Source organism: Gasterosteus aculeatus, chromosome 1 (genome assembly GCF_964276395.1).
Source record: "Gasterosteus aculeatus chromosome 1, fGasAcu3.hap1.1, whole genome shotgun sequence".
Lineage (NCBI taxonomy): Eukaryota > Metazoa > Chordata > Actinopteri > Perciformes > Gasterosteidae > Gasterosteus > Gasterosteus aculeatus.
Genome location: NC_135688.1, coordinates 20,349,307 through 20,421,395, shown reverse-complemented (window position 1 = coordinate 20,421,395; position 72,089 = coordinate 20,349,307). Strand labels below are relative to the sequence as shown.

The 72,089-nt window shown below is 41.6% G+C and overlaps 1 protein-coding gene and 2 long non-coding RNA genes across 3 annotated transcripts in view; 2 read left to right on the top strand and 1 right to left on the bottom strand.

Moving 5' to 3' along the window:
• Positions 1-35,551: 35,551 nt before the first annotated feature.
• LOC144388777 (uncharacterized) lies at positions 35,552-57,089 on the bottom strand. Its single transcript, XM_078090626.1, has 3 exons — positions 56,003-57,089; positions 36,116-36,382; positions 35,552-35,638 (listed from the first exon to the last, which is right to left on the bottom strand). The coding sequence occupies exons 1-3, from the start codon at positions 56,975-56,977 to the stop codon at positions 35,552-35,554; spliced, it is 1,329 nt and encodes a 442-aa protein (XP_077946752.1). The 5' UTR covers positions 56,978-57,089.
• An 8,100-nt stretch (positions 57,090-65,189) lies between these two features.
• LOC144405450 (uncharacterized) lies at positions 65,190-65,609 on the top strand. The gene is made up of 2 exons (XR_013467043.1): positions 65,190-65,328; positions 65,574-65,609. It is a non-coding gene; the product is annotated as an uncharacterized LOC144405450 (long non-coding RNA).
• A 5,184-nt stretch (positions 65,610-70,793) lies between these two features.
• The window catches only part of LOC120824957 (uncharacterized), a 3,895-nt gene continuing 2,599 nt past the window's right edge, over positions 70,794-72,089 (top strand). The window contains exons 1-3 of the long non-coding RNA XR_005713064.2: positions 70,794-71,092; positions 71,214-71,279; positions 71,500-71,598. This is a non-coding gene — a long non-coding RNA (uncharacterized LOC120824957). The remainder of the gene's footprint in view (positions 71,093-71,213; positions 71,280-71,499; positions 71,599-72,089) is intronic.

Sequence of the window (72,089 nt, the reverse complement as noted above, 5' to 3'; positions counted from 1 at the left end):
AGACCGCCGATACAAAAATGACAAAAATGCAAATGAAAGTTCTGTGACAAAACATTTCCAAAACTGTGATAATGATGATAATATGTATGATAAAATATATATATATATATTTATAAATATGTTTAAATTATAAATATGTTTAAATTATTATCATACATATTTAATAACAGATGATGCAAAACAGATATACTCAAACAACAGTTACTTAACGACTTGATAAAATAAACAAATAAGTAAAGTAAATAAATATAAATCTATAGAGTAAAAAAAAAAGTATAGATTTAAAAATTCTGAAAAGAACACAGGCAGCAGACAAAATATATGGAAGCTGGTACATGACAAGAGAGGCATCAGTGTTAAGCTTTATTGAAAATAAATTAGATGCTATATTTCTTACTTTGTCGTCACTCGTCACTTTGTCACTTATTATATTATTTTTAAACTTTTTAAATATTTTAAATTCTTAACTTTAACTTTATTATCTTCTTATACTAACCCATAGCCTCATTCTACTAACCCATTGCATTAGCATTTCATTTTACTTTATTTTATTATTTGTGCACTGCTGTCTTGTTGTCTATTGTTACTCTGTCTGTCACGCACCAACCGCCGAGACAAATTCCTTGTATGTTTGACATATTTTGGCAATAAATGTTTCCTGATTCCTGGTTATTATACAGCACCAGTCAAAGTTTGTACACTTTTTCTCATTCAATTACATTTTTATTTATCGGCTTATGGTGACAGTGAACATTAAGAAAAACATTGCTGTAAATTGGCTATTTTTCATCTGTACAAAATAGACCCAAAAAAACAACAAAATTAAATTTAAAATGTTGAACGATGCACAAACAATGAAAAAAGTGAGACATAGCCAAACAACAAAAAGGACATGTATGTAAGTAGACAAGGGTCCACCGGCTATTTGAAGACAGAGAGAGGTTACAGCAGAGAGATCAAGGGAAGTTAAACACAGTGAGAGAGGTGCAGTTAAAATAATATGTTTGTCCAAATTTTTTACTGGTACTGTACATATTTACAATTTTACTCTTAAGCGTTTATGCATTTATTTTCTTTTTATCGAGGTAACTAAGATTAAGACAATATAAATCTAAAGACATGATATCACATCATGCGTGTCTAATTTAACAGCAGATCAGTGATATAACAGAGACAGACTGACAGTGAGAAGGGACAAGAATTGCTTCACTGCAGTGCAGTCTGACAGGACCTTCAGGTCTCACAGAGGACATTTTGGAACCTCCTTTACATGCCATGTTATCTAAATCCCCCTCTCCCACAAGCCGCTGATCCCCCCCAAAATCCCTTCTACCCTTCCCCTCCCCCCCAATTTCCTTCTCTCTGAAAAACGTTAAAGACCCCTGTGCTAAAGGAACCCATCAAGGGGCACAAGTACTGTCCAAACGAGCACTCTCACCTTGCAAGGCGAGCAGTTTCGGTCTGGAGATACAGACGCAAAAAAGGTCCACCAGGGGAATGGAGAACTGTACCTCAAGATCGTGGCAGGTCATTAACACAATAATTGACCAATAGACCAGTGTGCTTGGAACAAGACATGACACTCTATTTCATTTCAACAAAGTAAGAGGTTTTACTGATAGCATGATGAGAATATAACAAACAAGAAAGCCAAGTCAATGGTTTCATGGCAGACCTGTGAACTGTGTTGCATAAGAGTTAGGTCTTGAAAGATACTGGACCATTACTTTAGCCTATAGAAAGAAGCAGTGATTCTGTTTTGATCAAATCCAGTATTGAACCAAAGGAAAGCAAGTAGTTCAACCCTGTAGTTTGAGTAGTTTCTAATCAGTAGTTTCTAATCAGAGTCGGAAATGGGACTAAAGTCACTGATGGTTTCCTGTGAATATGGGAGGCACCCTGAGAACACACAAAGCACATTCGAGCAGGCACCTTGACTGAAGCCCACTTCATGAATTTCGAATTAAATTGGCCCTTGATGAATTTGGAATGTGGTACCTATGTTCCAAAGCAATAGGAATTCAATAAAATGCTGGCGCCATACAAATAAAGCCATACATTCCCTCAGACCTAGGAATGAGTCTCAGGTGGAGGAAAAATGACTGTAGCACCAGGAAGCAGCAGCAGAGAAGGATGTGAGAGAGGCAAGAGGGGGGGGTATGGCAAAAGAGGTTGTGAATGAGAGAGGCTGTGAGAGAGGTGGCTCTACGAAAAAGAAGAAGCAGTGGGAGAGCAGGAGAGTCGGGTGAGAAAGAGAGAGTCTTAAATGAATGTGGAAGGGGGTTTGCTAAGGGGCCTGGATTCTAGCGCATTAGTCTTGTCCTTTTGAGTGGATGGGGACATATTGGTTGGAGCCAATCCCCACATGGAGCCCTCTGCTGCCTGGAACTCATCAGCCAGACATGCCAGGTCCTGGAGTAAATCAGAAGCCCCACTCCTCAGGCCCGATTTCCCCAGGGGAGGCCAGCCACAGCCACTCAAATCAGTTGTGTGCCAGAGAGCTGTCTGTAATCTCCTGCTCTTACCTACATCTACAGCCACCTCAACTCCCCAAAAGAGCAATTCCTCTGTAAAAATCCTAAACATTAATGGCAAGTTCTAATGACAGATAATGACAGCAGGATGTTCGGTTCGCTGTTAAAGGCAATTGTTTGCATTTAAATTAAATTGTTTCTAATGTATTCTTAATCTATGTCAGTCTTTTGGATTTCTAAAATAATTAGACCTAAGTAAAGAGTGCTTTTAAGGTCGCTGAATAAATTCAACTTCTATAAATTGGCTGTCTCCACAGGAAGTAAGTCCTTCGACTGATTATTTTCTCTTTTTGTCAGAGCATTTGATTCATCATTGCTGTGGGGATTTAAAGAACATTTTAACAAATACGATAAAATACTGTGTAAAAAACAATTAACTTTTACAACGGCGTGGTAGCCTTTTGCCACTCATAGGTCTTTCCCAGCTTAACACAGAATAATAGACCATTTTATGATTTGATCTCAGGAGCCTGATTCAAGAAATTAGACGCAACGTAACCATCAGAGCACTAGTTATCGGTAGCTGCCTGGGGCTCATCGCTCGTTGCTGATTGGTCAGTGTTCTTGCTTACCAGGTACAAAAGCATTACTTAAAGCCCTCCAAGATGGATTTTCATGAATTATGTGATCTTGCAATTCTTGCTGGATTTTGTAACATGATGAGACTCCACCTGCCATGCAAGGTAAGGATAATGGTAGAAGGACAGAAAGTTCTATTTACAGCCCCAAGGAGACTAATGTATTTGTCTTCAGTACTACAGCACTTCAGTACTAAAGTGTTCTTCATTAATCTGAACAACAATGTGTCTCAGCTAATAATCATGTTGAATTTACTATTTTAGATTTAACAGAATTAATAAGCCAAAACACACAAGACATTATTCAACGATCGCTAGACAAATAACATTTAATACTTTCCATTTTGAGTTCTGCACATGTCTTGTGAATTCAGAACAGACCATAGGTAGGGCTGTCATTGGAGTTAAAAAAAATTAACTAATCGCACAGTTTAAAGTGTATTAATGTTTGTTTTTCTCCTAAATCTGAATAAAGACTAAATCTAATGAGTTACACGTAATCACTTAAAGCATACATTTCATACAGAGTTGTATTTTTTTCAAACATAGAACTACACACAATCGATCATCTCCAAGGCAGAATTCCACCAGGTGAACTAGCGACTCTTCCTGCTGTTCTCGTGCAGTTTTCTGTGCTCAACTCACCATCATTCGACGGGCTATGTTTGAAGTGCCCTGACAATTAGCCAGGTCTTTTTCCAAAAAAGTCTTTTAAGTCCTTTTCAAACTGTTTGCCGATGTTGAAATGGAAGTAGCCTAGCAGCTACCAACATGTTCTATCAGTGCCTAAAGTGGTCTGTTTGGCACTCATCCCCCTTCTGATCTTACTGACTGCAGCCTGCAGCGGTTTTCTTTCTGGGGTCAACGCACACTGGAAGTAAACGAAGCTGCCTTAACTGCGCAAATAATATTTTATTGCATTAATCTCGGCCACGATTAACACGTTAATTTTGACAGGCCTACTTAAAATAAAGTCCCATTTTCCTGGTTTGTATTAATTTGGGCTGTTAAAGCTAAATGGAGGTTCAGGTCTAAATATAAACCTTGTTGGTGAAACCTGGAGGTAACAATGACAGTGTCATTTTCCTTCTTAGCTATCTACAACCATGAAAATCCAAATTAGATGTTAGGTAAGTGTCCTTTCAGATCCAAATTTGGCTGCAGAACACTTGAACGTATTGATTAAACAAATGTTATAGTAATTTAATGCCAAATCGGAAATGGTCCTCTGTAGTTGTTTAGAAGAATTCTGTCATTAAGCAGCTGTAGCTGACTCGCTGGACATTTAATCGTCAGTTGAGTAAATGGGGCATCATGTCTCATTTTGGGGTTGAGTCTTCCTTTAAGTGCAGGCCCTTTGGACCAGCAAGGAAATTACTTAGCAGCACCCTCCTACAACACTCCCCACCAACATGTGCATACTCTAATATGAATAATGTTTCTCCTCCAGGTCCCCCCCTGTAATAAATGGAGTGCCATTTCGCACAATGGCAAAGTCAGGCCTGTATTGATTAACTCTCATCATCGACTCACAACGCCTGCTTCCTTGATTTATGATTGTCTGTTATTTCTACGTTAGCTGTCAAATTCATCTTGTCTCTCCATGGCTGGGGTCATTCTATGCAAACAACAAACACCCTGCCTGCTACGCACATTATGGCTTTTGGCAATGTCTTTTGTGTAATTCAAGACCATGTAACAGAAAAAAAGACATCCGGGCTGGTTAGTATGGCTTCAGAGGGATGGTAGCATCAGACAGACTTCATGCGCTGTCTTACCGTTAAACCAGATTCAGAGATGACAAGGAGTTTCTAGAATACAGCCACAGTTACAGTGTTACAACCTTTTTAGCCCAAAACTACTGTGAAACATGCAAATCCAGTGCTGGTTGGTTTCATGGTGGCTTCCAATTTTGTTGAAGTTTCATTAAATTTACCATTACTTCATTATTGCTACCTTCTATTTTCTAATGATATTGCGCACGTTTTAGATTTCAAACGTCAAGCCCGCCTCACGGTAAATGTGTATGCTGTTTATTGTAGTGGTTCAATGTAGTAGTAGTTCAATGAAGACATTTGTCATATTTTTATGGCATGTACATATTTTAGTCATGAAAGTAGTAGTGTAATTCATCTTTCGATTATTATTATTACACACTTTAAGGTGTGAGCCAATTTCGCTGAGCATTATAGGCTTCTTTGTTAGTTACAGGCATAACATCAACTACCGTATATGACACCATTAAACACACACAAATATATTTGTCAACAATAACCAATATGGGACAAAGCATGACATAAAAGACAACAGATTCGTCTATATACTTTCATAGATTACACCTGAATTCATCAAAAGCTCAAACCTGTATGTAGGAGCTGTGATATGTACATATGTATGATATGCATGTACTAAACATTGTTTCCTTAGGATTAGATATCATTATCAATGATGACCAAGAGACTGTTCGCAGACATGCAACATTAAAAACAGATTATATGTAATTTGTTGGCCTTACACGGTTAAAGCAAAAGATTATTAAATTCAAATACATTTATTGGTTAGAATTGACCGTGTCAATATAAGTGTTAACTTAGCTCAAAAAGTTTAAGACTGCTCACTTGGAAGACTAACATATGTATTGCTGCTGTTCTGATGTCAGTCTTTAGTTTCTATCATTCAGGATTTGATTTGGTGACGGCAGACTGTTCTAAGAAAACATGTATATCACTTTGAGATAAGAGAGCAAACCTTCAATCACAGCTCTGCAATTTGGCCTGAAATTTCCCAAGACACAGAGAATTCAAATCATTTGAATAATGTTATTTTGTAGATGGATTTTTTTTCTTTACTTCGCTTTGAAATTACAGCTAGATAGACACTTGGCGTGGGCAAAAGTCTTCCTTTGCACATCCATTTGGAATCAAGATTAGACATCAGGGCCGGCCTGATGATCAGCTATCAGCTTAAACACAGCGTCCACCTCTGTCAATTTAGAGAGCTGCTATTTTACCCCCCCAGCCTCCCCTTCACAGCCAGCAACTGCCACTGACTGAACTGGATCTAGGAAATGTCAAGGTATAGAGGTCTAAGTTGAAGTAACCTCCCCTTTTGTCCTCTGCTTTTTTCTCCCCTTTCAGCCTGGTGGCATTGCACCCTGGGAGAGTGAAGCGATAATAACAGACGGGCAGAAGCGAGGGGTGTTCGGTTAAAGCAGGGCCACGGCTCTAATGGCAGAGCTGTCTACTCTCCTGGACCCGCCCGCTTGGGGGTTCATTGAGATTCCATTATAGGCTCCGGGGGAACGGTTTCATTGCAGCCCTTCTTTCGTTTGCCTGACACTCACACGGGGATCACTGTAAATTGGCTCTGTCATAGCAGACACTTTTTGAGATGTGAAGTAAATTAAACATGTAATCACACAGGAAGCTATGTGCAGGTTCCCAACACCTGACTCCTGTAGCCGAGGGGCCGGAGGCGTTTCTCTAGCTCGTTTTTGTTCATCACCCTCCTATCTTAGGTCCATCTACTCATGGTTAAATTACACTGTACTATCTTTTTAATGATGCCAGGCCTTGGCTGCGGATACAAACTCTTGTGAGGTTCAATAGTGTGGGACCTCTGACTCAGCTCTCTGCTATTCAAATGGATATTTCCATTATCTGACTGCATTTGAGTTGATGCAGTCAAAAATCTTATTGTTGTCGTTGTTTTTTTCTCCATAATCGGGCGATCAGTTGACATTTAAATCCACCGAATAAAGCGGGGTTACTTACTTTGACTAGTAAAATACTGTGTGTGCTTTAAAAGGTCACATTTTTAAAATATATAATGTGTTGAACATTTTTTTTTGTTTTGTTCACCCTCTGTAGTTCACCCAATTAGGCATGTAGTGAAAATAATTGTAAGACTATATTTTCAAACTGATAACAGAATACATTGTATCTTATATTAAATTCACAACCTTTAATAGAGCATCATGTGCCTGTTACTATACACATTACTTACCATTGTGATGTTTGACTTTAAAATGTGCAAATATAGAATATCTGAAACGAGAGATATTGTCAAAGTCAGTAAATACATTTTTAATAATGTAAAAAAGAAAATAGTTAGCGTTCTGCGACTTTTATTAAGTTTTGCTAGAGGATTTTGTTTCAAGAGCAAAATAATAAAGATGATAGTTGAATGAGGCTCCTTATATATGCATAAACTCCCTACACACACTGTTGTGCTGGGCAAACTCACTGGCACTAAACCACCTACTTTCATAGTAAAATACTGCAGTCATGACAACAACTTTGATGGGACCAGCCTAGATCATCCGACCATTCCTCTTCTACACACTCTGCTTGCTTCAGCATGCCTTGTTTCTGCTTTGTGATTAAGCCGATTGTATGTTGTCTCTTCCCATTCCCATGTTGCAGCTGGAGGCCCAGGGAAGTGCTGTTGGCAATACATCGGCCGGGTAGAGCTTGAGTGTAGGAAACAGCAAGGGTTGAGCAGCCTAGAGTGAAAAATGAGGTCCCTGCCTTGTAATTCAGTGGCGGAAGGTGATATAATCAGGCTATGGTTGGCTATCAGGCAGGTAATACCACCAACCGACTGTAATCTCTAATAAAACTACTATTTAGTTTACAATGCGCTAAATGATGTAGACCCCCACTCCAGATAAACACGTCCCAAATAAACGATTTGGGTGGTAATTGCACTCCGTCAGTGGTCTGTTAATAGACTTGAGGCTTTGATGAAAGGGTTAACTCTTTTTCTGAAGCATCCTCTCACTGGCTCATTGCACTCTCATTTCTACAGAGATCTCAGCATTCCCTTGGTTATCAGTGTACTTAGAAAGCAAACCTAATTAGACAAAAAGGCCTTTTTTTCTCAATCTCTAATTAGGTCCTTAACATAATTAGCAGGTGACGTAACCCTCTTTTAAAACATATTAAAATGCTGTTTGGGAGCAAGTGGTGGAGAGGAGTAGGCCTGTGGGCAGTCAGGCGACCCCTCTGAGGGCTCTGGCGAGGACAGCCGGGTATGCTGGGAGCATGGTTCATCAGGACTGGAGTGTCACTGCATTAGGACTTTGGCCTCATTGAAGACCCTGTTAATAAAGGAGGTGAAGTGCCCCTCTTCAAACATTGAGAGACATTACAGTATGTGGGGTATGGCCTAAGATCAGCTCACAATCTAAACAGTGTTGTAACTCTTTGCCACTTATAATTTTATTATTTGCCCAAATAAATAGACTATTTCAAGATTTGATCTCAGGTGCTTGATTCGAGATCACTCACATAAGAAATTAGATGCAACGCAAGAGGCCAACAGATAAATGTGTAGCTTTTAACGATAGCGGTAATGGTGTTTTAACTGATTAACTGCAATTTACATAAAGGCTAGGGTAGATACTACCATTTTAAATGGTTGTATCTACCCTAGCCTTGAAATTACGAATAGCATTCTTTTACAATTAAGGTACAACAAAATATAAACCCTACATTGGTGTTTCATTTTGACCTCTTTATTTAAGATTCCATTAAACACATAATTTTTTCTAAAAAGATTTTTGATAGAGAATAAATATGAATACATGTCAAATCATGTTCTCTGAACTAAATAGGTAATCTGGTTTAAATTGACATCAGACATTATTTCTAAACTTGTTTTCAAGATATTTTGCCACAGCTGATCTATAGAGAGAACCATAACATGTGTCTTTGGATGAATGGAAAAAACAACGCTAAAAATATATAATATGATATCTGCGCAAAATATATGCTCCTCCTGCACGTCCCTGCCTGTCATATGCACGTCCTGTCTTCATGCTCCTTCTGCCAATCTCAAGATTGTCCACAGAAGGCAGGTACAAATACATTCATGTGTCATACAATTTAGCCCATCAGCATCCTTAAATATATCCAGCCTAGGGTAAAATTAATTTTGCCCCAAGCTTGCGCGTTCTCGTCAAGGCTGGAATTGACAGGTGGATGACATTCTAGAGAAATTAAAGAGCAAGGATTTTATCGGTATTCGAGTCCACTGACAAATATACAGTACATATATCATACTGATTATTATTTGATATATTGTATTGTACTGAATTGCTTTTGAGATGGACAAAATAAGTTTGTCAAATTGTTATTTACTGCTTTTTTCAAGCTGGAATGAATGTTAAATATTTAACTGCAAAGTAGTAATGTGTTTTTGATACCTTAATTGTTTTGCATTAAATTACCTGGGATGTTTGGTGAAGTTGATTGGATTTTTCACCCCCATAACAACATGATTCTGTGTTTCTGCAACAAAATAAATGGCAAACTGTATACATTAAGTCTAATAAACCATCAATTTAGTGGTATACTGTTTATGTGCTTCCACTGTAGGTGTGTGTGTTCTGCCTGACGCATGCTGCAGCCTATTATGGTTAGTCCAGTCTATTGTTATAAAGTTTTCTTTTCTTCTGCTGTGTATTGGTTTTGTGTATACGTTGTGTCCGTTTGTCTATGAATTTTAATTACAATTCCTTTTGAGATTTTTTATGTTTTTTTTTTAATTTTAGGATGCTTTAAAAACACCTGACCAGGGCTAGCAGATGGAAATTAGCCACTCTAGCTCAATTACAGTACACCTGTTGATGTGTATTGTCCCTGCAAAATAAATGAATAAATAAAGAAATTGTCACTTCCAGTATAACCTTAAAATGCTTATCCTGTATACAGGGAATGTTTAACACGTATTTGTGAAGTTCCTATATTAAATCTACTCTTGCAAACCATTCAGAGGTTTCATTTGCATCTTCTAAGCCCTGACTTTACTGATTTTCAACAACCTGTGTTTCACAGACAAATGTGATTTGATAGAATCCCTTCACCTATTTACAACTTGAACTACAACTAAGGACACATTTAAATAGTTGATACATTCAGTATGTGTCTTATTGCTGTCATTCTTTACAAACCAGCCCAGGGGAGAAGGAGTTTCAGGGGGTGTGTGTGTGTGTGTGTGTGTGTGTGTGTGTGTGTGTGTGTGCGCGTGCATGTGTGTAGACGGTACAAACCACCAGGGGGCATTGTGTATTCAATAACGCCCTCTGAAAACTAGCTTAGATCCAAAATAAGGTGCATTGTCACTAACTGGCCTCCAGTGAAACATTGTTGATAAGGGGTAGGGGAAGTGGTGAAGGTTCCAGTGAACAGTCTGTGCTCTCTGCCGAGGAGGAGGAAGATGAGGAAGAGGCCGCCGTCGACCAGAAGAGCCCAGTCCTCGTCTTTAATTAAGTATCTGAAACATCAATTTAAATGTAAATATCGGTGGTGCAGCGCCACTCATGCGTAAATTAGAGGGTTGGCCCAGCCACGTTCCTCTTTTGCTCCCAAGTCCCTCGCTCACTTACACTGACATCTGCTCACAGCTGCTAGGCCCGGGGCTTTCCCTCCCGTACATGTAAACCCACACGCACACAGCCACAAATACAAATGATACTTGTGCTCTTTTAAACCTGAAGTTTGTGACAGTAACTGTCTAGCCTAACGTTTTTGCCACTTAATGTTTTAGTTCTAAAACCGTGTTGTTTTAGACTTTAAATATATATATATATATATATTATATATATATTGGCTGTTGATATTAAATTAAAATATTAAAGGGCCAGTGTGTAGGATTTTGATGAAATATTGGCATTAACATGATATGAATATGTATGTTTTCGTATTCGTTTTGTATTGTATAATAACTGTAAATCCAGGATTTGCTATGTTTTTGTAAGCTTTGAATGAGTCCTTCATGTCTGCAACGGAAGTGGGTTGTTTTCACTGAGTCTGCAATGTTGCACCATTATGTTTCTTCAGCAGCCCAGAATGGACCAACCAAACATGTTTTTTTTAAAGGTACCTGAAGGCTGCCATAGTACTCCACCATATCCTGTGGTGGTCCTTTGGGTGGCTGTGGTCACCGTTCAAAGATTGTCTTCACACTGCCAGGAAAAACATTCGTCTGAACTGAAACTTTTATCTCTGTATTCATCGTGCAGAACGTTAACTCCTTTCAGGAAACATTTATTTATTGCCAAAATATGTCAAACATACAAGGAATTTGTCTTGGCGGTTGGTGCGTGACAGTAGACAGTGTAACAATAGACAACAAGACAACAAGCAGTGCACAAGTAATAAAATCAAATGAAATGCAATGGGTTAGTAGAATAAGGCTATGGGTTAGTATAAAATAAGAATAAAGTGCAAGTTAAAAAGTAAAACTATTTGAAAGTGCACTATCGAACAAGGTTGCAGAATATTTTAAACTTCCAAATAAAATATATATATATTTTATTGAGACTCCCCACCATTTATTGTATGCATGAATCAGTCTTTTCTAACCCATGTGCACTGTTTTTAACAGACATGTTAAGAGATTACATGAAACAAGACTGGATTTGAATTGGAGACGGGGAGGTCACTCAAATCTCAAATGTGCTTGCTTCTCTGGACTTATCTATAAATTGAAAGTGGGCATGAAATGGGTGGATGAAAACAAGTATATGTTAGAAACAGTTAATAAAAAACTATGTTATACATGAAGAGAGAATCAAATTTAAGAATGTATGAACTCAACACTCACCACCTGTGAGATATCATTATTCTTCTTGGGTCTGTAGGGACCAAAGTTGCTAATATTAAGGTCTCTTGACCTTTTATTTTTAGGTTTTTCACAAGTTTCCAAAAAAACTATGTAGGCATTAGGACCACAGAAATCTGGCCAGATCTGGATGCTAACCCTGAAATACAAAACACATGTCTTTGACTCAGAGCCTGTAAAACCAAGCTTTAAACTCCATATTCCCACACACACGCTTACAGTAAATGTATGTTAGCAGTCTCAGGGAATGCTCTGATGCACTATGATAGTATTGGCTCAGATGTGTCTGCGCAAGGGTTTTGCTTTCCCCACTACCTGCCCCTTGCTTTCTCTCCTTCTGGAGCACTTTAGTGGCACGACTGGCCTTTAGCCGGCCTTCTGTTGGCACATCAGGATACAGTTCATAAAGAAGAGCCTCTTCTGACGGGAGTGAGGAGGAAGGGAGGATTTAATGGCGGGGTGGATGGGATTTTTTCTTACGGGCCCCCGAGGAGTCACTCCCATCTCATTGTTCTCAGTGAACGGGCAAGCGGAGGCCCCTTTGTGGTGGACATGGTGGAAGACGGTTTTGGACTAAAACTCAACTAGTTTTCAATCTGCAACTGCCAGTCTTCTGAGTGTTTGTTAACGGCGGCTAATGGAATTAGGGTTGACATGTTCACTCTGTAGAAAAAGTAGCTTTGAGTTCTGTCATGTCCGCTCCTTATGGCTCTATATGTGTATGAAAATGTGCTATTGAGTCAGACAGCGCTAATCGGGTCAGCTCATTTCCATTAGATTTTCCTGCGTTACAGCTGCTAAAGCCTGACCTTCAGATCAAGGCTGGGTGTTGAATTAGTGAATGTATTGTGACGATCATGCTGCTATTCAGAAACAATTGTTCTTTAAGAATCTGGTATTTTAAAATAGGGAGCAATATCATAAAAGCTCATATTGTGTTGTATTCAAACGTTTATATTATCATTGGGCTCTAGTGGTTCCAAGTCTGTGCTGTAATGTATGTAATCGATTACCATGGCTAGGCTCTTTACTTTCCTAAACTCCTTGTGCTTTTGTTTTCCATCTACAACTGTTCAAACAGTTCCATACTTTCGTTGATGTAATCTAACCTTGTATTAATTCAGATTGTCTAACCATTCCATTGAGATAAATTAAGACATCACAGCAGTCAATGGTTGTTCATGTTCTACCACATTACAAATAAGTAACTTAATAATACAATTTTAAGCTTGTTGAAGCTACAAAATGTTGCTGCAATGCTACAAAAGGGATGCGCCATTTTTGCTGTGCTAGCTGAGAAGATAAATTTCACCATGTAAACACCATAACAGTCAAATTTAAAGTAGTTTTGAAAACATGATGACTAAAAAAGTTTTTTTTTGTTATACTCACTTTATCCAGAATCAAATGCTCAAAAGAAAAACATGTGGCCTGTCTACTTGCACCATAACAGTGCATTACACTACATTTCTCAACATTACTAAACCTAGTTTTAATGATAGTAATTTTCCCAAACTTGGAATTAATTCACCACAAAACAAATTACTACCAATGAACGCTATTATTAAACAGACTCTTTTCTCCAAGGATAAATTGAACTCTGGTCATCTACTAACAACTGGAATGCCCTACATGGACCAATGGCATGTAGGGCACCACATTATTTCCACCTCATTACATACACCTTATTGGAACCTATTATGACTATTATTTACAATTGACAAAGAAAATGTAACCTGCCAACCAGAACCTCATGGTGAAGTAATACCTCATGGTATGGTCACAATAATCTGCTAAAATATACTTTATTGTGGCTGCCATGATTGTATTCTGTAGAACGTTGCTGAATGTAATTAATCTTTCCAAAATACTTTTTGTAGCAATCAGTCTGGCCCTTTCACACCATGACTGTACTCATTTGGTAGATGGTATTGACGCCTGTGTTTCCATTAGTTAGAATTGGTGCCTACCACTATAACCAGAATGTCATATATTTCAGAAGTCACAGTCACAGGCAACACCAAGTGAGAACCATGAAAGCTTTGGCCTGCAGCACTTCACGTCAGTGAGAGTGGGGATTTGTAGCAGGGAACCAGCCAAATGGTGAGATTGTCCCAGCGCTATTGCCCACTGGCTGCCATCGGCAGCCGCTCATGCTTTAGAGGACCACCCTTGCCATGGTGAGTAATTCCCCTGTCATCTCTCCACACACCCAAAGCTCATACTAGCTGGCATGGCTCCCTGTCCCAATTCTTAGTCAACAGGATTAAGCTTGCTTAGTGCGAGTTCCCCGGGATCACCTATACTCTGTATTGTACACTCACAATGCTGGCTCACGAGTTTGGCTACAACAGCCGTTTTTTCCCATCCCCTCCTCTTCCTCTTTAAATTGGAAGCATATGAATGTAGGTCCCACAAGTAGAGGGAAAAGGATTGAGAAGAGGCAGAGGCCAATCTTACTCAGGCCTAAATGGGAGATTTAACTTAATTTGCCATACGATTTCCAAATTAGGATTAATTTGAATAAACTAAAATATTGGTTGATTGCGGTGTCATGGTTACTGGTGTTTCACAGCAAGGCACACAAAGTCTAATAAAAAGCCCAGTTAAGCCCCCCAAAACAAATCAATACTGGCAACATTTTGACAAGGTTTGTTTTGATGTTTTGTGTAATAGCAAAAGGTTTGATTAAATTGTCTGTGTGGAAGCATGCTGTTTTCTTGTACAGCAAATGAGAACCCTTAACTCCACCCAACACAAGTACAGAGACCCCCAACACCCTATTCCACACAAAAAATCAAGACAGGTTGTTAAAAATAAATTGTTTTTATTTCTTCAATGTGGACAGCATCTCCCACACTCCTCCACTACCGGAGCAGAGAAAACCTCCCTTTGTCACTGGTAGAAGGGCGTGAGCGTGGGACCACGAGCAGGACGAGCCACATGAGTGCTCAAGGGCACCGGACTCAGGGGAAGTGGTGACCAGGGCATGGCGAGAATGCCGACTGGAGGCTCTGGGAGAGGCGTCGGCCAGCACAACGACAGAACAACACATTGACAACAAACGTACAAAGAGACAAGGGACCCACATGGTTTAAATACACTGCGAAGGTGGGGTTGATTGGACACAGGAGAAAACTAACAGGGACACGGCAGACAATCAGGCTGGATTCAAATGGTCAAATTTGCTTGGGAAGGTTTCTAACTGAGTAAAATGACCCCAAAGTAGTGTAAGTGGCTGCCAATGTAGGAGTTGTTGGAATTTAGAGAGTTTGCTTTGTTCATCTCAAAAGAAACATGCATAACCTGCGGTGTCATTGTTGGATGCTTTAAAGCCATCTGAAGAAAAACTTTAGAGAAACAAACCGCTCAAAGATAAATGCCACAAATGTGAAGGACTTGGACGCATGATCGAACCTAATGATGTAGCAGAGCTCTAGCCAAATAAATGTAAAATGCTGATGGAAAAGTGAAGGAGCATCCAGGATACTAAGCTGTGTGTTTTGCATGCCTGAGGAAAGGACAAAAAGAAAGTAAGAACAAAGCCAGGAATATGCAAAAGGCACCATCCTACTCCACTGCGTGAAGATCATCCTGCAGCAAACAAATCTGGTGTCTCGTAAGCCAAAGAAAATACATTCTCAATATTATGCTGCGTGGAAAGTGGAGGTGGGAGCACGTATGGATAATAAGTAAGGATCTCAGCACTCCAGATTCAGATACCCTGGTGTAATGCATCTCACAATGCCCTATTGGACAGTCTGGGTACTCACACATTTGTTGACCAAGAAGTCTGTAAAAGGCTACAGGCAGTGATGGAACCAGTAAAAGTAAAGCTTTCCACTATGATGGGAAAAAATTCAATTGTGAAGCATCAAAGAGTTAGAGGACTTTGAGGGTTTTCCTCAGAGAGCTTGATTGATTTACCTCCTGCCTATATAAGTATAAGGGATTTCATTCCGCTGCAACTGTGGCAAACCAGGAGGAGGGGCCAAGACAAGACTGCCCAGAAGGTGGATCAGGTTGGGGGAGGTAATAGAGGGGGTGTATTAACCAGTGCATGGGCTGCAACTAGTTGGCACCTGGCATTGGGAACACCTGCAGCCCATCAACCAAATCAAGGCACGTATGACATCAATGACACGGATATAGAGGACCGAGAAGCAGGAGAGAACGAGGATGACTGAACGGCAGTTCGAGGGAACACACGCAGCATGGAAGAAGACCGACTACCGGGAGGCAATACTGTCCCTTCCTGCCTCTTCTCTTCAACAGGACAAGTCACTCAGGACCTACAATCCTGGCTGGGAGGAATCTTTTGCTGGTTTGTGTCGACCATAGACCCTTTCCCCTATGTTTACTATTAAAAAGGATCATTTTTGTTACCGGACTAATGTCTCTGTCTACCTGATTTATTCTGAAATCGTGCCTCCGCGTCCCCCAGTTTGCCACAGAACATACACACATTCTAATCTGCAAAATCTGCAGTAAGTGGAAACACCTTGAAGTCATAGCTCAAGAAATGCTCCCGCTAATAGATTTTTGAATTGAGCTTTTTATTGGTTATGACCGCTCCAGAGCACTGGAGCCAGAAAGTGTTATCACTGGAGGTGACTTTGACCCTTATGCCATTAAGACTGACCTAGGTAGAATTGTAGGAAGCACAAACGCCCTAATTCCATGAATGTGACTGGTATGTGTCTTTGTATAGCTATCTGGGAGCTTCCACCTGTGACACCAGCTGCTGCTATTCGAGTGCCCAAATTAGATTTTGCGGACACCAGACCAGGAGAAAAAAAGCATATCTCAAGATCTTCAGTTAGGTCAGGAAGAATCCAGCAGAAGGAGTGTGGCCACATTGAGATGCCCTACCTACCCGACAACAAGCTTCTCGTAGTCTGGTTGAAGCACCTTTTAAAAAGAAACTTGACAGAGATCCTAAGTTTAGAAAGGACTATTTGAGATTTATGGAAGGCGCCTTTAAGGATGGCGGTGCAGAGATAGCAGACAAGCCAGCAAGGTTAGGAAATACATGGCACATCCCACACCAAGTGGTTTATCACTCCTAGAAAACTGAGACTAGTTTTGGACTGCTCTGAAAAGTATGAAGGCACTGCCTTGAATGACCATCTGCTAACATGACCAGATTTCACAAATTTAATGACCGGAGTGCTCTGCCGGTTCTGTAAACATCCCATTGCAGTCATGTGTGATGTAGAAAAAATGTTCCACGTTAGCAAGGAAGACAGATTATCTGTGGTGGGAAAATACCGCACCAACTCGGAACCTAAGTTCCGAGTTGGTGCGGTAAAGTATTGTATGAAAGTTCACCTCTTCAGAGCATCATCATCTTGACTCTGTGCCAATTACGGCATGAAGCATCTGGCCAGCCAAAGGGAGCAAGAGCTGGACTCATAGGCTTGGAATCAGTTGACATGGCAGTCAAACTGGTAAAAGAAACCCAAGTGGTCTGTGTTAAATGGCTGTTACACCTTCACGTCAAGTTACTTTCTGACAGCCGAAAAGTAAAGAAGTCTATGTGTCACTGAAGTGAAGAATGGATGGCAATCTTCCAGTGCAGAGAGTGTTGGGAGTAAGGTGTGTTACGGCCCTCTGGGCCCCCCCCCCCCGTCTCCTTCTCTATGTTCTTGTTTGCAGATTGGAGACGGGTGGAGCTGGAAGAGATCCGTTAAGGTGACAGGTTGCACCTGTGGGTGGAGCTAGCCAGGTGTTAAAGTTCCTGATGCCCAGCCTGCGCGCTCTCTCTCTCTCTCCCAGCATCATTTTGATTCAGTCTTTGTTAGAGTATGCGTTTTGTTTAAGTACGCCTCTCAACACCTACAAGTCAACGTGTGGACTCCCTAGTTGGTCACCTTCCATGAGCCGGGTTGTGGCAGGTGGGACGCAGAAGGGGATACTTTCTCTTTCAAGGTTTCACTAGACGAGAAATCCGCCACTAGTTGTGATATTCTCTCAATTGTGGCTTTTCCTTATGATCGCCTTGGATTTCTGGCACTACAAGAGATGTGTCAGAAGGGACGTGTCAATGCCTGTGTCTATGCTCGAGAGCAGTCCACATTGAGATGCTAGAAGACATGACTACTGACGCATTCATAAATGCCCTAAGGTGGTCATTTCCATCCGTGGAGCTGTCAGACATATCCGATCTGATCAGGGATCTAACTCTGTGGGAGAAAAACATAAAATTGAGTGAACAATGAAAGAGTGGCTGCATATCTGGCAGATAGACGGTGTGACTTTCGCATGAATGTACCAGATTTGAGTCACGTTGGAGGAATATTGGAGCGACAGATCATGTACTAGGCTCCGTTCTTGCACACAGTTCCCGGAAGACTTGACAATGCTTCCGTAAGAATATTTATCTACAAAGCCATGTCCAGTTTGAATAACCGCCCACTTACTGTTGACAGTATCAGCGATCCCACAAGTCTGGAGCCAGTAACACCCAATCATCTTCTACCCATAAAATCCTCTGTTCCACTGCCTCGACCGGGTAAATTTGTGATGGAAGACTTATGCTTGCTTGGCAGGTTGGTGATATTGTGATTGTCAAGGAAGAGGAGATTCCTTGCAATGAATGGAAATTTGCCAGGGTTCTCGACGTACATAAGGATGCTGGCGGGCTTGTGCGAAAAGCTAAAATACAGATTGGAGAGCGGAAATTAGGGAAAGGTGGTGAACGCTTTAGCAAGCCATCCACTGTTGAACGACTAATCCAGACATGGATGAAAAACTGTGCTTTTTATTGATAACATTCTACTGTGTGGAGGTATAGAGTACAGTGGCCCTGAAGTGCAAAACTCAAAGGCAAATAGGAACGCACAACGCAAATGGGAAAGCACAGCGGCAAATAGGAAAACACAACGAAATGAACTCCTTGAGAAAAGGGTAGGGCCTTATAGCAGAGGACGGACCCTTGTGATTAGACAGACGGACTGTTTGTCTTTTAACAGGAAATGATCCAGAGCTCTCAAGTGGCACGCATTGAGCGAGACAGTCACGCACTCCTGCCACACATCCAATTCCTCACGCCAAGGAATCGGACTCCGGTCCCCGAGCCGTGTCGGCCATAGCGTCCGCGGCGTCCACCGGCCATAGCAGAAGTTAATTTCGTTGTGTTTTCCTATTTGCCGTTGTGTTTTGCACTTCAGGGCCACCGTAATAGTTATCAATTGTTATACTAAGTTAACTGGGTCGCTGAATTCCAGATGTTGTTTTGAGTACTCAGCAACGCTCTTTTCATTAGCATTTAGAACAGAGGTCTTCAACAGGGGGTCCGCAGAGGTACTGCAGGGGGGTTGCGAAATTTTTTGTTGATAAGACAAAAAATGTTATAAAAAAAAAAATTCAACCAATTTTTTTTTTACAAATTTAAATGTCTTCAGAATCAGAATTGTATTTATTGTCTTAAAATACACATTAGAGCCTGTGTCACACCTGTAGGTCAAGTTGGGCTTCTGTCCCGTCTCAATGGTTGTTTTGTGACTTCCTGTTTTATTTTGATAATTAACCTTCCTCTCGTTTCAGGTTCCTGGCCCCTCCTCATGTGTCACCAGTCTAATTGTCTTCCCCAGTGCTGTAGTGGTAAAATTAGAGGTGGGTAAACTCTGAATTTTGTGATCATACAGACCTCGACGCGATGCGAAGCAACGCGATGCGAAGCAACGCAACACAAAGCGTTGCGACTCTGTAAGGCTGTCCTGGCTATATTGCATTATGTTATCAGTAAAAGTCATATACAATCAATGACAATGAATAAATGTGTTAGTAGTTTATTAAATTTAAGAAAACAGTAAAGAAAAGTACGTCAACACAAAACAACAAGACAATTGCAGATTAAGAACTATCTACATACGGAGTCTCCTTTTTTACAGTAGTGCCCAGAGGGCACCCCAGAACACGTGTTCTGGGGTTCATGGCTCCTCTGTGCTTCTCCTCTCTCTATTGGACCTGGTGTTTCTCCTCTCCCTGTGCTCTCTGCATCATTGCCTGTCTTATCACTGCCTGAAAAAATATGTTGAATTTAAGAGTTAACCAGTTAAGCAGCCTGTCAATTACACTGACAACATGAGTTAAAGGAACACTCATGTACTACCTATGTCATCATAAATAGCCCATACAGCATGTTTTGTTTTCACATTGAGAACTGACTTGTTTCCTAACGCTTACAGGCTACTCTACACCTTTCATGACTTAAAATAATTGATTAAGCATGTAGGCCTATTCAGTGAAGCAACAGCTTTGCTCCCCGCTCATGATGACAGGGGAGGCAGAGCCTTTGAAAATTGACTGGATTTTCTCCTAAATATGTGCGCGCGTCACTGGCGTTTTTCTTGTCCTTTTACCGTGCACGACCAGCGAACACAGAGCGCGCGACTACTACCCCCCCCCCGTCGGTCGTTCCGCCCGCAACGACTACTACCCCCCCTCCCTCCTTCCCCCCCGCCGGACCTTCTCGACCGGTCCGCGAAATATTGTCTGACATGAAACCGGTCCGTGAGGTAAGAAAGGTTGGGGACCACTGGGCTGATCCACAGCGTGTATGTTTACACACCTCCTGAATCCTGATTGGTGTCGCTGCTGCAGCCGCAAGGCACTGATTGGTAATACAGCGCAGATGGAAATGATTCAGACTACGCCGTTTATATGTTCAACAATAGGAAACGTAGTCTTAGCTGTTTTAAAATTACACCAAGTTTATTTCGGATTATTCCAACGGAAGAATACAAGGCGCAGGGAACTTTGAGGTGCGTAAATGCCACTTATAGGTGCGTAAACGCTATTTCCAAAATTCCAGAGGTGCGTAAACGGCGTTTACGTGCGTTTACCCTCCACTACAGCCCTGGTCTTGCCTGATCGTGTCCACCTGTTCCCACACTTCCCTCATGTGTACTTGTAGTCTGCGTCTCCCCTTGTATTGTGCCAGTGTGTTATGTCCTTTTGCCGTGCACACCCGCCCCAGGAAGGATTTATGCCCAGGTCACAGTTTATGCTCTTGAGCGTTTTATAGTTCTACAGCTCCTCACGTTTGTTAAGTACCTTCAAGAGATTGACTTTTTATTATTTCCTCGATAAGCGAAAGTTTGGCTTTTTCTTTGGTTTCCTAATCCGCTCTCTCAGTTTTGCTGGAGCATTTTCCATTTTTCTCTCTTCGGAGAAGTTTTACGTTTCCAGGGTCGTCCCTGCGTTTTTTGTTGGACATTAAAAACCTTTACTGAACCTTATCTCTGAGTCCGAGTCCTCACCTCGAGATCCCCGTGACAGCCTGGGTCCCACACTGACTGACTCTGACATCCTTTTTATTTGACAATTTCAATCCAGCCAAACTAAATGACAAAACAGAAACCGACAGTGACCACAAAACTACCCAAAAGGTCTGGGCGTGGCAGAAACGTCTTACAGTAATTATGGTTTACCACATTGCCCTCAACGCTCTTATCAACCTATACCTCAGACAGTCCAAAATGTTAAAATCTGTATTTTCTGTGTAGTAAACCTGTAAATTGACTCTGCATATTCTTTCAGGTAACTTGTGAAAATAACCCACCGATATATTATAATGCAATGTACAGTATTGTGGTATCTGGTTATTTGCTCGGATTTATTATTATTTTTCTTCTACGAGTCTTGACTCGTACACCTGAGAAACAATCACAGGTAGAACTTAAGCCTGCTGATCCAGAGCATCTCCTGTGAGCCGATAAGATAAGAGGAAAACAGCAAGGCAGACTGTCTGATCTGCACACCACCACCGTCACCAACATGGTGCAGGGAGCCAAAGGTGGTGTGTTTGCTTGTCCCTGACCCCTGCTTGTCCTTCATGCCGAGGCTAGGAGCATCTTCATAATTGCAGTGGCAGCGGCAGCTTAAAACCGGCAAATCATAAAAAAGCAGCGGCGAGCTCCAGTGAATTACGAGGAAATATGGCCTTCCTTTACAGCGGGGGCCGCGAATGAAGCTATAAAATTATGAGCAGTTTTCATGATGGCCCATTGAAGTAGGATGCTTGTATATTGATGGTTCACAGGCTGTATCCCTCTTCCCCCATGCAGCGGAGAGCTGACAAAGGGGCCCCTGTGTAACTATTTTTCATGCATTTAATATATTAATTATCTGGTAAATGTTCCCCAGGCAGTGCTTGGGATTGCAGAGAATGACAGCTTTTCGATGAAGCTCCTGGGTTGGCCCATCAGGCCTCAGTGTATTACGTGGGAAAGGTCATTGTGGGGTTAATGTAACTTTTTATTTGCTGATTTTTCATACGAAGGGAGGGTGGTGAGGAAAGGAAGCAAGAAGTGATAGTGAAAGACAGATGGGTAGGTACAGAGGCAGAGGAATGGTGTGTGTTGGGAGCAGAGTAGATAATGCTAGAGTTTTTATTATTGTGTTTGGTTTCAGAATTTTTTTTCTCTCATGGTCTGATATTGCAGCCTTTTCTCCCTTCCCTCCCCCCTCAAAACCTGCACACACTCCCCGACATAGGCTCCTATACAGTAGCTTCTGGCTCTGCATGAGCCTGATGAGGCTGAAGAAACTGATGAATCCACACTAAGAAGGCATAACTTGGGTACTTTGGCAAACCATCCACCTTCAAATCCTATCCCCGAATCTATTCTTGATCAATTTCATGCCAGAAAAAGAAATAATTTCTTTGAAATGGAGAACATATTCAGTTTTATCATTTGGGCACTTTAGTTATCCATTAATACTTAAACTGCTCTGTAGAATGACTGAAGTGATTATTGTGGTGCTTCTTTACAACAACTTTTTCTTTCTTCCTTTTACAAACTTAGATTATGATGCTGGCAATATTACATGACATTACATTACAGGTAATTTAGCTGACGCTTTTATCCAAAGCGACTTACATTACACTTTAAACCCATGGCTTTTACATTTGGGCCAGGGAGCAAATAGGGGCTAGGTGTCTTGCTCAGGGACACTTCAACTTGAGACATGGGGCAGCCGGGACTCGAGCTGTCGTTAGGTGGAGCTCTAATTTGCTGGTACATTCCTTCCGCTGATTAAGTTAATTAGGCGCCCCCACATCCTACTGATTGGATGTAAACATTAGTGCCGGAAAATGTTCTAAGCTGCGCTAAATTAATTTGTTATTTATTCAGGAATTAATCAGATCTTCCAGGTTAAAATAAAATGTTGTTCTCATCCTATGACAACTCCACAGATTTCCCTCCAGCCATTGTGAATTTTCCGCAACCTTTAAAACCTGAGGTGGTGAAATACAGAACGAGGACAGCGGCATCCCCTGATAGTCTTTTATAAATCAGAATGCGGTATAAACTACCTAGCTCGAGATCTCGTCACAGACGTGGTAGTGTTCAGATAGTGGCCCAAGCAATGAGCCAAGGCTGAACCATCTATTTTGAGGTGTACTCGCTTTGTGAGAGCCTGTGTGTGGTATTTCTATTGACCAGTAAATGCACAATGGTACAATGATTTATGAACACCCTGGTGTTGGTCTGTATAACACTTGCGTGGTTGCGGAGCGGAGTAGACATGTTTTATTCATTCTCCTAAAGGTGTTTATACACCAGTGATGTTTTATTTCTTTGTGCGATTAATTTGCACATCAGTATTAATTTAAACTATTTTAGTCTATACAGTCACACAGAATAAGACATGATAAAATCCCCGCACATGAAAATATTCATCACACTACTGGTGTGTAAATTTGTTGGGACCATGCAGATTTGTACGTTCGGACATTGTGGAAGCACTTTCATCTAAGTATATATATATCCAAACACCATTTACACTTTAAAATGTTGACAAAAGTCTGAACTATTAAAAAAAAAAAACAGCTTGTTGATATCTATTCTACTTTTATCATAATCACTGATTGTTTCAGGAGTTTTTCGGTCTGTTTGAGTTTTACATTAATGTGTATTGCGTTTCTTAGAGTGAGGGCTGAAGATGTAGAGTGCGCGGCAGCGTCAGAATCTGGTTAAAAATATCTGGCACTTCTCCCCTCACGACCACAATAGCCACTTTTGAGGCTTCATTGTTGGACAAAATGATTCCGTGGTTGTGCTGGTTGGACTCAGGTGGCTATGGAATCCCACAGTTATTTACTTTTGGCCTGAGGAGCCCAAGAGTGAGACAACCTCTGGATAAAGCCCCATAGGCTCCAATACAAATATGCCGACATATTTCTAAAAAAACAAACAAGGTACAAGTTTTGTAAAACTGCTTGTAGAGCCAAATTTATTACCGGGCAGACATATAAACCACATGGTCGCGTTCGGTAGAGTCTTGGGTCTCTCAAAATCACCATTTTTTTAGATAGCTCTGATGTATTGGGAATAGCATAGATACTCCACACCAGCAGGGGGTCCTATGCTGTCGTATATAGTAGATGTATGCATTAAAAAATAAACCAGTGTAGAACTGTAACTAAATGTGGTCGGTCGTCCTTTAGAATGGTCTTGCATACTGATACTATATAAGGGAATAAGTCTACTATAGTTAACTAGGAAAGTCACTACAAATTAGAGACGACAACGATAACCTACTCATGCCGTCGGATGAGGAAGAGAGAGACGTGATGGAACCGGAGCCCCAACGCGATATTCAGGAGGGAACGAATGTGAAGATGGCAGCTCTCATCAAAGACATTATTCTGTCACGGTGTGGTTCACTTCCTGTTGTATTTTGTAGTTTTCTGCCACTCGTGTCCCCGGGTAACTTCACTTCCTGCCTTGTCCCATCATCCCCTGTGATCGTCTAATAGTTTCCACCTGTGTCCAATCACCTGCACCTCCCTTGTGTATTTAAGCAGTGTGTCTCTTGTGTCACTTGTCGCGTCATTGTCAATCGTCGTGGATGTTCATAGTTTCATGAAGGCACTTCTGATTGTTTGGAGCTACCAAACGGACCAACCTTCCAGCCCTGGAGACGTGGTAGGATAAGGACACAAAAAACATTTCCATGGACCTCAGAATGGATCATATATTTTTCCATATTTTTCTTTCCGGAAAATCTTCGTATCTTAAAGAGCTTGTAACACCTTATTGCCCTACAAGGCAGCTACGCTCCATAGATGCTGGGTTACTTGTTCCTATGGTTTTAAAAAGTAGGCTGGGGGCCAGAGCCTTCAGTTATCAAGCTCCTCTTTTGTGGAACCTGGTTCCACTTTCAGTCCTGGGGGCAGATTCGGTCATCTCTTTTAAAGTAAAACTTTCCTCTTTGATTCTGCCTATAGTTAGGGCTGGCTCAGGTTAGCCCGGACCAGCCCTTAGTTAAGCTGCTATAGGCTTAGAATGCCGGGGGAATTCTTAGGACACACCGAGCTCCTCTCTCAGGCTCTCGTTCTACCATAATTCACGTTTTATTAATGCACATGACTAATTCAGCTTCTTTCTGGGAGTTTTTTTTGTGCTTTCTCCCCTAGCAGGTCTCCGTAGACCGTAGTTCCTTCTGGACCCTGGTCCTGACACCTGCCGTGGCCCTGCTGCTGCCATCATCATCATCATCATTATTATTTTAGATATTAATCCTATTACTGTACTCGTAGACTAACATTACCCTCTCCTAAAGTCTCTGTGCTCTCCCTCCCCACAGGCTTCTGTGGATGGTCGTTCTATCTGATGGTGGTTGTCCCTGCAGTGGTCCTGCTGTGCGCCTGGCTTACTTCTCACAATTACTTGAATCATTTCTGTCATAGGAATTGCATGTATTATACATTGTTCATTCTGTACACATGGCATCCATTGTAGTCTGTCCATCCCGGGAGTGGGATCCCTCCTCTGACGTTCTCCCTCCTCTGACGTTCTTTTCATTTTTTGGGGAGTTTTTCCTGTGCCGATGGTGGGTTTCGGGGCAGAGGATGTTGTATGTGTACAGACTGTAAAGCCCTCTGAGGCAAATTTGTAATTTGCGATTAGGGGCTATACAAAATCGCAGGGTGAATGCGGTGTCACGATTTGATGCGTACCCGATTTGAAGGATACCAACGCCCGGATCACTCCTTGGTATCTAGCTCTACGGCCTTTTAACTTCAAAGTGGTCCATAGGCCGGGGGCGCAGATGGTCGTGGCGGACTTCCTCTCCCGCCCTCAGGAGGGAGGGGGGTGGGAGTCGCTTCGGCTGGACGGCTACCCGGCCTAAGTCGGGCGGTGGGGGGTATGTGGTGGCGGGGTGTGGTTAGCTCAGCTGCAGAGGAGCGAGCGGGGGAGTAGTTCAGGGAACGGTGCCTGCAGGTGAGTAATAAGCACAGCTGAAAGGCATCCTGACTGATTGTCTCCTTGTCATAAACAGTGAGCAGGACTTGGAGCGAGAGACTGAGACAGGGGCGAGGCCGAGGAGCGGGGACGACGAGCGAGCAAACAGTTAAAAATAAGTCTGTTGCTCCCACCCCTGTGTCCGAGTATCCTTCCAGGGAACCCGCGGAGATAGCTCGAGCACTGCTACAGAGGGGTTTCATGAGGTATTTTGAGAGACCCAAGACTCTACGGAACACGACCATGTGGTTTATATGTCTGTCCGGTAATAAATACAGCTCTACTGGCATAAAACGTGTACCTTCTGTTTGTTTTTTTTAAAATATGCCGAGAGATTTGTATTGGAGCCTATGACGCGTGAGGCTGCTGTTGTCTCACCCTCAGGCCAAAAGTACAGAACTGTGATTCCATAGCCACATGAGTACAACCAGCAAAACCACACCATCATTTTAACCTAAAAATGAAGTGGGAAAAGTGTACATTGTGGCTGTGAAGGCAGAAGTGCTATCTTTTTTTAACCAGATTCTGACGCTCCTCTACACTCTGATCTCCAGCCCTCACTTAAGAAATGCAATACACACTAATGTAAAACTAATAAACGGACCGAAAAACTACGAAACATGATCAGTGAACCGAACGAAACATGATCAGTGATTATGAAAGAAGTAGACTATATATCAACAAGCAGTTTTTTTCATAAAATAGACTTTCGTCAACATTTTAAAGTTTAAATGGTGTCTGTAGGTGAAAGATTGGCGAAGCTGAAAAATCTGAAGTTGAAGAGGTTTAAGAGGATTTGAAAACTCCAACTCCATTGGAAAACCATGTTAAAAAGTGTATTTTAATTTATATAAATTAAATTATAAGAGCTAGAAAGCTGAATAGTCATAGTACCCCTCTCCTGAATCAGCTGAACATTTTAATATTTGAACATTATTTTTTTTTAAGCTTAAAGTTTGAAGGGCGCAGAAGAAACAAAATAAGTTGAATAAAGATTCAAAGAACAAGACTTGGAATGCTTCAAATCATTCCAACAATTAGTTATAGTCTTTAAGGTAAATTTCCAGAGGAAGATTAATTCCCTCTGCTCACTTTTAAGGCATGTGACGGCCCCAAGGGCCTCTGCCGTTGGTGTGTGTCTGTCTTGCAGGTTCCTGGGTGGCTGGAGGTTGAGGCCATTAACCAGATTGGAGGCAGCTAGCCAATGCAGCCATCCTTTAAGAGAAACCCAACGGCTGCATTGGCGGCCATTCTTCCTGAAGACAACTGGTGCGACTGGGGCATGGTGGCCAACGAGAATGCCTTCTGTGAACCAGTGTTAATTTCGTCGACGAAAACTATGACGAAAAATGTTCGTCACTATGACTAAATCTAGAGACGAAAATGTTGGTGGTTGACGAAGTCACAATACTTTTCCCCCCCCTAAATTCGCATGCACCTAACAGACAACAGACAGGCAAAGTACGGCTCCGTACGGCGGATATTAACGTGTCATGATGACGTCATCCACGAACCCAGAACGCTCGCTCACATCGGTGCAGCGGTGGTTCTTGTGCACCGACTAGGGTCCGCAACGACTATTTTACGCTTCGGCGAGTTTGAATGTGCCCTTCCTTAGTTTAGCTCAGCTGTCTCTGTTTAGCTGACTGTCAGCAGGCTGAAGCCGCGGTGCTACAGAGAAAGATGTGTGTGGAGATGAAGACCCGTTTAACAGCTCGGGGCTGTTCGGCAGACTGTCTGCCAGCAGAGATCCATGCGGACCTTTCTGCTCTGTTCTCTGGCGACGGGAGGCTGCGTTTCCTCGGCTGTATGAGACGGTCCCTTACAGGCTTCTCCAAACACGTCTAACATAATAAACTCATTGCAGGTTCTGAAGCCTCACGCAGTGACCATGAGACACACGCATTTCAACTATAGTTCACACGCCACATCGTGAGAAGACGGTGTTAAACCGTCTCGGCGCTAACACACGTGACCGGTGGATCCTTTTAATAGAACTGCGCAGTGCAGGTGAAGGATGTGGCGGCACAGAGGGGGAGAGGGATTGTCATCTTGAACTTCTTCCATTTTCTAATAATTGCACCACAGTGCAACAGTTCTCACCAGGCTGCTTGCCTATTATCCTGTAGCCCATGTCTACAAATTTATCCGTGATGTCCTTACACAGCTCTCTGGCCATTGTGGAGAGGTTGGAGTCTGTTTGAATGTGTGGACAGGTGTCTTTTATACAGGTAGCGAGTTCAAACAGGTGCAGTTAATCCAGTGGAGAACAGGAGACAAACTAACAGGTCTGTGAGAGCCGCAATTCATCTGGTTGGTAGGTGATCAAATATTTGTCATGCAATAAACTGCAAAATATATTTTTTTGAATCATATAATGTGATTTTCTGGATTTGTTTTAGATTCCGTCACTCACAGTTGAAGAGTACCTATCATAAAAAGAAAAATGAGTGGCAGTGAATCAAATATTTGTTCTCCCCGCTATACATCCCACTCCCCCACTTGTTTGCTCAGAGGGAGACTATAACTTCTGTCACGAGCATGGGCATGAATGCATCAGGGCCATTCTCCCCCTCACGTGGAGAAGCTCATTGTGCCTCACAATGGCATTTCAACGAGTGGTATAACCAAAGCTGTGCCGGTCAAAAAGTGCACCGTCAAGTTTAAATAACAACGTCTTATTTTAGCTTTAGGTCTGGGGACAGTTTCTGGGTCCGGATCCAGACCGCGTTGGTGACCTCTGGTATAGAGTCATTCCATTGTGTAACAGCACACCGCTACTAAATATTAAGTAATATTAAGGAAGTTTGCTCAATGATAAAGTGTGTGTGGCTCTTAAAAGAGCCAGTGTCTTGCCATGGGACAGTTTCCTCATAATGAAAGTGTAATGTGCAGGCGGAGAAGTCCGCGATCCGAGCCAACAAGCTATCAGACGGGCTAATTGCTAGCATCATGTAGCGCTGGAAGCGGCAGTCCTCCAGACGCACCTCCTGTAGAAACTGTCTGCGCCTACGGATGCTATTTAGTAGAAAAATACAACCCTGTTTGGTGGTATGAACGTAAGTAGAACTTCCACAAGTACAGAGTCGCTATGTCTTCCATGTTTGATGCAGAGGAAAAACAATAATTTCAAATAAAAGCCTCAATGATTATCTGTACCTTAACCATGAAGCCCAGAATGAAGCTGTTTTGTTGAAATACTACTACTAATATTACTAGTACCACTACAACAGATACTGCTACTACCATTACTACCACTACTACTACTACTACTATTATTTCAACTTTCAACTAGTACTAAAATGACTCTTACTACTACTAGTAGTAGTTCTACACTATTACTACCAGTAGTAGTGACACTGCGACTGATAATACTACTCAATTGACATGTACAAAACAAATACTTAACTATGATGTGTCTGTCACTGGAGTCCAAACAATAAAAGTGAAAAAGTAAAATTTTCTTTGTAGAAAAGATTTGTCTCTGCCCAGAAATATGGGATCCATGGCATCCTGTTCAGGAGCCTTTTTCCTCGCTCTCTCCATCATGTTTGCGGCAATAGTTTCCAGGGAACATGCTGAGTATTAAGTAATAAACACAACTGTGTACATGTGTGTATGTATGTATGTATATATATGATATATATACATACATATATACATATGTACATATAATATATATATATATATGTATATATACACTATATGTATAGTGAGAATAGCAATAGTTTAACAGTGCATTGATGAAGGAGCAGCAGGATTCCCAAACCTATACATGCACAAGAGATGGATGTCATAGGTTAGTTTATCTTAACTTTACCCATTTAAAAGCACTTATGCACAGATCAAGACATCACTTTTTTGTCCTCAGCATAGCAATAGTTTAATTACAGTGCATAATGTAACATGCTGCATCCTGCTGTACAAACCTGAGAAAATTAGCTTGTGAAAATTAAATATTTATCTAACTGGAAGTAATAACTTCTGATAATGAAGTTGTAAATATACAAAAATGCACTGAGCTCCTGTAGATCATCATCCAAAGCAGTAAGCTTTAACGTGTGCTGAACTAGATAACTCTTATCGGTTTTCCATATTAAACAAAATTATACAACCTTCACCCAGGGGAGAACTGGGGGTAAAAAGTGGCCCGGGAGTTACTGTCAGACCGGCCCACTCAATACACAGCGCTTTTGCCGCTCCAAACATTGCACATTTCGACCAGTGGCCTTCTTGGAAAAATACCCATTCATTTAATATTATTTTAAATGATTACAAAGAAGTTACAACATGTTTTTTCTTATAACATTTGGATCCACCGATTTGCCTGAATGCCTGCTTCAGGTGTACAGAGAACAGGCTACTGTAAGTATTTTCAAAGATGTCTGGAACTTTCTGTTGGAGCTGCTATCACATAGCCTGACGCTGCCTAAACTCAATTGCATCTGTCAGAGCCAATAAAACAAACGCTTGGATTTGTTTGGTTCCCAGTCAAAACCCAGATGGCAAAAAATACTTCTTCATACAACACCATCCCTGCGCATCTACTCTCCTGTATTCCATTTACATTTTGGTGTCGTTCAGTTCTTTGTCATATTTTTTTGCTCTAATTGGTTGTAGGTCTATCCATTTGCAACCAGAGGCATCTTGATTGACGGCCATTCACATAAAAAAATGTACTGAGTGGTTCCGGTCTTTTTTATTTGACAATTGCTCCCTGGGCAAAATGTGAAAAGCCATGGGTTTAAAGTAGTGGTGGGCATAGATTAATTTATTTAATCTAGATTAATCTCACTGTAATCTTGGAATTAATCTGGAGTAAAATGGCTCATTTGAATTCTACCGAAGGCATTTAGAATATGTGTGCTACCCAAATAATTACTAAAAGTAAGTCAGGTTTCTCAAGTCAGGTGGCACATTAGACCAGGGGCTCATCTCCTGTTACCAAAATGCATCACAAACTGCTTGAGAAAGCTGTTCTACTATGATAATTGGTGATGAAAATAAATCATGCTCAATAAGATGTACTTGTGTTTACTAACTGTTCATTCAGGTAAACATGAATTTTGAACTGTAGAGGTCGTACATAAGAGGTCGTGATGAACTGTTTACAGTCAGTAGCTTTGTGTCAATCAGTCCAAGCTCTATTTCTCCTTCTTCCACCAGTCACTCAGGCAGACTAGCTTGTTCACATTTTCTGGTGACAAACTAGATCTTCTCTTCTGCACAATATGGCCTGCTAAAGAAAAAAGTCTCTCGCATAGGACCGTTGTGCCAGGAGTCCCCAAGTATTTACGGGCAATGTGGGCCATCTTACCATAGACAGCAGTGTGCTCCGACCACCACTTCAGTGGACACTGATCAAGACTGGCACTGGGCTCTACCTTGTACTTCTCCACAGTATTGTCTTCTGGTGTCTCCCCATCTGATTCTGTATCTGATCCCATCAGTAGCAGGACTGTTTTCTTCTTGGATGGCTCAGGGTTCTCCTCCCTGAGTGGCTGCTGAGCAGATTCTTCTTCCTTCACCAACTCACTTAGCCCACACTGGCTCCCTCTCTGCTCTGGGCAAGCACTTGGGGTCCTTAAATCGTGGATCTAGAGCTGTCGCCACCTTTGAATAAAAAATAATAATTATTGATTGAGGAAAATTTCACTTCCCAAATCCAACCTCCATATTTCTTCATGACTCATTTGTCTATTCATTGACCTATCTACTGGCTTAACAGTCTATAATGGTCAAACAATGTAGTTATCTTCTGGTCAGTCTGACATACCTTAAGCCATTCCAGGTTTATTTTCTCCCTCCGCTAGTTGAGGTCCTTGGTGAAGGCAGCCTTGAATCGCACAATATAGGCAGGATCATCGTCTGAGATCTTCGCGTGCTGGAGGTGGCACAGGGCAGGTAGAACCACAGAGCAGGATACATACTTATCCCCACCAAGGAGCTCAGTGATGTACCTACACAGACAGACAGACACACACACACAGACACACACAGAGACAGACAAACAGACACACACACAGAGACAGACAAACAGACACACACACAGAGACAGACAAACAGAAACAGAGCAATAAAATAATTAATGACTGATTCATTAAACTCAGATTACACATTTTTAAAGCTCTTAATCACATTACATTTAAGGGACTGTGTTTCTTAAATACAAAGTGACATTTAAAAGAACTTATGTGCCAATTCATGGACACGCTATCTTTGTAGACCATACCTGCATGGCTCTAGCAGTTTCTCTAGCTTTGCCAACTTCTCATATTCAGCATTTGTTGGGAGGGCCAGATTGTGCTTCTGCTGAGACAGCATTGTGTGCAGTGCGTCTCTGTTGCGCCTCACGCGGCTGGGTGGATTTCCACCGTGTTGGAACATCTTGCACAAGTGGCTCCTGAACTTGTCCAAGGGAGGCTTGCTGGACATTCAGCTCGTCTGAGTTGGCCGGACTGTGTTTTAAATGTCCGACCACTTTACGGCACTTGGCCAGCGCACCATCAAAACCACCTTCCCGAAGTGACATTACAATAGCTCTCTGTACAACATGCGCAACACAGGGCAAATGCTCGAATGGCAGTATTCTTCCTGCTGCCACCACCATATTAGGAGCGCTGTCTGTTCCAATAGTGCTAATTTTGTCAGCTATCACCCACTGATTAGCGACGTCGAGAAACTGCCTGGCACACGCTTATGCAAAGTGACGCTCCTCTGTTTTCATCACACCTAATGGACAGACAAAGTAGATCAGAATGATGTAATTCAAAATTGCATAACCTAGCTTACCTAAAGCGCAAAAAATACATTTTCCCTGAAGCAAAGCCGGTGACTTTGTAGCTGCATCCATTCTAGCACGTCTCGTTCTCGCCCCCTACAGTGCAATTTGGCTAGGTAAACATCCAAGCGCTCATAGGTATACATCCGTGCTAGAATATCAAGGTGAAAATCATCATAGCTTGCGTAGTATAGACCCAGCTCCCAATCCAATTTTGAGAATAGATTATCGGCGCTATCGGTGAGAGTCTCACCATAACGCAGCACGTTACCGCCGATAACGGCGTAATGTAAGTCGCTTTGGATAAAAGCGTCTGCTAAATGACCTGTAATGTAATATCAGCCTCCCTCTTGATGTGTTCCCTACTAAGAGTACTATATATCTGTGTGGCAGATTTCTTAAAAATGGTATGTCAATTTCATTTACTTATTTTGAAAGTCCGTCAAAAATGGTATTGGGTTCAATACGGTTGATATCTCCATTAATTAAGTCAAAAGCTATCCCCTGTCATCTTTAGTGGTTTAATGGTATGAGTCGTTGCCATCTTTTGTCATTATTGTCATTTTCTTGAGTGTGGCATAACAATAGTTGGTTTAAAATTCAGAAGAGTGGTATTTTTTACTTTTGACTTGATTCCAAGTGCGGTGGTATGATTTCTTCACCTCAGTACCAGTACTCACACAAAGCTTTTTTTTTTTACCTTATCAACTATCGTCCATGCCGGTCTCCCCTCACATTTCATTCCCCACCTCTTTCTTCGACTTTTCACTCATCATCTAACTCCCTTTATAGCTAAACCAGTTTCTCCCTTACACCCCCACCTCCCCACACACACATTGCCCCCATGCCTCCCCAGTCTCCCTTCCTGCACAGCCGTCACTCTGAATTATTTTCAATGAGCTCCTTTATAGCAGGCGCCAGATCTCAGCTCCAACTCATCACTGAGCACAGGGCTGGGGGAACGCGCTTTGAATTTCTATCAGCTCTGTGACTCCACTTTGCTATTAACCCCTTTCACACTAAACCCCACTGACACCCCTCACTCCCCAACCACATCTTTCTACACCTTAGCTTACTCTATTTCTCATCCAATGTTTATGCTCTTACCCCTCTTCCTCCTTCTTTCAACAGATTTTTCTTTATACTTACAATTTTCTGGTATGTCTCTCTTCCCACTGTTAGGTCCTATCCACTTACTGTCGTCTCTCATTTTTGAAACTTTATTCGTGTCATTAAACAAAACCGTTTTGATCACTGCATTTATAATCAAGGGGAACTGAGATGACAAGAATGAGAAGTTTGAATAATTTTATGAATCTAGGCAGATTTGGTTATTGGCAATTATTATGGATAATTAAAAATGTGAATCAAATTAATTATAGTCAAAGAAGTATTAATACTGTCTCGAAACGAGGTGTGTTCCCTCAGAAAGTATTTCAATTTCTGAAGTTAAAGGTGAAGGGTTGAATCTCAGCACTGATCCTGACAAAAAGCAGCTACTACAACACATACGCACAAATAATCAGACAGCTGCTACAGACACAATTAAGTTGATTTAATTTTAGCATTATCAATGAATAATCAATAGTGAAGGATCAATAAACCTAAAGGAAGAAGGAAGAACGTGGCCACTTGTCACTGAAGAGTCTCAATGGTGGACGAGAACAAAAATGTTTAAGGTGTGTTTTTGTGCATTCTAGTGGAGTATTCTCATAGCTGCTCCTTGAATGGCAACACTATATGGCAACCTTTCACTTAAGGTCACAAGATTCCAAAGCGGGTTGTTTAAGATGTCTTTGTTTTCTTCTGCACGCAGACAGAGATTATTGCTTTAAAGGGATTTTAATGGATCCAGAAAACTAGAAACATCTCTTATTCCTCTAGTAAGGGTGCAGGCTGCCTTGGCTATTTAAAGATTTAACTGTTTGAAAAAAGGAAGAGATTGAGATATTGCCAATCATATATGATCTTTCCAACTGATGTTGCCAGTCTGGTGTTAGGGTTTTTGTTAGCACAGTTAGCCAGTATTTCTATTACTTATATCTGAAATACGTATTTCAATTACTTTTTAATATTTTGTCATTTGTATTTGAAAAAAATCGAATGTACTTGCACTTACAGTATCAGCATCTTACACAGAACAGAACAAATGTAATAACTTAAAACAATATTTTCCAAACTTGAAAAAAATGTAACCTTTTCAACAGGAAATGCACCGACTGCAGTAACAAGATGCCTAAAATAAAATCCATTAAAAAGTAACAATATATTAAAATACTTCACCCTCTCAGACAAGTTTATAAACATTTTGAGCAATGATTTCCATGACTTTTCCCATACCAAAAATGTTGTGAAATCTTGGTGAATACATGAAAAACTGAACAATGAGAATTCCAAAGCATACACAGTGTTTCCCCTACCATTTAATTAGGCCCCAAGAAAGTCTGTTTTTTAATGTTTACAATTATTCACTATGGAGGAGCATTGTTTGAATTTTTCCGGATACCAGTGCTAAAATTTCCATGACTTTTCCTGGAAATGACCCTTTTAAAATTCCATGACTTTTCCTGGTTTTCCATGACCGTACGAACCCTGCCCAGTGGTTCTGTGACGAAATACTTAAGAGTGGAGTACTTTCTCCCCAAATAAAAAAAACTAAAACAAGAGCTCCCGCAAATCCCGGTACCTGGAAAGCTACATTTAAGGAGATTAAGCGGAAGAAGAGTGGAGAAACAGGAAGAGAGAGAGATAGAGGCCAAGGCAAAGCATTCACTCCAGCCCACCCGGAGCACGGGACAAAGCGTCAGCCATGACATTGTCCACGCCCCGAATGTGCCGTATGTGCAAATTGTATGGCTGCAAAAATAAAGCCCAACGCATAAGGCGCTGACTAGGGCTCTTTAAAGTGTGGAGGAATGTCAGTGGATTGTGATCCGAGTAGACAGTGATAGGAACAGCGCCCCCAGCTAGATACACATCAAACTGCTGTAGACCCCAGATTAACGCCAATGTTTCCTTCTCAATAGTCGAATAATTCAACTGATGACAATTAAACTTTCTTGAGAAGTAACATGTTGGCCTATCCACCCCCGGCTCATCACTCTGCAGGAGCACCGCACCAGCCCCCACATGGCTTGCGTCAACCTGCATCTGGAAAGGCTGATCAAAACGGGGTGCCATCAAAACTGGGGCAGAAGTCATCAACAACTTGACATTATCAAAAGCAGTTTGAGAGGTCACAGTCCATTCAAACTTCACTTTATCTTTTAACAGATTAGTCAAAGGGGCTACTACTGTAGAAAAGTTTGAACAAAAGCTGCGGTAATACCCTACCATGCCCAAAAACCGCCGCAACTCTGTTTTGTTGGCAGGGACAGGAAACTTATCAATAGCCACCACCTTAGCATGGACCGGCTTCACTTGCCCCTGCCCTACGATCTTCCCCAAGTATGCAACTGTAGCCTGGGCAAACTCACACTTGGCTAGATTTACAGTGAGGCGAGCATCAACAAGCCTTGAAAAGAGAGCCCGAATACGGTCCAGATGTTCAGACCACTCCTCGCTATACACAACCACATCATCGAGGTACACAGCGCATCCCTGCAACCCAGAAACAACACGGTTCATAAGTCGTTGAAATGTGGCTGGAGCATTTCGTAAGCCGAAACTCATAACCGAATAGGAATATAACCCAGATGGTGTTATAAAGGCTGAAACTTCCTGAGCTCGAGATGACAATGGGACTTGATAATATCCTTTCAATAGGTCAAATTTACACAAACTTTGCTGATCCTACCCGATCAACACAATCTTCAACCCTTGGGAGTGGAAAAGAATCTGATTTTGTGATGTTATTCAATTTACGATAATCGGTACAGAATCTATTAGTCCCATCAGGTTTACTGACCAATATACAGGGTGAAGCCCAACTTGAATAGGAAGGCTTAGCCAAACCATTTTCCAACAGGTACTTCACCTCTGCCTCTAGGTGTTGCTGTTTGTCTTGTGACACCCGATAAAACCGCTGTCTTATTGGTTCTGCATCACCAACATCAATATCATGCTCAATTAAATGAGTACATGATGGTGTATCTGAAAATAGAGAAGGAAAATCAGACAACAAAGACGACAGTTCTGATGCACGCTCCCCTGGCAAATGTCCAAACAATGTATTTAACTCTGCCAGTTTCTCAGAGTTCCTCAGACGAGGTTTCAGCACACAGTCATCAGGTCCTACCACATCTTCACCACTAATTTCTGCCCCCATGTAGGGAGTCTCAATGGCCCTAGGAGCCCCGACAACTGCGGCTAAAGAAACTGGAATAACCAGGTCACTAGACTCTGCTGCCACAGAGACTGGAAACCTGCTGTAGTAGGACTTCAACAGATTTATGTGACAGAGCTGAGTGGAACGCCTACGATTGGGTGTAGAAAGTAAATAATTGAGGTCTGACACTTTTCGAACAATCTTATAAAGACCTGTATATTTTGCAAGGAACGGAGAATTTGCTATCGGTAATAATGCTAATACCTGATCCCCAGGACTGAACACCCTTGGCTCAGCTCGACGGTCATACCAACTCTTCATTTTCTGTTGGGTTTTTGTAAGTTTGTCTGTCGCCATCTCACAGGCTGAAAACAACCTACGACGAAAACCATTTACGTAGTCCAACAAATTAACAGGAGACTCAGGACATTTCAGCTCCCCCTGTAAGACCGCTAAAGGCCCCCGAACTCTATGTCCAAAGACCAGATCATTAGGCGAGAAACCCGTGCTCTCCTGGGTTACCTCTCGTGCCGCCAACATCAACCATGGGAGTCCCTCTTCCCAGTCTCTGTTAAGCTCGACACAATAACCCCTGAGAAGCGACTTCAGTGTCTGATGAAAACACTCCAGAGCACCTTGGCTCTGGGCGTGATAGGCACTACTACGCTGATGTTTCACACGCAACTGCTCGAGCACCTCTCTGAACATGCGTGACGTAAAGTTAGAGCCCCTATCACTCTGTATAGTGTGAGGGATACCAAAGATGGAAATAAACTGTGAAAGGGCTTTCACCACCGACCTAGTTGTGATTGTACGCAACGCATAGGCAGCGGGATACCGGGTAAACTGACATATTACCGTCAGCAGGTAAACACTCCCTGACTTAGATGAAGGCAATGGTCCTACACAATCAATTAACAAATTTTCAAATGGTTTCCCTAGAGCTGGAATTGGGTAAAGTGGAGCTGGCTTTAACACCTGATTTGGCTTCCCCGTCAACTGGCATACATGACACGTCTTAATGAAGGCTGCCACATCCTTCTTTATGCGAGGCCAATAGAAGTACTTCATAAGACAGTCATAGGTTTTTCTAACCCCCAAGTGCCCAGCTACGTTCCCATGAGCTGTCTGTAGGACCAGGTCTCTAAACTTACATGGTACTATCACTTGAAACACTGGATCATCAACCCCGTCGTCAGTGTGAGAGGACCACTTCCGGATCAACAACCCATCCTGAATAAAATACCCTCGCGATGCATTTCGCAACTCCACAGGCGTTAACACCCCAACGAACAGATCTTTCAATGTTGCATCCTCCTTTTGAGCTGCAACAAAATCACTATGAGAGAGAGATGGTGGTAAATTAGGCACAACAACAAACTTAAACTCTCTACTCTGAGAAACGTCATCATTAGAGGCACGACTCATAGCCCGTGTCACGGCACAAGCTGTAAAGACAGTCAAATTCTGACCACCAACGTCACTGTCGGCTGGAATAGAAGAAACATTGTTAACAATTACAGGGGGCAGTACATCACGCCAGACACGTTCTCCAGCCAGGTTGTTACCTAAAAGAAGATGGACGCCCTCTATTGGTAAAGAAGGGCGAACTGCTATTTTTACTTCCCCTTGCACTAAATCCGACTGCAGATTAATCCTGTGCAATGGAACAGAGACAACTTGCAACCCAATCCCCCGGACTAAAACATTGTTCCCAGTACTAGAGTCTGCAGAAAAAGGCAATACAGACTTCAAGATAAAAGACTCAGACGCCCCTGTGTCCCTAAGTATCTTAACTGGCACTTGGTTGGAACTACCCACCAGTGAAACTAACCCATCCGTAACAAAAGGAAAATAACCACTTCCCCCAGGCACAACTGAGTCAGGTCCACCGTTTCTCTCACTGGCCCCAACAGAGCAAAGGCCTGATAGCTGAAATGGCGTCACAATGCCTTCAGATTTAACCTCAGTCTCACCCATCACAACTTTAGCAGGTCTAACAGGCTCAGATACAGCAAGTGTGACCCCCCTAACAACCTCAGTACCCTTTCTCTGACTTTTCCCCTTTAACACAGGACAGTCTCTCTTCCAGTGCCCCTTTTCCAAACAGTATCGACACATCAGCATCATTCTTAGCCTGACTGGCAGGTGTAAACGCAGAAAACCTAGAATCTCTGCGAAAACTCACGGCACCTCTGTGTGACTGATTGGAATGTGAATCTACTCTACTCTGAGTAGGTGACTCAAATGAACCCAACGAAGAAGACCCCAAAGCTCTATTGAAACGTCCAAAACGTTTTTCCTGATAAATCTGACCTGTGTCTTTTAAACTATACTTATGTGTCAAAGCAAAATCGTCAGCCACAACTGCGCCTTCCGCTGCGGTTTTCATCTTATGCTCAAATATATGTGTAGCGACGCGCTCCGGAAGGATGTTTCTGATCTGTTCTAAAACAATCAGGTTAGACAATTCTTCAAAAGTAGTGACTCCCACCGCGGAGCACCAACGATTAAAGTGGCTGTACAATTCCCTCGCTACCTCTGTATAAGTCTGTTTTTCTCCCTTTCTCCAGCTGCGAAACCGCAAACGATAAGCCTCAGGAACCAATTCATAAATTTTAAGCACTGCCTCTTTTACTTTGACATACTTTTTTCGATCTGGTACAGGCAAAGCAATAAACGCTTCTTGCGCTCTACCTACAAGAACACTTTGGATTACCAACGTTCTTTCAGAGTCAGTCCAGCCACGGTCATCAGCCACACTCTCAAATAAAGAAAAGAAAATATCTGGATCTCTTTCATTGAATTTTGGCAGCAACCTAACCATGCTAGATATATTACATGCCATTATATTTAAAACTACACCAAGCAGATTCACCTATTACAACTGTTACATTCTGCCTGTGCCTGGCCATGCAACAGAGAGGGAAGACCTCTCTACCACGCGGATGAGTTGATTGAAAGAAAATACCGTTTATTAAGGACAATGAATGAGCAACGTAAAGTAAATAAAGTCAGTATAAGTGTTAGTCAGGAGAACTGAAAGCGTATGAAATCAGGGTATATGAAAAGTCATGTAAAAGGAAACAAAATCAGCAAAACGGTGCGGGAGAGAAGGAGAAGCGGCAGCCCTCCTTCCACCAGGTCTCCCCAGCTTTTAAACCCCTCAGGATACATAAAGCCATCCCAGGTGTTCCTGGAAGGAATCATAGGAAACCCGTCACACCTGTGCTCCGCTCACCTGTAGGGGAGATGCAAATAGACAAAACGAGGAGGAGGAGCCGGCAGGTCCGTAACACAACAGATACATGGAATGGGTGTTAGAAGTATTTCCTTTATTTTAAATACAAGTATTGATGTATTTTTTCTGTCTCATCTCTGTCTGTCAGATTAGACTCTTTGGCTCATGATGATCAGATGCTTATCTCAGGATAAACGACATGACAGTCCTGTACAATGAGATCATTGGGCATGTGCAAGACCTGTTTATCCCAGTATATATGTTGTGTAGCTTAGGTTTGCTTCTTTAATTCAAGGGATACGTTGGGCGGCAGACAGGCAAATAATGTACTTTATACCCTGTCACATTTACAGAATTATCCTCCGAACAAGGCATGGCGATAAACCCTGCAGAAAAAGGTAACATAAGTCAAATACAAAAAAAAAAATATTGGTATATATGAGAAAAAGTACAGCGTGGGCGTGGGGATGTGAGTGTGTTTTGGTTGATCCGGAGAATACGGGAGAGTTGACACTATTCTCGCTGCTGCGGATTTTAAGTTGCACGTAATTTCCATTCTTCTCCCACCTCCCTCTGCAATCTCCCCACTCGCAACACAGTGATACTGAGCAATGTAATGATATCAATATAACATATAAATTTCACATATTCCACACCCTGAATTTTGAACATACAGAGTGATCAAATATTCCTTGGAATAATTTGCAGTAACTACACTTCAAAAATAAGTATGGTTCCGTATAGGGCACATGAAGAAGTCCATTGAGAGCAGCAGCCACTTAACTGGACTCTGATAGAACTAGTGTTGATCGCTCTGTCTGTCATCCTGCCGCTTCGAGGCAAGATTAAACTGTGGTGTAAAAGCAAAGTCAGGGAAACCCCTTGAAAGCCTCTCTGTGTCACCTTCCCAGACCACTCGTGCAAACAACAAGGTATATCTGTTATCAAAGAAATGTATCAACTTCTCAATTAGTAAACTGCAGCAATGACACATCGTCGGTTTTGCTTCACTTTTCACCCAATTTGTCGTAGTCTATACAAATGGTGGAGAGATATCTTTTCAGCAGCAGCCAGCACCATTGTTGAGAATAACGTCTGTCGCCTGCAGGAATGATGTCATCTCCAGAGATATCAGGTTCTGTGGCTGTCACTCCCTTTTCAAGTTTGAATAGCCTGTTTGTTTGAAGATCACTTGACTGTGCTGAATCAATTAAGTCATCCATGTCTAATCCAGGATGAGTGTGGGGAATTCATTTTGGGACGGGGCCTAGTGATGGGTTTGGCATTGTTTATCCTATATGTGCTGAGCTTTGATGGAGCAGAGTAAGATATATCTCTCTGTTAGAGGGACACTGATATTACAGCAGGAATGGAGAATGAGAACAGTGTGCACAAACAAAAAGAATGTCAAAATGCCAGCGGCCGTAATGTGTATATAGCGTAATATCTACAATCTCTACAATTATCTCTACAATTATATATTGTGCTGGGAAGCACAAGGTTGGTGGTTTGAGTCCAGGCTGCCCCATGTTCCATGTCGAAGTGTCCCTGAGCAAGACACCTAACCCCTAATTGCTCCCCAGGCAAAAATGTGAAAAAGCCATGGGTTTAAAGTGAAATGTAAGTCGCTTTGGATAAAAGCGTCATACTTTCATTATTAAAACCGTTCAAAAATTAAAATGTTTAGCTCATTCAGGAGAAGGGTGCTATGACTATTCAGCTTTCCACCTTTTATATACATCAGTAATCATTAATATTTTGACATGCTTTTTTTGACAAAGGAGTTCTGTACTGTTCTCGCTGAGGTGTAGCAACTCCAACTAAACAGTGAGCTAAACTCTCTCTATTCATGAACATGAAGAAATCCTGAGTTCCTCTTATGCAGATTTATTATCTTCACATTGTGCTGAATCCATACACATGAGATGAGTGATGAGAGACGAGAGATTGAAAAAGCAATGCTTCTGCTGGGGAGTCAACGGACATGATGCATTTTCTCTGGCGCAATGACTGTCTGCATTTCTAATGCGTTTTCTAACGTGGTGAAGTCTAACGTGGGTTCCTACTTCCGGTTTTAGCTCAGTAAACAAATGTCAAAATAAGAGTCTGCATGAAACTGAAAGTATGCCAAGTTAAATGCATACAAATTCAACTTAAATGCCTGGCAAAACAAGTTTATTTTCAACTTTCACATTTGTGTGCTCTGTCAATCTTTCAGACACCATTCAAACCTTTTGGCAAAAGTCTAAACTATTTTATGAAAAAAACAGCTAGTTAGTTTTTCAGTCTGTTTGAGTTTTAGAGTGAGAGCTGAAGAACACAGCGTACAGCAGCGTCAGAATCTGGTTAAAAAATATATTTCTATCATGCCCTCATGGCCACAATATTCTGTCACACAATTGACCACATCATAGTTTATTTTCATCTTAACTGCATGTTTAATTTAATCTTCACTGCATGTTATCTAACTCCCCTGTCATTTCAGATCCTTCCCCATCATCAGCTCATTACCCTCACCTGGTTCTCCTTGCCCTGACCTGAAGCACATCCCCTTATCAGCCGCTCACTATTTAAGCCCATCACATTCTGTTGTTCCCTGCCAGATTGTCTTGTGTGTTTTCCAGTGTTTTCCCAGTTACCCCGATTTACCAGTGTTTTGACCCTGCCTGCCTTTCGACCCCAGATTCTCTGTCTGCTCCTTTTTTTTGGATTTGTTTGCCTCCCTGATTGCCACTCTGGTTCTGACCCCTGCCTGTTCCCGTCTATGGATTCCCTGCCTGCCCCTCTCGGATTTGCTTGCCTTCTGACGCATCTCCCAGTTTTGACCTTGTCTGCCCCGTTGATGAAATCTACTAGTCCCTCCCATCTTGGTCTGAGTCAAAATGATGCTGTGCTTGTGCTGGTTCTACCCATGTAGCTATGGAATCCAACAGACATTTACTTTTGGCCTGAGTTCCCCGAGAGTGAGACAATGTCTGGCTCAAGCTCCATAGGCTCTATTGCAAATCTGCTGATATGTTTCTTAAAGAAACCAGACTGTACACTTTTTGAAAACTTGCGATAGAGCTGTATTTATGTCACGCAGTGACATGTAAATAAATAATGCCGCCATTATAAATATAAACTGTATGTTTTGAGGTACAACAGATGGACAGTTAGTTGGAGTTTTTCTGCTTTTCCTATACACTACTTTGCCACCTAGTTTAATATTTATTTTCCTCTGTCTTGATGGAATGAGTTTTGGTTGCATCAGTATTGTACCATACAACCCATCTTCTCCGATTTTATAAACATGTCACGGTGTGGTTCACTTCCTGTTGTATTTTGTAGTTTTCTGCCACTCGTGTCCCCGGGTAACTTCACTTCCTGCCTTGTCCCGTCATCCCCTGTGATCGTCTAATAGTTTCCACCTGTGTCCAATCACCTGCACCTCCCTTGTGTATTTAAGCCGTGTGTCGCGTCATTGTCTCTTGTTGTGGATGTCTGTAGTTTCCGGCCTGCTGTTTTTCCTCCCGGTTCCTGTGTTTTTGGCTTTTGACTATTAAAGTCCTTTTTGTTTCCCGCAAGTCTGCGTTTGAGTCCTGCCTCCCACCCACATCCCTGACAAAACATTTCTGATAAGAGCAAGCATTTCAGTACTTACTAGTTCTCTCAATGGTTCTTTTGAATGTTTGCATCCCAACATGCACTAAACCGTACCTTGCTTTACTGCCTCTGTCATGGAAGGCTGATCCACTCCATAGAGGACCATCACCACAAGTAGATTACTGTAATTGTTCCAACTTTCCTCTGCACCAGAAACGCCCCGCCAGTCAATGAGAGCACTCTCCAATAGAAGACTCCAGCTATTAGCATGCTTCAAATTGATTTTTGTCAGTGGGCACTCAATTAAACATACAATTATGCTGCACCTTGTCTGGCATCACATTTTGGTAAGAAATGGTTGTTGCTTGGCTTTGTTGGTCCAAGATAACTTGAGTCTAGACTTTGACTAGGTTACTGCAATTTGGGCTGCTCTAATATGTCTCTTAAGCTCCAGTTCATTTATAATGCTGCAGCACGTGTATTAACAAGAACTAAGAAATGAATCATATTACTCCTGTATTAGCTTCTCTGCACCTACAAGGCCCTTGCTGGTCCGGTGCCTTATCTTAAGGAGCTTATAGTACCTTATTGCCCTACTAAAGAGTTGCACTCCATGAATGCTGTGTTATGTGAGGTTCCTAAAGTAGGATGGGAGCCAGAACCCTCAGTTATCAAGCTCCTCTTTTGTGGAACCACCTTCCACTTTCATCTCATTTAAGGCTAAGCTTAAGACTTAAGCTTATAGTTAGGGCTGGCTTGGCTCTCGCCTTCTACAAGAAATTTACATCACATTCAGCGTCTTGTCTGGAGGTTTTGTGCTTCCTCGCCTCACAGGTTTCCATGGATCATGGTTCTATCTGGACCCTGGCCCTGCATCCTGCCATGGCACCGCTGACACCTTCTGCAGCTAACAATATTTGTTAGTCCTATTACTATTACAGTCAACATTAATCACTAATTGTCTTTCTTTCAGAGTTGTCCTCGCCTCACAGGTTTTTATATTGTTCTATCTGGATCCTGGTCCTGCTGCCATTGGCCTGCAGACAACTGGTGCTGCTATTACTATTATTAATATCAATCACATTACTATTACTGTCATCCTAAACCAATGTTACGGACTTTGCTTCTTTCCTGAAGTCTTTGTGCTTTCCTTCCACACTGGTTTCGGTGGATGGTGGTTATGTCTGATGGTCGTTATATCTTACGGTGGTGAAATTTAATGGTGGTTGTCCCTACAGTGATCCTGGCTTATCACTCCGAATATTTTAATAATTTCTGTCATGTATTTATCGTATCATAGATGTTTAACATTGTTCATTCTGTACACGGGACATCCATTGCATTTTGTCCATTCTGGGAAAGGGTTCCCTCTTCTTCTCCATAAGGTTTCATACTTTTTTCTCCCCGTTGAAAGTTTTTTTCATTTTCTGGTGGGGGTTTCCTGTGCAGATGTGATATCATCCATCCCCAAACCCTCACAAGTATACAAACTGTGCAGCGCTTTGAGGAAAATTAGTTATTTTGGGATATAAAAAATAAATTGAAAGACTGTCATTTTGAGAATTAGTATAAATATTTTCAATTGAGAAGTGCCCACAAAAAATCTGAAGTGGAGCGCACATTTATAAAAGCCACTGCCTGGGTCTGAAACAGAAAAGGCAGTTGACAACATGGACAATAAAGTAATATACATAATTAGAAATGCATGTCAAAGTGTATATGCACCAAACACCTGTGGTTGACACACGTTTTGTTTGTAAAGCACCTACGCTCCTTTGCGAAACCACTTTTCCCCGTTTGTCTCCAGTGTTTCTTTTGTAAAATGTTGTCTCTCGTTAAACGTCATTGTTTTTCACGAAATATTGCTGTGGTTTGAAAAATGTTCTTTTTTATATTCTTTTTAAAAAATAAGTCTTTTGCGATGTTTATGTGTTTTGTAAAATTCAGGTGTGTTATCAAGTTTTGAGAAATGTATTTTTTAAATGTCATGTAAGATAAAAAACATAGCTTGTTAGCTTACTGTTCATGTAAGGTGAGGATAGCGAACCCTTTAAAAAATTATAAAGAGGCACCATGGCTTCAGAAATACACTTCTAAATGAGTACTGTACAATGGAGGAAATTGTAGTTTAGACAAAAGCCAGAGAAAAGTGAGCATTCTGTCAATAAAGGGAGTGGTAATTACAGGAGAAAGAGGTAACTATCACATCTAATCCTCCATCTCTAGCGGACTGCCCAAATCTACACTCTATCACACAGACACGCACAACGCTTCCCCCCTTAAATAACAGTTTATGGAGCAAAATTGTACAGCCACATAATGGCCATGTTTTAATTTGCTCTAACAACTCTAATTATGCCTCTTATTGATTCAGGCACACATTTTAATAAGAGCAGCCACGCCTCTTATATTACCAGCCATTGAAAATGTTCAGCAGTAAGCATTTGAGGCTTCTCCTCCTCTTCATCCTGCATGGATGTGTCCCTGGCAGTGTAATTTGTGGCTATGATTCATGGGCCACCGTAAACATTACCCAACAACTATCATTTCAGAACTCAGAGACCTTGATCCCAAACCACCCTCCTCTTCCAGCAGCAAAGACAGGGAGGGAGGCAACAACAATAGATAAAGAAAAGCTGGTTTATTGTTGACTGCACCCAAGTGGGTCAATCTCAGTATTTTTCAACGTTACCTCACATCATTTTGTTTCTAAATGACATGGAAGATGTGAAGTCAAGGTTCCCTATGAAGAGCATTTGTAGACACGTGTCTCCCCATTTGGCTGTTACTTTTCCATTGTCTAGGGGGGTTGGATTGTCTTTCTACGGTGTTAGAAAAATTCTCACCGGTGTAAAATCATTAGACAGGACATTTATTAAATAATACTAAAATAAAAGTAGGAGAAAGAATTGACACACATACAAATCATGCATCAAGGCTACTCAAAGATCTTCTCCTCCAGTACCGAAATATATAGCTGAAAGTTAACATAAGGAGACAGTGGTCTTTATCCATCACCAAGTGCCGGTAATTGCCATTAGATACTGAGTGTAATGGTAAAAATATGTTATAACATTGTTTTGTGCTAAAACCGTGTCTCAAGTGTCCTGTATTTGACCCCGATGTGCAAAGAGCAGCATGATACAAAATGTTAGTTTGCAGCTGTGCCCGGAGAAGGGAGGACGGTTGACTCGATCTCATAGAAGCTTCAAAACAAAAGACTCCTGTTCATGGCCTTGGTTGATATCTTATTCTGTACAAAAGTTCTGGATCCAAGTTTTACTTTCATGTCAATTAATTATGATTTGCACCGGCCACTGAGGAGTATCTTGTGTGTGTGTGTGTGCTACCCTCAGCTTCACCTGGGTTCTTATCTCAACCTGCTTTGCAGCTTCTCGTAGCTGGCACGGAGAATGTTCTTCACATGTGTATAAAAACTCAGCCTCTTTAGTGCTCGGAGACGCCATTTCCACAGAGCACCGTGATACGTGCCTGTGTATTTGACCTCCTGCTTGCAAGCAATAAATGGACTTTTTGCAACTTTGATCATTCATCAAGACTCTGTTTTATCAGACAAATCATTCTCTTCTACTGAGCTTTTATTGAAATATTCCACAACATGAGCATCATGTTCTTTATCCCAGGACATATAGTTTTTCCACACAACTTTAAGCGCAGACATCTTCTATTAGCTGACATGACATACACAATTGTCATTCGAAGACGGTACAGACACTCTGCTGTCTTAAAAGCCCTACTGAGTATAACATGTCATTATTGCAGTTTTTCCGACACAAAATTGATTAATTAAAATAAAGGATAAAAACTCTGCATAAAGATGCATAAATTGTGATCAGACGTTGAACAGCAAGCCTAATTTGCAACACATCAAATGCCGTAGCTTTGTTACATCCCTCAGCGCCTGATGACATTAGGATAAACCTAGGAATTATATTTCACTAACTTTCACAAAATCCGCAGTTGCAACCCAGATGATTGAAACCTAGCTAAATGGTTTTGTTATCTAAACATAAGCAAGTTATTTTAATTGAAGTGCAACTGTAGGCTACTAGTGCATTACAAACTGTGTTCTGACTAAGCAAGTTGGGAATACGAAATGGTTGGATTAGCTGCCACAATATTACCATTTACATCCACTTTAATCTAAATTACATATGTAGACATCCATGAGTGCTACCTGTATCACAGAAATCACTCTTTGATTTGAATCGTCAGTTTTAGACCCTTCTCATTAAAGTTTGATATTTTTATGCTCATCGAAATTGTAAAACAACAGTGTTCAAGCTGAGACACAGAATATTGTAATGAAGATATGATTATTCTATACTACTTCTATAGTCCAGTGTGATTGCTGAATAACTGAATGACTCAGTCCCAGGCAGTAGGTAATTTCCACTTCTTTTCTATTCAGGTTAGCAGCATTTGTTGGTCAGTTCAATAGCAATTAGCCAATCTTAAAAAAACAGCTGCCTCTCTAGACTTCAAAAATATTCCAGGTTTACACAACACTCTGTACATACAGTGCGAGCAAGTCACTCTCAATGCTGCAGCATTTTGAACCACTCCCTCACACTTGCTCAGCTTAATTCGCGTGCATGACGTTGCACCGATTCAAAGGGAAATTGTCAACTTCCTTCTTCTTTCTGTTTTCTCCCAGGCATTTCCCCTTAAAACCCCAAAGTACTCCTCTTTGACTTGACAATATATCTGTTACACTATAACATATCTGCCACAATGGATCCATTAAGTTAAGTTAAAATGGGAGGACCTGTGGTATCCAATGGGGTCAACTTGTTCATTCTGTACACATGACATCCATTGTAGTCTGTCCATGCCGGGAGAGGGATCCCTCCTCTGACGTTGTCCCTAAGGTTTCTTCCCTTTTTTCCCCCATTGAAGTTTTTTTGGGGGGTTTCCTGGGCCAATAGAGACTATAAAGCCCTCTGAGGCAAATTTGTAATTTGCAATTTTTTTGTTAAGTTTTGGATTCATACAATTAACTTTGATGTCTACAACCAAAAATGTTATACAGGACATGCTTACAAAATGGATGTAAATACATTTGACTGTATACAAAACAGCTAATTATGTACAGCAGAGGTCTTCAACAGGGCAGCGGGGTTGCAGAATTTTACGTCTAAAGATCGCAAAGCTCAAAAATAAAAGATGGCGGACCAAACTCCGTAGAATAGAGGGTCCCTGCTCCATCTGATGTACAGGAACAAGTATGTGTGTATATATATTTATATATACACGCACACAAACCGTTCAAAGGTTTGTGGTCACCCAGATAATGTGTTATTCATGAAAAATCACACTTTTATTTATCAAAGGAGTTCCAAAATCAATAGAAAATATAGTCAAGACATTGACAAGGTTAGAAATAATGATTTTATTTGAAATGTTAATTTTGTTCTTCAAACTTTGCTTTCGTCAATGAATGCTTCATTTGCAGCAATTACAGCATTGCAGACCTTTGGCATTCTAGCTGTTAATTTGTTGACGTAATCTGTAGAAATTTCGCTTCCTCGAAAAGCACCTCCCAGAAGTTGGATTGGCTTGATGGTCGTGCGGTAAGCCCAAAAATTCATATCACGGGATTTAGAAAGATTCTGACGGTATCCCGGTATATGACGGTATAGCTTTTTCAAGTAAACACACAAACCCCGAAAAGGTCCGCCGCTGGCTACCCGAGCAGCTGTTTGCCGCTCGCTCGTAACTGGCCGATGAGTTAGCTTGTTGTGGCTGCTAGTGTTGCCACTAGAAGCTCAGAGGAGGATGTGTCTCCCGGGATTGAGAGACTGCAATGGATGTACAGAATGACCAACGTAAAGATGACACGTTCAATTCATCCGAAATAATTTATTCAAAATACACATTATCTCCTTATATGGGTTCATAATCATTTTTGAACAGTAGTGTGTGTGTATATATATTCCATTACATGTCATTTAGCTGACGCTTTTATCCAAAGCGACTTACAATAAGTGCATTTCAATCATAAGGATACAGACACAAAAGTGAAAAAAATGTCATCAAATAAGCCGATCTACAACTTGCTATAGATAAGAGCCATTAGAAGTACAATTTAAGTTCTACAATTTGTTAGTGTTTTTAGTCAAGGTAGAGTCTGAAGAGGTGTCTTTAGTTTGTGGCGGAAGATGCGAAAGCTCTCTGCGGTCCTGGTGTCATCAGAGAGCTGGTTCCACCATTTGAGCCAGGACAGCAAAGAGTCATGATTTTGTCGAGTGTTTTTCTCTCGGTGAGGGAGGAACAAGCAGCTTGGCAGATGCAGAGCGCGGGTTGGGATGTAGGGTCTGACCATTTCCTGTATGTAGACTGGACCTGATCCATTCACAGCATGGTATGAGAGCGGAGGAGTGTGTGGGAAAATTTAGGAAGGTTAAAGACCAGTCGAGCTACTGCATTCTGGATGAGCTGTAGAGGCCGAATGGCGGAGGGAGGGAGACCTGCCAGGAGAGAGTTGCAATAGTCCAGGCGGGAGATGAGCCTGAATCAGTACCGGCGCCGCCTTCGGAGTGAGAAGGGGACATATTCTCCTGATGTTGTAGAGCGTGTATCTACAGGATTTTGTTGTTGCATGTTGGGAGTCAGGGAGAGTTGGCTGTCAAGTATCACGCCGAGGTTCCTAGCAGTCAAAGTGGGCGTTAACACAGAGTTGCCAAAGTTAACGGTCAAGTCCTGGGTCGGAGAATCTTTTCCCGGAAAGAGAAGTAGTTCAGTCTTGTCGGGGTTGATTTTCAGATGGTGAGCAGACATCCGCACAGGCAGAGATCCGCGCCGAGAGTCCGAGTGAGGGAAGGAGAGCATTAGTTGGGCATCGGCATAGCTGTGGTAGGAGAAGCCATGCGAGCAAATGACAGCACCGAGAGAGTTGGTGTAGAGCGAGAAGAGGAGGAGACCCAGGACGGAACCCTGATGAACTCCAGTATTAAGAGGACAAGGTTCCGACACAGAGCGGCCGTCAAGGTAGGACGAGATTAGGGAGGGAGGATATAAGGATCTGGTGGTTTACTGTGTCAAATGCAGCAGAAAGGTCCAGAAGGGTGAGGACAGAGGAGAGAGAGGCGGCATTAGCAGTGTAGAGTTGGAATGGCCTGCCTTGAAGCCTGACTGGTGGGGGTCTAGGAGGTTGTTACAATGGAGATAGGACGAGAGTTGGTTAAAGATCACACGCTTAAGAAGTTTGGACAAAAAGGAAAGAAGAGACCGGTCTGTAGGTGTTTTCTTCAGATGGGATAACTCTTGCCTCCTTCAGAGAGTTGGGAAAAGTCAGATGACAGAAGAGTTAATGAGACAGGTGAGGAAAGGAAGAAGGTCAGGAGCGATAGATTGTAGCATATGGGGTGCAATGGGGTCAAGAGGCCAGGTGGTCGGACGGGCAGAGGTTACTACGGTAAGAATACGGTTAGGAGACAGGGGGAGTGAAAGGAAAGTGAGGGCGATGGAGGTAGAAGTCGGTGGGACACAAGTAATAGGAGATAGGTTTGAGAAAGGAGCGTAAAATAGTTGACAAAGGTCCTGGAAGAAGGGTGGAGGGGGGAGGAGGACTCCGGCGTCAGAGAAGGTTGTGGAAGAGAGAAGAGTTTTTGGGGGTTAGAAAAAGAGGATTCAATTGGATTGGTAGAAAGAGCTTTTGGGACCGCTCCCAAAGACAGAAGCAGAAAAAGAGGAGAGACAAGATTGAAACGCAAGCAGGTCATCACGTTGTTTATATTAACTTCACTTTACTCCTTTCTGATGCATGCATGGTGGCTCTCACAGCACGCACCGGTTGAGACAGCCACAGAGCCTGGAGGGGATTTGCTAGTCCGTCGTGTTGTAAGAGGAGGAAAGAGTTGAGAGAAGAGTCTCTGCGTCAGTGTTCGGAGTGAGAAGGAGTCAGTTGAAGGGAGAGCTGATAGAACAGAGGAGGGAGAGAGGGAGCGAATGTCAGTTGATGGGGTGGGGTCGTTAGTTCGAGGGAGCGGAAGAGAGTAGGCGATGAAGAAGTTGTCAGACGTGAAATGAAGTTACAGTGAGGTTAGAGGTATAGCAGTTTCTGGGGAAGATATAGTCAAGGTGATTACCGGCTTTTTGAGTAGGAGGAGAGTGGCACTAGTGCCAAAGAAGAAAGTAGGAATAAAACGTCAGATGACTTCTGTCTGGATTTTAAAGTACAAAAACCTGAAATTCAGCAAACAATTCTTATTGATGTGTGCGAGACAGTGTCTGCCAGAATGTTAGCACACCACTTCTTTTAACAAGTTGAACCCTTGTAGGTAAAGTGACAGCCGCATGATGCACTGCTTGGCAGTTTTCATCCTGGAAAGAAACACAAGGCGATTTTGGTCAGTATACACACCAACAGGTGCTACAATGTAAACAAGTGCTTCCTTCTCGATCATACTATAGTTCCACTGATGCTTTAGGAACATTTTGGAGAAGTAAGACGATCCAGTCCGTCTGTACCTTCCTGCAGATATTATGGTAAGGTAGATGGGCGTGGGCAGCACACAAGAGTCACAGGGAGGTTCTTCCGACTTGAAAAATAAGGTATTTATTTAAACATATATATATAAAAAGTGGCGCACAAGGACGGGTTGATTCTGCAGGGAAGACTGGCCTCAGAGAGCCCCAGGTAGGAATCTTCCAGTACTAGGGCAAAAACAGAAAAAGATGAACAAAGACAGCGTCTTATCCACAGTGAGCAGCCAGACGGCCTGAATAGGCAGTTTACCACTCTGACGTCGGAACGATCTGGCACTGAATGGCAGGAAGACCCGGGTTCATATAGACCCTTTTCACGTCACGCAACTTCCGTTTTTACTCAAAGCCGGGTAATGTTTACTTCCGCCAGCATAGTGGAACGCTATGGAATATACACCGTTCCTTCCAAAACATGGCAAAAATAAATCTAGATGATGTACAGCGGCTGGCAGACAAATTTTCACTCACAACACGTTCCAAACGTGATAAAGGATATAAATTCTTCATTGAACAGTACCTGTTTGCGTATGAAGGTAAGCATTTTGTACTGTCCCGCCCAAAATTACGTTAGCAGAGGAGTTAGGATAACGGTAGTTTTTTCTTCTGCAGTGAAAGTCCATATTCTTTATTGATTTACTGTAACACAGACCTGAAAAACTCTTGTTGCAGTTATGTTTATTACTGATGTTAGCTATATTTTGTGTAAGTTATTGTTAACGTTAGATACAAGTAAGTAACGCATTTATGGTTAATGTTGTGCCCTTTTACCAAAACATTGCATTGGAATAGTTTCGAATGTAGTTGTCGATGAGGTGACAGTGAGAGGGCGTTGTCACAGGTCCATGAGGAAAAATGAGGAGGCTCATCACCTTAAGATTTTTTCTGATTTTCATGTTCTGCTGCAGTTGCAGAAACTTTGCTGTATCCCACAAAGTTCCATTGTGGTTCAGTGTGTTTCTCAGCCTGATGACAATGAATGTGTGGTGCCAAAATCTAGATGACGACCTTACACTCTGTGTTGGTCTTAGGGGTTCATTGGACCCATCAACGACCTTTGCTCAAATAAAAATTTATAATAACAATTTCTAGATCAACAAAAAAAAAATGTTTTAATGGATTGTTATCTGTTTTTATGTAGGCGTGACAAATAGTGACACTCATGGTCTTTGGGGTCGTTTGGACCTTAGACAATAACATTTCATTTTACAAAATGAATATATTATTACAAATATAATTTTACTCTGTTTATTAATGTTTTTGTTATTCAGTTTTTGAAGGTTTTATAATGTCTATAAATAAATAATTATTAATTATTGGACTCAAAAGACAAAATGTATCATCAATATCAGAAACAACACAGAACATTTAGACAGAAATTTAAAAACAGAAGAGGGTTGTTTGAGGACAATATAGGCTGAGAAATATGCTGTGTGATGTTAAAATCAAATAGGTGTTCAAAGATCATAGACCTGGTTTAAAAGTTTGTTCAATGAAATGTACAATTGTTGTGCAGGAGACTTATTTTCATGTTTCTATTAACAGGTTACATTTCATGCTAAAGAGGTTCCTGTGGTACTGAAATGCATGTCAGGTACCAGCTCTGCTGGGAAAGCTCTGTGCAACCACATTGTGGCCTCATTGTTTCAAAGTGCTCACTACTGTACCATGGGCTTCAAGCAATGTACCATTGCCACTGTCATGCACCAGCTCCCTGCAGACCTGGCCTAGGACACATGTAATATGTTAACATTCATTATATTTAATGATGTTGGACTAGAATTTTGTAATGACTTTGTGAGTTAATAATTTATCATCAATATATTTCAGGGAATTGCTCCTGAGGCAACAAATGACATGGTAGTGTGTAAACCAGTACCGAAGTCCAAGGATCATGCCCAAACTGGTGTGAAATGTACACTGTACAGAGCATATGGTGGTAAGTCTGAATGAACACCTGTCAAAATATTTTAATGTATAACAGAACAATGATTAGTATATTTTCCCTTTAAACTTACAGTTTATCTTCTGCAAATTATGAACATCTTAGTATATAGGGTTTGGGGCAGCTCAAAACATTTTCATCTGTATTAATAGAGGTGATATGTGTTGATGTCTGCTACAATATGAAAGGTCAGGTTAGAATGATATGTAAATTTTACTTGACATCTCACTTTTTTGACAGGTCCTCTTCCAGATCCTCACATCATTGCCAGTGTTGAGAAACTGCGAGACAAACGCCCACAACCAGGCATTTGTAAATTGCTCCACGGGCTTGAGGCCCTTAATTTTGTGGACTCTAAATTTGGCCCTGTGCCATTTGGGTCTTTGCTCTCTTACCCTGGTGCCCCTGGATTTCCTCAGTTGCCCGTTGAAGGTCATAATTTTAAATATCAAATACAATTTGAGTCTAACTACAAGAAACAATGCCACTTAGAAAGCCTTAATCGAAGCACAAACACGACTGCAGTCACAATGCCCGCTGTGGACCCAGGTACGCAAACCCCGACTTACAGCCAGCAGATTTGGTGAGATTTGTCATGTCCGTGGAGGGTCAACTGCAAAATCCTTAGCTGTTCGCATTCTGAGAGAAACTCCTCAGACAGCAGCTATGAAAAGAGGGCTGGAACTGGAGCCTGACATACTGAGGCAATATTCTGATTTATGTGAGGTCACTGTGACGCAGTGTGGGGTCGTCATCCACCCTGATGCACCTCACCTTGCAGCCAGCCCTGATGCTAAAGTCTTCAACCCCAGAGAAACACCACCATTTGGGTTAGCAGAGGTAAAGAGTTGTGATGTTGAAGATGTTTCTCAAGTTAAACACCTGATCATAGTTCGAGGCCAGGCCTGCCTTAAGAAAAGCCACAAATTTTACTATCAGGTTCAAGGCCAGCTGGCCATAAGCGGACTTCAGTGGTGTGATTTCTAACAGATACTCACACTGACTTCACAGTTGAAAGAATATTTAGGGATGAGGAGATCATCAACTCAATGCGACAGAAGCTGGATTATTTTTATCACAACATCTACATGGATGTGTTATTACGTTGAGACAGAATTTTCAAATGTAAATAGTTCCATGTACATCTGATGCATGTTATTCCTGTTGTAAATACTTTTTCCATTTACAACTTAAGTCAGAGTGCATTGTATGTAAATATCCTTTGTCTTATCGAGCAGTGATCACTCTAGTTTTTACAGTCTTAGTTGCAAGGAACTGCTTCCAACCTTGTTTGTAGCTTTGAGCTGCTATGAAAGTTACCTTCCTCCTTCCTTCATCTCACATAAATGCTATTACCAAATATGTAAATAAAAAAAGGCAAGTTTGCAAAATATTCTTGTTCTTTTAATGGTTAAGGTGTAAATGCATTTTACTCAGCAAAAACTTTTTACAGAATGCTTCACAACATTGTTTATTAAAACCAAGAAAATATACTAAAACCTATGTTCATTGAAAGCATAGAAAATGTAGCAAATTTAAAAATATATTACAAAGCACTTATATTTACAGTATATCTACACATAGTGTCAAACACCTAAAAGTAGTGAAGAATTAATCTCACCCAAGAAAGGAAATACTTCAGACAGGGACTTCTTGATATCAAAGGGGACAAACCTGATAGTTTGAGAGTAGGCAACAGATGGCCCACAACTGATTGACAGAAACTACCATAGAAAGAGGAACAAGCCCATCCCAAATGTGGTACTCCATCACCCTGCGTATCGCCCTCTCAACTAATATTCTCAAGCGGGCAATAGCCTGGGTCTTCAGTGTGTCCGCTGTGGTGAGCTGATTAGATTTTTTCAGTGGAGGGATGATGAGGGTTGCCCCCACCTGTGACAGCATCTTCTCAATTTGGAACCCTTTGTCAGCCATTACTCCATCTTCTGGTTGAAGTAACTGCAAGATCTGCGATTGCTGAGTTATTTCTATATCAGAGATGGAGCCTGTGTACAATTTCGAAACAAATGTGATGACCCCACATGGGGCAATGCCAATTAGACCTTTAAAGGTGGTGTGGGTTTTATAGTTGGAAAACGTTTCCGACTGTAGTAAGAGAGAAGATGCTGTTTCACAACGGATCTCGGTGCAGTCTATTATCACTCTCACCTGAGGGCAATAGAGCTTGAACTTGTCAGGCATTGTGGCCTGCACTTGCTCCCTCGTCATCCACAACGGTAGCGAGCCAAGAACCTGGTAAAGGTAGCTTGTCCATGTGAGGATGATGCGACTAACGGTAGACAAGCTGACCTCGAAGATGGTTGACAAGGTTTTCTCCTGAAGCCCAGCTGCAACACGACAGAGAAACATGAACAGTTCATCAATGAGTGGAAGTTTTCGCTGAGGGCTAGGTGTCTCTTGTGCTGTTTGCTGTGCCTTGGACCAGTACAAAAGCCCTGAAGCAGAAGGGTAAACTGACTCCCAAAACACAGTGAAGACCTCCTTTGAGCTAAACTTAGTGTAGTAACGAAAGTCCTCATCTGTGACACAGAACTTGAAAATCAGAGGCTGCTGCTGCTGCTTAACTGTCAGCTGCTGGATTTCAAGTTCAAGTGACACAACTTGAAACTCCAACTCCTGAATTCTCATCGCAGCAGCATCCAGTTTACCTTAAAAGCAAGAAAAAACATACACCCTTTAAGTCATCTACTAGTTTTTTCTTTGTCTTCATTATTGGATGTTATTTGTTAGTCAGCGTGACAGTAATTCTTGGCTCTTCTAAAATAAAGAGACTACAACTACCAAGATTACCAGGAGAAGGATGGTAGGCGTAGTCATGATCTTTTGCTACTCCACACGCATGCAGTGCTTCCTCTGTGATGTCTCCTGGGACAGGCAGCTCCTGAGGTTCATCTAGGACTGCAGCCCTAAAATGCTTCCTTCTTCTCTGGTAAACTGACTGCCGAGCTTGTGAGGCTCTTCCTGTGAGATGTGAAATAGATACACATAAATGTCATTATGGATATTTAGCAATCATTTCTCAGGTCTTAAAAAATGTATAATACTACCACAAATGCAATAATAACAAATGGCAACAGGGTGATTTATTATACTTTTTTATATGGACTAATAAGATGTATAAAATTCATATAAGCACAATTGTAAACAATGCAATGAATTATGATTTATTGTTATTTATATGTACTAGCAGGATTTATAGTGTCCTACCTTTACCCCAGTCATTCCAGGGGAATCTAGATGGCGTTGCTCCTTTTTTAATCCGGGTTCGTCCACTGGCTGATGTACATAGGTCTTCTGGTGTAAAGTGCTGACTACAGACGTAAGTGCTCCCACGGAGGATTTTAAAACTCGGTCCCTCATCTCGTTTGATTGCCCTAACCCAACATGCACGTATTTCAGCGTCCACTGGAAAATCGTGGATACTTAAATAAGGAAATGTATGTTTGTTACTGTAGGAACACTACAGTAGCATCTACAAGATGACTCTGCCATGCTTATTGGATGGAAAACTGTTGAAAAATGGACACAGGAATAAAATGAATGAAAGCACATCAGCATATGGAAATGGTTTGACATTTAGCTTTCATAACAATGTAACACTTTAGTAAACTTGTGGAAAAACACGGGCTGACCGCGATTTAACAGGTAATCTTGGCGCTAGCTAAAGTTCTCTGTCTCCTCCACGACAGTCACACGTTAAAGAATGCAATAAGTTACTGGAAATTATCATTAAGGTCATCAAAATAACCTACATATACGATCCATTAACGCCACAAACGTAAACAGTAATACTATTTTAATTTTAACTTTCGTGTTGTCGGTGATCACCTTTTGTGTTTTCCTGAAGTAACGTTAACCAGCGTGCATAAGTTAAACCGGAAGTGCGTATACCCGGCTTTACGGAAAAGCGGAAGTTATCTGAAGTCATTGTGAAAAGGGCCTATTGGAGTCCCTTGATGGCTGATTGCCGTCAGCTGTTGCAGGCCACACCCTTCGGGGATGCACAGGCGGAGACACACCTCCTTGCAGACACAGGGGAAAACACAGGCAAAGGAAACAAACACAGAGGAAGCTGCTGGGCTGACAGCATGACAGCAGAAGGACAGCACCAGCTCCCGTTGCGCTCGCATCAACCTCAAGTTTAAATGGCAGGTCAAAATTTGACAAGAAACAGACACGTCACAAAAACTCAGGCCGTCTTCCTGCAGATAATAGGGGGGGAACCACAGGAGTTGCAGAAACAGCAAGCACAGAGCACACACTCGCAGTCCCAGGCTCCCGGGAGACATACGGCTTCATCATATTAATGTGACACCTTCTGTCTGGCGTACCAATAGCATAGTCAGTGTCACTTATCTGGGACTCTTCCTCATAAAGGCCCCGAAAACAGGCAACAACATCAAGACTAAGTCACCTGCCTGAAATTAGCGGTGAACAGACTTGTGGTCATAACAAGTCTTCATCTTCGACTGAGCTGACGATAGAGCTTCCTCAGCACAAGCACAAGCCTTGTGCAAGTGATCAGGAAATGCACAGACGTAATCTAGCACATTGTCTTGCGGTTCAGTGGTCTCTGCGCCCCACCTCTCACGCAACTTCAATGGACCACGGACTGAATGGCCAAAGATCAAGTCCGGTGGGCTGTACCCCAGTGACTCCTGAGTCGTTTCACACACTGCGAACAAAACTAGTGGGAGACCATCATCCCACGCTCGAGCAAAATCAAACAAGTGCGGAACATAGACTTCAGCGTCTGATGGAATCTCTCCAGAGCCCCTTGAAACTGTGGATGATAAGCACTGAAAACACAATGCTTGATGGAGAGCTGCTGTAATACTTGTTTGAATAAGTGAGACATGAAATTTGATCCCTAGTTAGTTTGAACGGAACTTGGGCAATCCGAAAGTCGAAAAAAAAAAAAATTAGAGGCTTAACAGCTTCTGGGTAGCGTGTAGCGGCACACATGATGGTCAACAGGAATCGATGTTTTTGGCAAAGGCCCTACACAAAATGATGCGTTCAAAGGGCTCCCCAATGACCGAAATTGGATGGAGCGGGTGGAATAACCTGGTTAGGTTTAGCTGTCACCAATGGCATGAAGGACCGTGTTCCACCAAGTAAACAACTAAATTTAGCAGGAACCACTAACTGACAAACTGTATTCCATCCCTAATCTTGACTGTGAGTTGGAGTCCATTTCCGCATCAGTAGGCCATTATCCCAATAGTAATCAATAGATCTACTCATTAGGTCCCCCTTCCCCGCAGCAGTAGCACGGCACCTGGACAATGACGGATCGATCTTCTGTTCCTGCATTATCAACTCCCTCAATGGGCAGGGACAAATTGGAGTCAAATTTGAAACTATGTGGACTGCGGCCGGGACGACATTGGCACTTCACCAACGGACGTAGACAACGACCGAGGTGCTGAATCCTCTGAAGACTTGGGAAAAGACAGCCATGGATTCTCCAATGACAAAGGTATCAGCCAAGTCAGGGCTGGTAGACGTATGCGCTTGAGCTCTAGTCACAGCACACACTGAAGACGTCAACAACACTGTAGTCTGGATCATTGTGCGTCAAAGGTTTCGAAACTACTTCTGGAAGAGGAAGAACTATTGCGCCAGCTAAATCATTACCAATAAGAAGACTGAAGCCTTCCATGGGAAGCTGCGGACAAACAGCCACTCTAAAACACTCTGACACTAAATCACTCTTAATATATACTGTGTGCAAGGAAACTTTTAAACGTCCTAACTCAATTCCCTGTACATCAGTACATCAAAACCACAGTAGGTTTCTTCCAAAAAGGGCAAGACAGAAGCAAGAATGAAACTCTGGACCGACCCAGTATCTCGTAACATCTGTACTGCAAATCCATTGTGCGATTCATTTGTACATTTTTTATCTATAGACGGCCCTAATTGATATATCGTATTTTAACTTACTGTTGCTTCGACAGTGCCTGGTATATTGTTCTGCTAATATTGATCAAGTTACATTTGTTCAACTTTTCCCAGCACTAGTTTTGTTATCTTCCAACGAGCCGTTATTGCAGTGGTTCCTCGTTACTGTCGTTGGAAGACAAAACCAGGAATACCTTTGTTGGTCTGGAGGAGCTTTAGCACTTATTTTTATACAAACGAGTTCCATATTTCTAGACCAATATTAGCTCAGCTGCAGAGGGGAGAGTGGGGGGAGTGGTTCAGGGAACGGTGCCGGCATGTAGTTAACAAGCGCAGCTAAGCAACATCCTGACTTATTGTCTCCCCTTTAAAAACAGTGAGCAGGACTTGGAGATGGGGGAGACTGGAGGAGGAGCTCAAGGGCATGGCCGAAGGGGGAGAGAGCGAGCAAGGAAGCAACAACCCTGTTAATTCCAACTCAGGAAGTAATTGAGCGGTGGAAGGAAATCCTTGAGGAACTCCTAAATACAACTACTACGCCCTATTTAGTAAGAGGCACCTCTCTCTCTGCAGGGATCATAGCTGGGAGTATCCTCACCTGTGTGTTATGTGGACCTGGAGAAGGTTGTTTGACCGTGTCCTCTGAGAGATGCTGCAGGAATACGGGGTCAGGTGGTCCCTTCTTGGCGGCCTTCACATCCCCGTACGCCAAAAGCAAGAGTTTTGTTCAGGTCCTTAGCAGTGGGCCAATGTATCGGATACGCTGGGTAGGGAATGTGTCCTTATCTCTAGTGAATATGAAGTGCCTCCAAGTCTTGTTCGTGTTGGAGGTTGGAAATGCTACACGTTAGTTGTTATTAAAACACCCCTCCCCCCCCCCCCCCCCCCCTTATTCCTTGTTATTAAATGCACTCTTTAAGACGTTATAAAGATATTACACGATCACGTCAGTAGAGGGCGCTGTGGTGCTGCTGTGGAGACATTGGAGAGAACGTAGCTACAGGCTCCGCTCATGCGCAGCTCAGAATAAAACTAGCTCTGGTTTGAGCATGACGCTAACGTGTGTCCTCTTTTCATATTAATCCACAGGCTACACAGTGCTTCCTAGGCTGTGTAACCTTTGCTGCCGGTCCAGATTACCCCTAGGTCTGGTGCCGGTAACATTCGCGAGTGAGGGGGATGATAGAACGTGAGTTTGGCCAGAGAATCAGAGCTGCGGTGTTGGTATTGCTCTTGCTTAACTTCAATGCGGTGACAAAAAGAGAGTTGAGCCGGAAGTCAAAGTTCTAGATCAGGGGTGCCCAGTAGGTCGATCCGATTGACCAGGCAGTACCAGTAGATCGCCTGCCATCGATGGAAAAAAATCGGCCGGTCCTCGGAGGGGAGGGGGTAGATTGCCATGACTTGGACAGTTGAAAAGTAGCTTGTGAGCTGGAAAAGTGTGGGCACCCCTGTTCTAGATCTAGATCTACTGTCACTTATGGTCATGAAAGATGGGTCATGACCAAAAGAACTGGGTCATGGGTACAAGCGGCCAAAATGGGTTTCCTCAGGAAAGGTGGCTTGCTTCGCCCTTAGAGATAGCTGAGAAGCTCAGCCATCCGTGAGGAGCTCGGAGTAGAGCCAGAAAAAAAGGGAGGGACAGAATGGTCCAAAGGAACGGCGGTAAGGGAAGAAAAATGAAAGTGAACTTATTCAATCTTCAAGCACCTTACCACTCAAAGACAAATAAAATATATATGAAGAGCAAGACCAAGAAGGAAAAGAAGAGGGATAGATTTAGGAGGGGGGAGGAGATAAATAAGTGAATGGGGAAAAATTACACTGTACAACTGATAAAAAAAAATCTATTCTTGAATGCTTGATTTCACCCCCCCCCCCACCCCCCTTCCCCCGCCATTGTTGTCATCCCCCAATCTAACAAAGAAGAGCTGTCCGAGTACAGTCTTAACCCTTTATCTTGACTGAGCAGAAAGACATTGCCAACAGCTCTGTCTGTGTTGGGCTTGGGGGGAGTGAAAGATTGAGCATATGTGTGCGTGTGATGAAAAGAGCTTTGAGTGTGTACTTTTGTGTGTGCTAGTAATGTGTGTAGGCTACGTGTTAGTCTTTGCCCGGATTGGAAAACCCGATGAGAGACAGACTGACTGTAGGATATGTGCGTTAGTGTGGGTGCGCGCGTGTGTGTGGGGGGGGGGATACAGCATGGAGAAGAATTACTGTTATCTGCCATGAAGAGGAGGGAAGAGGGGGGGAGATAAGAAGCTGCTGCTGCCGACAGAGAGAGAGAGAGAGGAGAGAATCAGGCATGAAAAGTCATGTTTCGATGGGGGCCGCCGTTGTAAATTTGCAGGATATTCAGAGCGAGCTAGTCCTGCTTGTGTGACTGCATCCATCTCTTTTTTTTTTTTTTTTTAAACCAGCGGTCTGCTCTCCTGATAGTGGCATTGTGCACGGCACACTGTATAGAAAGCTCATCAGTGCGGGTTGCCTATTGGGGCGTTATCGGACCCGGTAAGGTAACTGCACGCTTATAGACTGCACCCAGATAATGGGGGGCAGAAGAAAAGAGATAAAGAGGAGTTGGGGGGTGGGGGCTCTTCTCATTAACAGCTATCTACTGCACTGCAGACACTGGGCTGTATTGAGTGGTTCCTATGCCGGGCATAAATTAAAATGCACCCACAGCAAGGAAATGGAGGGAGTGTGGGTAGAAGGAGTGAGGAAGAGGAGGGGTTTTGTAAATAATTGACAGTAAAGCCAATTGGTGAGGCATGCATGGGGGACACCTCTCTGAATCCCAGTCTGACTGAGCTTTGTGTGTGCTGACGAGCAAAAAGACCGGCTGGTTGTTAGGTCAGTCTGGTGACCTTACAGCTGGCCATATATAACCAAATGTCCATATTATATATTTTTCTTCTTCCGACGCCAAAGTAACGAGTGTCAGGTGTTCTTTTACGCCACTCGCGGGGAGAACATGTTAAAAGATCACTTTTTACATGTTGTGGCCCTGTAAAGTTGGTATGGCTGACCAACTGTTCGCAAACATTTGCGTAATTACACATACACACATGACTGTTTACACAGGGTTGAACATGTCGTTTCCACGTTTGTAGAACTATTGATTAGGGGTTTTAAGTGCTTCACATTTTTTCACAATTGTGAGACCATACATCCATCTTTATCAAGTTCAGATGTAATAAATTCCGACAGAAGTTGGGTAATTGTCAGTTAGACTTATTTCTGCTTCCACATAAATCACCCTTAAGGCCATTATTAACAATGTTAATCTACCGTGGCTTCATTAGAACCAGTGGTCGCCATTTAGGTCACCTGTGTCAAGCTCACGGGCCATATCCGGCCCGCCGGGGGGTCCAGTGCAGTTTGCCGGATGGCTTTGCTATTGTGACAATTACAGAAAAATCCCCACGCATGCGCGGTCGCTTCTGACAGATGAGAGGCTTGTTGGGTTTATATATATATATATATATATATATATATATATATATTTTTTTTTAAATCGATTCGTCGGTCGTAGACGATTTTCAACTAAAAACGGTTGTTTTGAAGAACGTGTCACAGAATTTGTTCAGGATAAGACTACAAAGTTTGGCAAAATCACCATAACCAGTAAGGGACTCTTGCGTCTCTCTTAAAACGCAGAAGCATAAACTAGGCTTTAGGCTTCTCGTGTTAGGCTGTATATGGATGAGCTTGGAGGTGTTCATGTTTATAATCTCATTTGCTAACCTGTCTTTCATTGAACTCTGAAAACTTTCGGGGTACGCAGACTATGAGACACATGAGGGCAATGGGAAACAGGTGGACACAATCAGGAACCAGGTAAGACAATTTGACTGGTAACACATGAGGAGGGGCAAGTTACCTGAAACGAGAGGAAGGTTAATCTTTCAAAATAAAACAGGAAATGACAAGGAATGACCCCAACTTGACCTCAACACATTTGGAATGTACCATTTCCAGCGTTGGGTCGGGGTGCGGCTGGCCGAAATATTAGGTTTGATGCCATTTTATTGTAATGAAAATGAATTTACTTAATGATAATTTCACTTAAATCTAATAAATATTAAGCCCATGTATGAGATAATTAATTAATGACAGCTTGCTGCTCCTATGAGACACAGATTTAAGGTCACTTCCCCATTACGCTTTGGCTTTACTGCTTGCGAAGTGGGAAGAGGATTGTTTGACGCATATAAATTCGGCTCATAGTCGTACACACTGTTATTACAGCAACTGTAACATAAGATGTACATGGAAATTTGGCAAATGGAAAGTTCTGAAACTTATTTGGTAAGAAGGTACTGGGCAACACAGAACTGTTTAGTTCCTTTTCTCAATCAGTCAATGGTCATGTTCAACTGAATTTAAAGTTTGTCATGTTATAATGAAATAAATTGCTGTAATTTCTTAAGATTCTTAAATTGAGAAAAAAATTAAAATGAGAAAATGCATTTCCTGCTGAAAATGCGTTGGAATGCAAAAAGCTGAAAGCTGAACTACAGAAAGTTGGAGAATTTTAACACATTTGCTGAAATTACAGATATTAGAAAAGAAATTGCTGAAAATACAGAAAGGAAAACAGCTGAAATGAATGTGAAATATTGCAAAGAAAATACAGAAATTAATATTAAAACATTGCTGTTAATAGAGGCATAATAAAAATCTGAAATTATTTGAAAGAACTGCTGAAAATACAGAAGTTGCAGGAGCTTAAATGAATTTAAAAAATACAGAAATAACAAAAGCTGAGATGAATAAAAAAGTTTTAAATGGCTTGTAGTAATTTTAGTAGTAGTATTAGTTAAAGTTGTAATTGTGGTATTAGTAGTACTAGTTGTAGAAGTAGGTTTAGTATCAATAGCTGTTTTGTCACAAACGTTAAATCAATGCTATGTTTTATTTTGAAAACAGGAAATGTGATGTAATTTGTCAGGTGACAGGAACCAGGAAGTCAATGAAGAATATGGCTCAGAACTGCTGTTTGTATTGGTAGCTTTTCAATCCAGTTGAGTCTGCATGCATCCTATACCTTTTTGATAGCATCGTTGGTACGTATTGATTTGTTTTATTGTTCATTATCATCTCAGGTGATTATTTTTGTGACAATGTTTAGTTTGGATATTTTTGTGCACATGGCCTATTGAGTCATTCGGGTTGGTAACTGCACTGCTATGGTTGTCATTAAAGTCCATATGACTTAATAAATAACAAAGTAAATAAGCATAAATATATAAAGTAGCGGTCGAAGAAAATGCACTTCATTTGTATTTATTATGTCTTTTGTGTGTTTTAGTTTTACTCTTTCTCATGTCAATAAACCTGTGGACAACGGACCATTGTCTTCAGAGTCGTGATGTCAGAAAAGAGTTCGTCTAACTGCCAAGGTGTATCGGAGCGCATATACCGAGGGCGGCATAATAGCTGTCAAGTTTCGTGTGTTTTTCCTGATTAACCACGGCTCTGCCCAAACTTGAAAAGAGCTTTCTCTCCAGTGGACACAAAGGACAACTCGAGAACTGTTGATTTTATGATCCTTTATTCCTCTTAAGGGTGGTTTGGTGGATCGGACAAAGAACAGAGCAGGTTGATAACCAGTTGCGTCTCTGGGAGATTAGGAGCCGTGGCCACAGTGTCCTTTTCCTCAGGGCCGAGTGAGAGGGCCATCTGAGCTCTCCACAAACATGTTATGCCATGCGCTTCCTGTTCGTACGCAGGCACTTCCTGTGAGTGGAATCTCCATTAGCCGCATCGTCGCCCCCTGCAGTCTGGGTGCGCTCCGACTGTCCGGGGTGGATATGGGCCTTGAGTTCTCTGTGCGGCTTGTGACCGGAGATTGACGCAATAATAGCAGTAGAACCAGCTGTAATACTAATACTATTAGCCATAGTAGTATTTGTAATTTCAAACTAAGAAGTTATGAATTGGCAGGCCTCATCACAAACTTTACAGTAAGAAGTCCCTCCATGGGGCTTTTATTTTGAAATTATTGGATTGGGTGGGGTGGTTTAGATGGAGGGAGGATGAGGAAGGGAGGGATGGTGAGGAAGAGAGAGAGGGAGAGGGGAGGAGAATTAGACAGACAGACTGACTGAGTGAGTGATTAACAGTGAGAAGAGGTCAGGGTGGAGGGGGGAGGGCGGGGTGAGTGTCTTCATGTTGGTCTGTTGACAGAAAGCATAGCTGCGTCATGTGACTCCATTAATCAGGTAATAGGAGCAGCTGTGAGTCACAGACAGAGATACTGTCAGATTTTTTGAGAAATATATCGCCAGATTTGTATTGGAGCCTATGGGGCTTTTGGCAGAGGTTGTGTCACTTTAACACTCCGAAAGCCAAAACTAAAGAACTCTGGGATTCTATGAACTAGTGAAACATAATCAGTGATTATGAAAAAATTAGAATAGATATCAACGAGCAGTTTTTTCATAAAACAGTTGAGACTTGTGTCAACATTTGAAAGTTTAAATGGTGTCTGTAGCTGAAAGATTGGCGAAGCGGAAAAATCTGAAAGTTGAAGTTTTAGAGAATTTGAAAACGATTTCCATTTGAAAACCATGTGAAGAAATATTCATGATTATTGATTTATATAAATTCAAGCTTAAGAGGTCGAAAGCTGGGAAGTTATAGCTGGAAAGCCGGAAAGGAGCTGAATATTTTAATATTTGAATGGTTTCAATAGCTGAAAGTGTGAAGGAGTTGAAAGGTGCGGCGGAAGAAGAATAAGTCGGAAATAAAGATTCGAAGAACAATACTTGGAATGCTTAATGCATTCCAACAATGAGTCGGAATAAAGAATAGAAGAACAATACTTGGAATGCTTAATGCATTCCAACAATAAGGAAGATAATCTTGCTCCTTTGCTGGGATAATTTGCAAAATATTTCCATACCTTGTTACTAGTTAAATCTAACCTGATATTAGTTGGTAAATCTTATTGAAAAAAAGGAAGATATATTTTCAATTTTTCATATGTCAAAAATGCTTGGCAAGATTATTATTTTTTGGACTAAAAATAAGACAAATTTTCTACAAATATGTTTTTTTACTTTCTTAAAAATCAGTTTTTGCAGTGTAGTTCTATAGCCTATGGTAATCTACATATCTGTATATACACACATATTCATGATACATGAGCACATCCATACATATATCCTCATAGGTATCTATTCATTCATTCATTCATATAAATTCGATACTCTCCGGGCTTGTTTTTTTAGTTGCTTACTCTGAAGGAGTGGAAATAATATTTAGCTAGCAGGATATCATTCGATGATGCATCCTGTACTGTTCTCTTTATGTGTTTTACTTTCAAAAAGCGTTAACACAAATAAACAGCCAGCCAAACTCCTTTTTTAAGAGCCAGGAGTACGAGTATGCTTGATCCTTTCAATATCCGCATACATAGGACATCTTGGGGACGTTAAATTGGAGTAAAACTGGAAAAGAGAATACAAAACATTTAATCAACTCAAGTAGAGAAGTCACTATTCTATATCATTAAACACAAAGAAAATAGTCATCGCTTTCTGAAAAACACAAACACTAGATTGATGTGGACTGTAAATGTAATGCCACACGGCACAGCTCTACTACTTCCTGTTTTGCACTTCCTTCCTATTCTTTTGTTAGGGCCAGCCAATCAGTTTCAGTAAACATCGCGCTACGATTCAATGAAAAAAAGGTATCAACCACGCGTTATTACTTTGCAGTTAAATATTTATTCCGGTTTAGCGTTTAAGGACATCTTATTCAAACAATTCAGTATGAATATATATACTCTATATATATATATATAAAAAATAGTTAAGATTACAGATTACAGTTACAGATATCCAATATAAATATCACATAGAAAATATATTATATTAAAGGACACAATATAAATCTATTTATACAAAATCTATTAGAACATGTATACGTATATATACATATATATTGAGATGCACCTATGAACTCAGTTTGTTGGGGAAACACCCAATCACACACACAATGAATTATTTATTTTGGACGAAATGTGCCTGTTTTCATCTATGTCCTGGTTGCGTGTCCTCACTGCAATCTTGTGTGCGTCGCACACACGCCGACGTCTGTAGCACTGTAGCCAGACTGACAGAATACCCAGCTCTGTCGAGCAGCGTACAGTATTCTTTTGGATCTCAGTAGTAACGACTTCATGAACTTCGTCAATAATAAGATTCTGACTATCAAAGAGAAAATTGATGGTCTCCTGCCTTCAACCAGTGCCGACCCATCCTCGGATGTAGGAACCTTGGATGCATCTGGGGGCCCTGATACCTGGTTGGATTGCTTCTCTTCCATGAACCTTGATCAACTGACTTTGAGAATTTTGAAGTCTAAATCTTCTACTTGTCTCTTGGATCCAATTCAGACTGGGTTGCTTAAGGAAGTTTTTCATTTTAATTGGCACGTCTTTACGGGATGTTATGAATACTTATTTGTTGACCACAGTCCTTCAAGGTAGCTGTAACTAAACTTATTCTTAAGAAACCTCCCAGATAGCAGTCAGTTCTGGGCCGACTCTGGCTGTCTTCCGCCAGTGTCGGCTGACTGACGGACAGATTATCTGTGTATGTGCCAGAATTGGCCCAGAAGTGGGCGTATCATTTAAGTAAAGAGTATTGTGTGAAATCATTCGGAGGACACCAACGGGAGACCCTTTTGAATATACCAAGCGCTCCAATACCCTCGACGTGGTTGGGAAACGAGAGTCGGTGCACTTCATCGTTTTTACGTCCACTATTGGTAAGTACGACTTTGTTAAACATATATATTTGATTACCCACAATCAAAAGGTTGTCTGTCAGTGTTGCGTGCTGTGTTTAAACTTTACTTTTGATCCATATTCTTCGCCAGCTGAAATTGTATTAGCTGAAATTGTATTAGCGGTAGCTACTTTTGCTAGCTAACGTTAGTTAGTTCGGGTCTCCACTTAGAAGTCAGAGTTTTTCTCGTCGAAATGTAGGGGTGACTGCTAGGAGCTGTACGTTTTTCATAGAGGAAAGCTCTCATTTAAAAGCTGATTCTATTTTTAAGTCAAACTCCCTTATTAAAACCTCCAGGTGCCATGACAGTCGTTTGAGACACCGGTTAGCTCACGTTTACGTTAGTTTGCCATTGGTAAAATTCTTTACTTGTGAATCAGAAATGAAGGTTAAGCCATTAAGCAAGCAGATGGCTACTCGGATTTGGCATGACTTATTTCATAAAACAAAAACTTTTACATTAATTAATAATTGCTTTATTTTCTTTTGAGGACATTGACATATTGGGGAGAAATGTACTTAAACCTAATGTAATCCTGCTGTAAGGGTGTGGGCCACATACGATATACCGACTACGGCCCGGTAGTCAGTAACACATTGTGGTCCTGCTGTGGACATTTGGACATTAAATTTTGAAATACCCTTTTGTGATTTTCATTACAAAACTGTATTCACTATATATATTCAATATGTTTCTGGCAGAAAAGCATGTTTAAGATAGTCAAGTTTTTGGAGACCAGTGAGTTGGAGTTGGTGCCAGGCGCTTGGTAAAGGACAATGAATGCCTGTGGCCAGCGCTCCAAGGGAAGGCCTTGGAGACTGCTATAAAGCAGAAAGTCAATCCTGAAGCAAGCTGGATGCCATGGACTGTTCGACAGATGTTTACAACTGTTATGTATACTATGTATTTTTTTGTCCAAAATGATGGGGAGTAGCATACTATTGGTGTCAGTATTGATTCCCCCTAACCAAAAACACAACTTAGTTCTGAATCTAGTGGAAATCTTAAACTTTGTTTTGTTGCTGTGCACCGTTCTATTTGTCAGTATTTAAGTCAATGACCAGATATTTCAAAATACATTTGAACAGATAAATATCAGGAAGGCAGACAAAAGCTGCGCGAAGCTGAACAGCAATCAGACGGATGCTGAAGATGGCCGTGGAAGGGGGGCAAGGCGAAAAAAGGTGAAGTACTGTGAGCAGTTTCTATCTGAAGTTAATGTTTTATTGCTATTTTGGTCCTTCCAGTTCCAGAGTAACAGCTGGTTCTGGGAAATATATCAAACAAATACTGTGTATTTAAGTATACGTTTCTAAAATCTCATTCTTACAAACCTTTATTTAGTGTCATATTCAATCACCATATTAATTAGCATCCTTCCTCGCTTTGCTGTCAGATCCAGAGTCCAGACACTTTTTTACTTGGTTAATATTCAGTCAATCTGTAAAATAAAATAGAACCCAAATTCCAAAACAGTTGGGATGCTGTAAAATGTAAATTAAAACATAATGCAAATTGTTTTCAAATCACTTATATAAATGTTTAATTGTAGATAGACTGACTGTTGAAAGAGAAATTGTATTGTTTTATCATTTTTTTATTTCGATGCCACCAACACGTCTCAAAGAATCTGGGAAAGGTTTATGTTTACCTCTGTTTTGCATCACTTTTTGTTTTTACAACACTACTTTTTATGCAGCTAAACCTAATCTCAATATAATATCTTTATAGACCAAGTAGCCGACTTCAACCAACTGCCGACACTTATCTGGCGGATAATGAGGATGAATCAGGGCTACAGCAGCATAGCAACGGTTTACCGGATGCTCCACCAATCAGCCCACCAAAAACCCTGACAACTCTCCACTCTAAGATTGACCTCCACTCAACAAACATATGCTGGCCTTAACCAAAACCAACTGGAAGACGAGATGTGCCAGTTTTCCTGCTTTCCTTGCAGGCATGCAGACGACCAGAGGAACAGCTTGCAGACTCCATATCCCAATCAGTGGCTTCAGCAGTGTGAATGTAAATGTTTATTCAACACGTGTCTTGATTCATGTTTTAATTGACAAATTATGGTCATTCATAATTTTCCTTATGACATAATTTTATAACATCCTCAATATGTTTGTCATGTGAACTAAAGCTTTTCAGGAGCCACAAAAGCCTGAAAATCAAAGGACCCTGCAAAGGCCACAAGATTCACCTGCAGGTACCTACAAGTTGACTTAAATATTTAAAATAAAATAAAATTCTCTCTAATTTTACAAAAAAGTAGGATTTGTTTTGAATGATAACTTGTGTTAAAACATCTTTTAGCTTTTATTTGGAGTAAGTTGTAGCCTACTCATAGTAGATAGAGGACTCAGCAAGTTGCAGGGATCAGGTAACAAAACAAAACAATGGTTTGAAGTTACTCTTGTCTATTTAAGCTGTCCAGGTACCTCCAATAAAATCCAATTCATGGACCCTGCGAAGGCCACAAAATAATGGGAGCTGCCACGAGACGCCTGCATCAAGAGTTGGTGACAGTAAGAGAATTAGTTGTATATCTCACATTGTAACTGAAATGTTAACGAAAACATATAGGAATCAGGAAACATTTATTGCCAAAATATGTCAAACATACAAGGAATTTGTCTTGGTGCGTGACAGTAGACAGTGTAACAATAGACAACAAGACAGCAGTGCACAAGTAATAAAATGAAATGCTAATGCAATGGGTTGGTAGAATAAGGCCATGGGTTAGTATAAAACAAGAGAATAAAGTTAAAGTTAAAAATTGAAAGTATTTAAAAAGTATATATTACTTAGTGTACTTGTCTGTGTCTAATATTTACTATCGAACAAGTGATAAAGTGACGAGTGACGACAAAGTGACGAGTGAGAAATGACAGTTAAAGTGACATGTGCAGTATGAAGGACAGTGACCGGTGGAATGTCAGAGTCAGTCAGTGGGGGACCGGGCTCTGTCGGCGTTGCCCGAAAATTGCCGTGAACAGCCGCAAACCTTAAATTCCAC

Coding starts and splice junctions, on each gene's coding strand:
- LOC144388777 (XM_078090626.1), bottom strand. CDS start 56,977: ATGAGAATTCAGGAGTTGGAGTTTCAAGTTGTGTCACTTGAACTTGAA. Junction 36,383..56,002: donor GCCTACTCTCAAACTATCAG/GTTTGTCCCCTT, acceptor TCTGGGTTGCAG/GGATGCGCTGTGTACCTCGA. Junction 35,639..36,115: donor TGCGGCGGTTTTTGGGCATG/GTAGGGTATTAC, acceptor TTATTTTTGCAG/CCATACAATTTGCACATACG.